We start from the raw sequence: 72,089 nt of genomic DNA on the forward strand, positions 1-72,089 counted from the left end.
TAAACTCAGCAATTATGGCTTAAATCGCACATTCCAATCAAAAGTTATTGGCCGTCTTACCTACTTGTCTCACCATTTTCATCCGTTACCATGTTTTTCCTTTATTTTCAGATATAAGACGGTTTTGAAAAAACTACAAGAGATAGAAAGAAGGATTGTATGGCAACTTTGTTCTACTCATCAAGACCTATAAACTCAGCAAGTATGGCTTAAATCGGACATTCCAATCAAAAGTTATTGGCCGTCTTACCTACTTGTCTTACCATTTTCATCCGTTACCATGTTTTTCCTATATTTTCAGATATAAGACGGTTTTGAAAAAACTACAAGAGATAGAAAGAAGGATTGTATGGCAACTTTGTTCTACTCATCAAGACCTATAAACTCAGCAATTATGGCTTAAATCGCACATTCCAATCAAAAGTTATTGGCCGTCTTACCTACTTGTCTCACCATTTTCATCCGTTACCATGTTTTTCCTTTATTTTCAGATATAAGACGGTTTTGAAAAAACTACAAGAGATAGAAAGAAGGATTGTATGGCAACTTTGTTCTACTCATCAAGACCTATAAACTCAGCAATTATGGCTTAAATCGCACATTCCAATCAAAAGTTATTGGCCGTCTTACCTACTTGTCTTTTAATTTTCATCCGTTACCATGTTTTTCCTTAATTTTCATATATAAGACGGTTTTGAAAAAACTACAAGAGATAGAAAGAAGGATTGTATGGCAACTTTGTTCTACTCATCAAGACCTATAAACTCAGCAATTATGGCTTAAATCGCACATTCCAATCAAAAGTTATTGGCCGTCTTACCTACTTGTCCCACCATTTTCATCCGTTACCATGTTTTTCCTTTATTTTCAGATATAAGACGGTTTTGAAAAAACTACAAGAGATAGAAAGAAGGATTGTATGGCAACTTTGTTCTACTCATCAAGACCTATAAACTCAGCAATTATGGCTTAAATCGCACATTCCAATCAAAAGTTATTGGCCGTCTTAGCTACTTGTCTTTTCATTTTCATCCGTTACCATGTTTTTCCTATATTTTCAGATATAAGACGGTTTTGAAAAAACTACAAGAGATAGAAAGAAGGATTGTATGGCAACTTTGTTCTACTCATCAAGACCTATAAACTCAGCAATTATGGCTTAAATCGCACATTCCAATCAAAAGTTATTGGCCGTCTTAGCTACTTGTCTTTTAATTTTCATCCGTTACCATGTTTTTCCTTTATTTTCAGATATAAGACGGTTTTGAAAAAACTACAAGAGATAGAAAGAAGGATTGTATGGCAACTTTGTTCTACTCATCAAGACCTATAAACTCAGAAAGTATGGCTTAAATCGGACATTCCAATCAAAAGTTATTGGCCGTCTTACCTACTTGTCTCACCATTTTCATCCGTTACCATGTTTTTCCTATATTTTCAGATATAAGACGGTTTTGAAAAAACTACAAGAGATAGAAAGAAGGATTGTATGGCAACTTTGTTCTACTCATCAAGACCTATAAACTCAGCAATTATGGCTTAAATCGCACATTCCAATCAAAAGTTATTGGCCGTCTTACCTACTTGTCTTTTCATTTTCATCCGTTACCATGTTTTTCCTATATTTTCAGATATAAGACGGTTTTGAAAAAACTACAAGAGATAGAAAGAAGGATTGTATGGCAACTTTGTTCTACTCATCAAGACCTATAAACTCAGCAATTATGGCTTAAATCGCACATTGCAATTAAAAGTTATTGGCCGTCTTAGCTACTTGTCCTTTCATTTTCATCCGTTACCATGTTTTTCCTATATTTTCAGATATAAGACGGTTTTGAAAAAACTACAAGAGATAGAAAGAAGGATTGTATGGCAACTTTGTTCTACTCATCAAGACCTATAAACTCAGCAATTATGGCTTAAATCGCACATTCCAATCAAAAGTTATTGGCCGTCTTACCTACTTGTTTTACCATTTTCATCCGTTACCATGTTTTTCCTTTATTTTCAGATATAAGACGGTTTTGAAAAAACTACAAGAGATAGAAAGAAGGATTGTATGGCAACTTTGTTCTACTCATCAAGACCTATAAACTCAGCAATTATGGCTTAAATCGCACATTCCAATCAAAAGTTATTGGCCGTCTTACCTACTTGTTTCACCATTTTCATCCGTTACCATGTTTTTCCTTTATTTTCAGATATAAGACGGTTTTGAAAAAACTACAAGAGATAGAAAGAAGGATTGTATGGCAACTTTGTTCTACTCATCAAGACCTATAAACTCAGCAATTATGGCTTAAATCGCACATTCCAATCAAAAGTTATTGGCCGTCTTAGCTACTTGACTTTCCATTTTCATCCGTTACCATGTTTTTCCTTTATTTTCAGATATAAGACGGTTTTGAAAAAACTACAAGAGATAGAAAGAAGGATTGTATGGCAACTTTGTTCTACTCATCAAGACCTATAAACTCAGCAATTATGGCTTAAATCGCACATTCCAATCAAAAGTTATTGGCCGTCTTACCTACTTGTCTTACCATTTTCATCCGTTACCATGTATATTTATATTTTCAGATATAAGACGGTTTTGAAAAAACTTCAAGAGATAGAAAGAAGGATTGTATGGCAACTTTGTTCTACTCATCAAGACCTATAAACTCAGCAATTATGGCTTAAATCGCACATTCCAATCAAAAGTTATTGGCCGTCTTAGCTACTTGTCTTTTCATTTTCATCCGTTACCATGTTTTTCCTATATTTTCAGATATAAGACGGTTTTGAAAAAACTACAAGAGATAGAAAGAAGGATTGTATGGCAACTTTGTTCTACTCATCAAGACCTATAAACTCAGAAAGTATGGCTTAAATCGGACTTTCCAATCAAAAGTTATTGGCCGTCTTACCTACTTGTCTCACCATTTTCATCCGTTACCATGTTTTTCCTATATTTTCAGATATAAGACGGTTTTGAAAAAACTACAAGAGATAGAAAGAAGGATTGTATGGCAACTTTGTTCTACTCATCAAGACCTATAAACTCAGCAATTATGGCTTAAATCGCACATTCCAATCAAAAGTTATTGGCCGTCTTACCTACTTGTCTTTTCATTTTCATCCGTTACCATGTTTTTCCTATATTTTCAGATATAAGACGGTTTTGAAAAAACTACAAGAGATAGAAAGAAGGATTGTATGGCAACTTTGTTCTACTCATCAAGACCTATAAACTCAGCAATTATGGCTTAAATCGCACATTCCAATCAAAAGTTATTGGCCGTCTTAGCTACTTGTCTTTTCATTTTCATCCGTTACCATGTTTTTCCTATATTTTCAGATATAAGACGGTTTTGAAAAAACTACAAGAGATAGAAAGAAGGATTGTATGGCAACTTTGTTCTACTCATCAAGACCTATAAACTCAGCAATTATGGCTTAAATCGCACATTCCAATCAAAAGTTATTGGCCGTCTTACCTACTTGTCTCACCATTTTCATCCGTTACCATGTTTTTCCTTTATTTTCAGATATAAGACGGTTTTGAAAAAACTACAAGAGATAGAAAGAAGGATTGTATGGCAACTTTGTTCTACTCATCAAGACCTATAAACTCAGCAATTATGGCTTAAATCGCACATTGCAATTAAAAGTTATTGGCCGTCTTAGCTACTTGTCCTTTCATTTTCATCCGTTACCATGTTTTTCCTATATTTTCAGATATAAGACGGTTTTGAAAAAACTACAAGAGATAGAAAGAAGGATTGTATGGCAACTTTGTTCTACTCATCAAGACCTATAAACTCAGCAATTATGGCTAAAATCGCACATTCCAATCAAAAGTTATTGGCCGTCTTAGCTACTTGTCTTTTCACATTCATCCATTACCATGTTTTTCCTTTATTTTCAGATATAAGACGGTTTTGAAAAAACTACAAGAGATAGAAAGAAGGATTGTATGGCAACTTTGTTCTACTCATCAAGACCTATAAACTCAGCAATTATGGCTTAAATCGCACATTCCAATCAAAAGTTATTGGCCGTCTTACCTACTTGTCCCACCATTTTCATCCGTTACCATGTTTTTCCTTTATTTTCAGATATAAGACGGTTTTGAAAAAACTACAAGAGATAGAAAGAAGGATTGTATGGCAACTTTGTTCTACTCATCAAGACCTATAAACTCAGCAATTATGGCTTAAATCGCACATTCCAATCAAAAGTTATTGGCCGTCTTAGCTACATGTCTTTTCATTTTCATCCGTTACCATGTTTTTCCTATATTTTCAGATACAAGACGGTTTTGAAAAGACTACAAGAGATAAAAAAAAAATTGTATGGCAACTTTGTTCTACTCATCAAGACCTATAAACTCAGCAATTATGGCTTAAATCGCACATTCCAATCAAAAGTTATTGGCCGTCTTAGCTACTTGTCTTTTCATTTTCATCCGTTACCATGTTTTTCCTATATTTTCAGATATAAGACGGTTTTGAAAAAACTACAAGAGATAGAAAGAAGGATTGTATGGCAACTTTGTTCTACTCATCAAGACCTATAAACTCAGCAATTATGGCTTAAATCGCACATTGCAATCAAAAGTTATTGGCCGTCTTAGCTACTTGTCCTTTCATTTTCATCCGTTACCATGTTTTTCCTATATTTTCAGATATAAGACGGTTTTGAAAAAACTACAAGAGATAGAAAGAAGGATTGTATGGCAACTTTGTTCTACTCATCAAGACCTATAAACTCAGCAATTATGGCTTAAATCGCACATTCCAATCAAAAGTTATTGGCCGTCTTAGCTACTTGTCTTTTCATATTCATCAGTTACCATGTTTTTCCTTTATTTTCAGATATAAGACGGTTTTGAAAAAACTACAAGAGATAGAAAGAAGGATTGTATGGCAACTTTGTTCTACTCATCAAGACCTATAAACTCAGCAATTATGGCTTAAATCGCACATTCCAATCAAAAGTTATTGGCCGTCTTACCTACTTGTCTCACCATTTTCATCCGTTACCATGTTTTTCCTTTATTTTCAGATATAAGACGGTTTTGAAAAAACTACAAGAGATAGAAAAGAGGATTGTATGGCAACTTTGTTCTACTCATCAAGACCTATAAACTCAGCAATTATGGCTTAAATCGCACATTCCAATCAAAAGTTATTGGCCGTCTTAACTACTTGTCTCACCATTTTCAGCCGTTACCATGTTTTTCCTTTATTTTCAGATATAAGACGGTTTTGAAAAAACTACAAGAGATAGAAAAAATGATTGTATGGCAACTTTGTTCTACTCATCAAGACCTATAAACTCAGCAATTATGGCTTAAATCGCACATTCCAATCAAAAGTTATTAGCCGTCTTAGCTACTTGTCTCACCATACTTGTCTCACCATTTTCATCCGTTACCATGTTTTTCCTTTATTTTCAGATATAAGACGGTTTTGAAAAAACTACAAGAGATAGAAAGAAGGATTGTATGGCAACTTTGTTCTACTCATCAAGACCTATAAACTCAGAAAGTATGGCTTAAATCGCACATTCCAATCAAAAGTTATTGGCCGTCTTACCTACTTGTCCAACCATTTTCATCAGTTACCATGTTTTTCCTTTATTTTCAGATATAAGACAGTTTTGAAAAAACTACAAGAGATAGAAAGAAGGATTGTATGGCAACTTTGTTCTACTCATCAAGACCTATAAACTCAGCAATTATGGCTTAAATCGCACATTCCAATCAAAAGTTATTGGCCGTCTTAGCTACTTGTCTTTTCATTTTCATCCGTTACCATGTTTTTCCTATATTTTCAGATATAAGACGGTTTTGAAAAAACTACAAGAGATAGAAAGAAGGATTGTATGGCAACTTTGTTCTACTCATCAAAACCTATAAACTCAGCAATTATGGCTTAAATCGCACATTCCAATCAAAAGTTATTGGCCGTCTTACCTACTTGTCTTTCAAATTTCATTAGTTACCATGTTTTTCCTTTATTTTCAGATATAAGACGGTTTTGAAAAAACTACAAGAGATAGAAAGAAGGATTGTATGGCAACTTTGTTCTACTCATCAAGACCTATAAACTCAGCAATTATGGCTTAAATCGCACATTCCAATCAAAAGTTATTGGCCGTCTTACCTACTTGTCTCACCATTTTCATCCGTTACCATGTTTTTCCTTTATTTTCAGATATAAGACGGTTTTGAAAAAACTACAAGAGATAGAAAGAAGGATTGTATGGCAACTTTGTTCTACTCATCAAGACCTATAAACTCAGCAATTATGGCTTAAATCGCACATTCCAATCAAAAGTTATTGGCCGTCTTAGCTACTTGTCTCACCATTTTCATCCGTTACCATGTTTTTCCTTTATTTTCAGATATAAGACGGTTTTGAAAAAACTACAAGAGATAGAAACAAGAGAGAACGCTATAATCGAGTGCCTCGACTATTAGATACCCGTTACTCAGCTAAACAACTTAATAGAAATATGCCTCCTTTTTTGTTTTTCGAAGCTGGAATTAGCTCCCGTTTTTTACCCAGGGAACTCCACGTGGAGGCCTTCTAAAACTTTCAATTCTGCCTAGCACATCTTCCGTCTCTCTCTAGCGCAGGTGAATGCACTTGTGAAAAACGAATACGAGCAAAAAGAGACAAAATGCGCGCCCTTTTCAAATTATTTAAAATTTGCAATAACATATTGTGAATTAGTGTGACCACAGAAAAAAAGGACAAAAAGTTCAAATTAACCATCTGAATAGATGGCGCTATTGTATATTGAATTGAGCCATCTACCCCAAGATATTGGTACTACTGGCCATGAAAGGCGGAAATGTAGGCGCTAGACAGGTTTAAGCGTTAAATGGGTTTTGCGGGCGTTAGAGTGGGCGTGGCAAACTTTTACTTGGCCAATCGATATGTATTGACGAAACAAATACATATCAGTTACTATTTTCATAATAGCTTCAAAACTGTGGGCGATAGAGAGGGCTAGTGGGCGTTAGAGGGGGCGTGGCACCTTTTTGAAATAAACTTGCGCTGCGTAGGAACTCCCAGAATCTGCATGCAAAATGCCAATCTTCTAGCTTTTATAGTTTCCGAGATCTCAGCGTTCATACGGACAGACGGACAGACAGACAGACGGACAGACGGACAGACGGACATGGCTAGATCGACTCGGCTAGTGATCCTGATCAAGAATATATATACTTTATGGGGTCGGAAACGCTTCCTTCTACCTGTTACATACTTTTGCACGAATACAATATACCCTTTTACTCTACGAGTAACGGGTATAAAAATGATTGTATGGAAACTTTGTTCTACTCATCAAGACCTATAAACTCAGCAATTATAGCTTAAATCGCACATTCCAATCAAAAGTTATTGGCCGTCTTAGCTACTTGTCTCACCATTTTCATCCGTTACCATGTTTTTCCTATATTTTCAGATATAAGACGGTTTTGAAAAAACTACAAGAGATAGAAAGAAGGATTGTATTGCAACTTTGTTCTACTCATCAAGACCTATAAACTCAGAAAGTATGGCTTAAATCGCACATTCCAATCAAAAGTTATTGGCCGTCTTACCTACTTGTCTCACCATTTTCATCCGTTACCATGTTTTTCCTATATTTTCAGATATAAGACGGTTTTGAAAAAAACTACAGGAGATAGAAAGAAGGATTGTATGGCAACTTTGTTCTACTCATCAAGACCTATAAACTCAGCAATTATAGCTTAAATCGCACATTCCAATCAAAAGTTATTGGCCGTCTTACCTACTTGTCTCACCATTTTCATCCGTTACCATGTTTTTCCTATATTTTCAGATATAAGACGGTTTTGAAAAAACTACAAGAGATAGAAAGAAAAATTGTATGGCAACTTGGTTCTACTTATCGAGACCTATAAACTCAGCAATTATGGCTTAAATCGCACATTCCAATCAAAAGTTATTGGCCGTCTTACCTACTTGTCTCACCATTTTCATCCGTTACCATGTTTTTCCTTTATTTTCAGATATAAGACGGTTTTGAAAAAACTACAAGAGATAGAAAGAAAAATTGTATGGCAACTTGGTTCTACTTATCGAGACCTATAAACTCAGCCATTATGGCTTAAATCGCACATTCCAATCAAATGTTATTGGCCGTCTTACCTACTTGTCTCACCATTTTCATCCGTTACCATGTTTTTTCTTTATTTTCAGATATAAGACGGTTTTGAAAAAACTACAAGAGATAGAAGGAAGGATTGTATGGCAACTTTGTTCTACTCATCAAGACCTATAAACTCAGCAATTATGGCTTAAATCGCACATTCCAATCAAATGTTATTGGTCGTCTTACCTACTTGTCTCACCATTTTCATCCGGTACCATGTTTTTCCTATATTTTCAGATATAAGACGGTTTTGAAAAAACTACAAGAGATAGAAAGAAGGATTGTATGGCAACTTTGTTCTACTCATCAAGACCTATAAACTCAGAAAGTATGGCTTAAATCGGACATTCCAATCAAAAGTTTTTGGCCGTCTTACCTACTTGTCTCACCATTTTCATCCGTTACCATGTATTTCCTATATTTTCAGATATAAGACGGTTTTGAAAAAACTACAAGAGATAGAAAGAAGGATTGTATAGCAACTTTGTTCTGCTCATCAGGACCTATCAACTCAGCAATTATGGCTTAAATCGCACATTCTAATCCAAAGTTATTGGCCGTCTTACCTACTTGTCTCACCATTTTCATCTGTAACCATGTTTTTCCTTTATTTTTAGATATAAAACGGTTTTGAAAAAACTACAAGAGATAGAAAGAAGGATTGTATGGCAACTTTGTTCTACTCATCAAGACCTATAAACTCAGAAGTATGGCTTAAATCGGACATTCCAATCAAATGTTATTGGCCGTCTTAGCTACTTGACTTTTAATTTTCATCCGTTACCATGTTTTTCCTTTATTTTCAGATATAAGACGGTTTTGAAAAAACTACAAGAGATAGAAAGAAGGATTTTATGGCAACTTTGTTGTACTCATCAAGACCTATAAACTCAGCAATTATGGCTTAAATCGCACATTCCAATCAAAAGTTATTGGCCGTCTTACCTACTTGTCTTTCCATATAAGACGGTTTTGAAAAAACTACAAGAGATAGAAAGAAGGATTTTATGGCAACTTTGTTGTACTCATCAAGACCTATAAACTCAGCAATTATGGCTTAAATCGCACATTCCAATCAAAAGTTATTGGCCGTCTTACCTACTTGTCTCACCATTTTCATCCGTTACCATGTTTTTCCTATATTTTCAGATATAAGACGGTTTTGAAAAAACTACAAGAGATAGAAAGAAGGATTGTATGGCAACTTTGTTCTACTCATCAAGACCTATAAACTCAGAAAGTATGGCTTAAATCGGACATTCCAATATAAAGTTTTTGGCCGTCTTACCTACTTGTCTCACCATTTTCATCCGTTACCATGTATTTCCTATATTTTCAGATATAAGACGGTTTTGAAAAAACTACAAGAGATAGAAAGAAGGATTGTATAGCAACTTTGTTCTGCTCATCAGGACCTATCAACTCAGCAATTATGGCTTAAATCGCACATTCTAATCCAAAGTTATTGGCCGTCTTACCTACTTGTCTCACCATTTTCATCTGTAACCATGTTTTTCCTTTATTTTTAGATATAAAACGGTTTTGAAAAAACTACAAGAGATAGAAAGAAGGATTGTATGGCAACTTTGTTCTACTCATCAAGACCTATAAACTCAGAAGTATGGCTTAAATCGGACATTCCAATCAAATGTTATTGGCCGTCTTAGCTACTTGACTTTTAATTTTCATCCGTTACCATGTTTTTCCTTTATTTTCAGATATAAGACGGCTTTGAAAAAACTACAAGAGATAGAAAGAAGGATTTTTTGGCAACTTTGTTGTACTCATCAAGACCTATAAACTCAGCAATTATAGCTTAAATCGCACATTCCAATCAAAAGTTATTGGCCGTCTTACCTACTTGTCTTTCCATATAAGACGGTTTTGAAAAAACTACAAGAGATAGAAAGAAGGATTTTATGGCAACTTTGTTGTACTCATCAAGACCTATAAACTCAGCAATTATGGCTTAAATCGCACATTCCAATCAAAAGTTATTGGCCGTCTTACCTACTTGTCTCACCATTTTCAGCCGTTACCATGTTTTTCCTTTATTTTCAGATATAAGACGGTTTTGAAAAAACTACAAGAGATAGAAAAAAGGATTGTATGGCATCTTTGTTCTACTCATCAAGACCTATAAACTCAGCAATTATAGCTTAGAAATAGAAAGAAGGATTTTATGAAGAGATAGAAAGAAGGATTGTATAGCAACTTTGTTCTACTCATCAAGACCTATAAACTCAGAAAGTATGGCTTAAATCGGACATTCCAATCAAAAGTTATTGGCCGTCTTAGCTACTTGTCTTTTCATTTTCATCCGTTACCATGTTTTTCCTATATTTTCAGATATAAGACGATTTTGAAAAAACTACAAGAGATAGAAAGAAGGATTGTATGGCAACTTTGTTCTACTCATCAAGACCTATAAACTCAGAAAGTATGGCTTAAATCGGACATTCCAATCAAAAGTTATTGGCCGTCCTAGCTACTTGTCTTTTCATTTTCATCCAATTACCATGTTTTTCCTTTATTTTCAGATATAAGACGGTTTTGAAAAAACTACAAGAGATAGAATGAAGGATTGTATGGCAACTTTGTTCTACTCATCAAGACCTATAAACTCAGCAATTATGGCTTAAATCGCACATTCCAATCAAAAGTTATTGGCCGCCTTAGCTACTTGTCTTTTCATATTCATCCATTACCATGTTTTTCCTTTATTTTCAGATATAAGACGGTTTTGAAAAAACTACAAGAGATAGAAAGAAGGATTGTATGGCAACTTTGTTCTACTCATCAAGACCTATAAACTCAGCAATTATGGCTTAAATCGCACATTCCAATCAAAAGTTATTGGCCGTCTTACCTACTTGTCTCATCATTTTTATCCGTTACCATGTTTTTCCTATATTTTCAAATATAAGACGGTTTTGAAAAAACTACAAGAGATAGAAAGAAGGATTGTATGGCAACTTTGTTCTACTCATCAAGACCTATAAACTCAGCAATTATAGCTTAGAAATAGAAAGAAGGATTTTATGAAAAGATAGAAAGAAGGATTGTATAGCAACTTTGTTCTACTCATCAAGACATATAAACTTAGAAAGTTTGGCTTAAATCGGACATTCCAATCAAAAGTAATTGGCCGTCTTACCTACTTGTCTCACCATTTTCATCCGTTACCATGTATTTCCTATATTTTCAGATATAAGGCGGTTTTGAAAAAACTACAAGAGATAGAAAAAAGGATTGTAAAGCAACTTTGTTCTGCTCATCAGGACCTATCAACTCAGCAATTATGGCTTAAATCGCACATTCCAATCCAAAGTTATTGGCCGTCTTACCTACTTGTCTTACCATTTTCATCCGTAACCATGTTTTTCCTATATTTTCAGATATAAGACGGTTTTGAAAAAACTACAAGTGATAGAAAGAAGGATTGTATAGCAACTTTGTTCTACTCATCAGCACCTATAAACTCAGAAAGTATGGCTTAAATCGGACATTCCAATCAAAAGTTATTGGCCGTCTTAGCTACTTGTCTTTTCATTTTCATCCGTTACCATGTTTTTCCTATATTTTCAGATATAAGACGGTTTTTGAAAAAACTAAAAGAGATAGAAAGAAGGATTGTATGGCAACTTTGTTCTACTCATCAAGACCTATAAACTTAGAAAGTTTGGCTTAAATCGGACATTCCAATCAAAAGTTATTGGCCGTCCTAGCTACTTGTCTTTTCATTTTCATCCATTTACCATGTTTTTCCTTTATTTTCAGATATAAGACGGTTTTGAAAAAACTACAAGAGATAGAAGGAAGGATTGTATGGCAACTTTGTTCTACTCATCAAGACCTATAAACACAGCAATTATGGCTTAAGTCGCACATTCCAATCAAAAGTTATTGGCCGTCCTATCTACTTGTCTTTTCATTTTCATCCCTTACCATGTTTTTCCTTTATTTTCAGATATAAGACGGTTTTGAAAAAACTACAAGAGATAGAAAGAAGGATTGTATGGCAACTTTGTTGTACTCATCAAGACCTATAAACTCAGCAATTATGGCTTAAATCGGACATTTCAATCAAAAGTAATTGGCCGTCTTACCTACTTGTCTCACCATTTTCATCCGTTACCATGTTTTTCCTATATTTTCAGATATAAGACGGTTTTGAAAAAACTACAAGAGATAGAAAGAAGGATTGTATGGCAACTTTATTCTACTCATCAAGACCTATAAACTCAGAAAGTATGGCTTAAATCGGACATTCCAATCAAAAGTTATTGGCCGTCCTATCTACTTGTCTTTTCATTTTCATCCCTTACCATGTTTTTCCTTTATTTTCAAATATAAGACAGTTTTGAAAAAACTACAAGAGATAGAAGGAAGGATTGTATGGCAACTTTGTTCTACTCATCAAGACCTATAAACACAGCAATTATGGCTTAAATCGCACATTCCAATCAAAAGTTATTGGCCGTCTTACCTACTTGTCTCACCATTTTCATCCGTTACCATGTTTTTCCTATATTTTCAGATATAAGACGGTTTTGAAAAAACTACAAGAGATAGAAAGAAGGATTGTATGGCAACTTTATTCTACTCATCAAGACCTATAAACTCAGAAAGTATGGCTTAAATCGGACATTCCAATCAAAAGTTATTGGCCGTCCTATCTACTTGTCTTTTCATTTTCATCCCTTACCATGTTTTTCCTTTATTTTCAAATATAAGACAGTTTTGAAAAAACTACAAGAGATAGAAGGAAGGATTGTATGGCAACTTTGTTCTACTCATCAAGACCTATAAACACAGCAATTATGGCTTAAGTCGCACATTCCAATCAAAAGTTATTGGCCGTCCTATCTACTTGTCTTTTCATTTTCATCCCTTACCATGTTTTTCCTTTATTTTCAGATATAAGACGGTTTTGAAAAAACTACAAGAGATAGAAAGAAGGATTGTATGGCAACTTTGTTGTACTCATCAAGACCTATAAACTCAGCAATTATGGCTTAAATCGGACATTTCAATCAAAAGTAATTGGCCGTCTTACCTACTTGTCTCACCATTTTCATCCGTTACCATGTTTTTCCTATATTTTCAGATATAAGACGGTTTTGAAAAAACTACAAGAGATAGAAAGAAGGATTGTATGGCAACTTTATTCTACTCATCAAGACCTATAAACTCAGAAAGTATGGCTTAAATCGGACATTCCAATCAAAAGTTATTGGCCGTCCTATCTACTTGTCTTTTCATTTTCATCCCTTACCATGTTTTTCCTTTATTTTCAAATATAAGACAGTTTTGAAAAAACTACAAGAGATAGAAGGAAGGATTGTATGGCAACTTTGTTCTACTCATCAAGACCTATAAACACAGCAATTATGGCTTAAATCGCACATTCCAATCAAAAGTTATTGGCCGTCTTACCTACTTGTCCCACCATTTTCATCCGTTACCATGTTTTTCCATTATTTTCAGATATAAGACGGTTTTTGAAAAAACTAAAAGAGATAGAAAGAAGGATTGTATGGCAACTTTGTTCTACTCATCAAGACCTATAAACTTAGAAAGTTTGGCTTAAATCGGACATTCCAATCAAAAGTAATTGGCCGTCTTACCTACTTGTCTCACCATTTTCATCCGTTACCATGTATTTCCTATATTTGCAGATATAAGACGGTTTTGAAAAAACTACAAGAGATAGAAAAAAGGATTGTAAAGCAACTTTGTTCTGCTCATCAGGACCTATCAACTCAGCAATTATGGCTTAAATCGCACATTCCAATCCAAAGTTATTGGCCGTCTTACCTACTTGTCTTACCATTTTCATCCGTAACCATGTTTTTCCTATATTTTCAGATATAAGACGGTTTTGAAAAAACTACAAGAGATAGAAAGAAGGATTGTATAGCAACTTTGTTCTACTCATCAAGACCTATAAACTCAGAAAGTATGGCTTAAATCGGACATTCCAATCAAAAGTTATTGGCCGTCTTAGCTACTTGTCTTACCATTTTCATCCGTTACCATGTTTTTCCTATATTTTCAGATATAAGACGGTTTTGAAAAAACTACAAGAGATAGAAAGAAGGATTGTATGGCAACTTTGTTCTACTCATCAAGACCTATAAACTCAGAAAGTATGGCTTAAATCGGACATTCCAATCAAAAGTTATTGGCCGTCCTAGCTACTTGTCTTTTAATTTTCATCCAATTACCATGGTTTTCCTTTATTTTCAGATATAAGACGGTTTTGAAAAAACTACAAGAGATAGAAACAAGGATTGTATGGCAACTTTGTTCTACTCATCAAGACCTATAAATTCAGAAAGTATGGCTTAAATCGGACATTCCAATCAAAAGTTATTGGCAGTCCTAGCTACTTGTCTTTTCTTTTTCATCCGTTACCATGTTTTTCCTATATTTTCAGATATAAGACGGTTTTGAAAAAACTACAAGAGATAGAAAGAAGGATTGTATGGCAACTTTGTTCTACTCATCAAGACCTATAAACTTAGAAAGTTTGGCTTAAATCGGACATTCCAATCAAAAGTTATTGGCCGTCTTAGCTACCTGTCTTTTCATTTTCATCCGTTACCATGTTTTTCCTATATTTTCAGATATAAGACGGTTTTGAAAAAACTACAAGAGATAGAAAAAAGGATTGTAAAGCAACTTTGTTCCGCTCATCAGGACCTATCAACTCAGCAATTATGGCTTAAATCGCACATTCCAATCCAAAGTTATTGGCAGTCTTAGCTACTTGCCTTTTCTTTTTCATCCGTTACCATGTTTTTCCTATATTTTCAGATATAAGACGGTTTTGAAAAAAACTACAAGAGATAGAAAGAAGGATTGTATGGCAACTTTGTTCTACTCATCAAGACCTATAAACTTAGAAAGTTTGGCTTAAATCGGACATTCCAATCAAAAGTTATTGGCCGTCTTAGCTACCTGTCTTTTCATTTTCATCCGTTACCATGTTTTTCCTATATTTTCAGATATAAGACGGTTTTGAAAAAACTACAAGAGATAGAAAGAAGGATTGTATAGCAACTTTGTTCTACTCATCAAGACCTATAAACTCAGAAAGTATGGCTTAAATCGGACATTCCAATCAAAAGTTATTGGCCGTCTTAGCTACTTGTCTTACCATTTTCATCCGTTACCATGTTTTTCCTATATTTTCAGATATAAGACGGTTTTGAAAAAACTACAAGAGATAGAAAGAAGGATTGTATGGCAACTTTGTTCTACTCATCAAGACCTATAAACTCAGAAAGTATGGCTTAAATCGCACATTCCAATCAAAAGTTATTGGCCGTCTTACCTACTTCATCCATTTTCATCCGTTACCATGTTTTTCCATTATTTTCAGATATAAGACGGTTTTTGAAAAAACTACAAGTGATAGAAAGAAGGATTGTATGGCAACTTTGTTCTACTCATCAAGACCTATAAACTTAGAAAGTTTGGCTTAAATTGGACATTCCAATCAAAAGTAATTGGCCGTCTTACCTACTTGTCTCACCATTTTCATCCGTTGCCATGTATTTCCTATATTTTCAGATATAAGACGGTTTTGAAAAAACTACAAGAGATAGAAAAAAAGGATTGTAAAGCAACTTTGTTCTGCTCATCAGGACCTATCAACTCAGCAATTATGGCTTAAATCGCACATTCCAATCCAAAGTTATTGGCCGTCTTAGCTACTTGTCTTTTCATTTTCATCCGTTACCATGTTTTTCCTATATTTTCAGATATAAGACGGTTTTGAAAAAACTACAAGAGATAGAAAGAAGGATTGTATGGCAACTTTGTTCTACTCATCAAGACCTATAAACTCAGCAATTATGGCTTAAATCGCACATTCCAATCAAAAGTTATTGGCCGTCTTACCTACTTGTCCCACCATTTTCATCCGTTACCATATTTTTCCTTATTTTCAGATATAAGACGGTTTTGAAAAAACTACAAGAGATAGAAGGAAGGATTGAATGGCAACTTTGTTCTACTCATCAAGACCTATAAACTCAGCAATTATGGCTTAAATCGCACATTCCAATCAAAAGTTATTGGCCGTCTTACCTACTTCATCCATTTTCATCCGTTACCATGTTTTTCCATTATTTTCAGATATAAGACGGTTTTTGAAAAAACTACAAGTGATAGAAAGAAGGATTGTATGGCAACTTTGTTCTACTCATCAAGACCTATAAACTTAGAAAGTTTGGCTTAAATTGGACATTCAAATCAAAAGTAATTGGCCGTCTTACCTACTTGTCTCACCATTTTCATCCGTTACCATGTATTTCCTATATTTTCAGATATAAGACGGTTTTGAAAAAACTACAAGAGATAAAAAAAGGATTGTAAAGCAACTTTGTTCTGCTCATCAGGACCTATCAACTCAGCAATTATGGCTTAAATCGCACATTCCAATCCAAAGTTATTGGCCGTCTTACCTACTTGTCTTACCATTTTCATCCGTTACCATGTTTTTCCTATATTTTCAGATATAAGACGGTTTTGAAAAAACTACAAGAGATAGAAAGAAGGATTGTATGGCAACTTTGTTCTACTCATCAAGACCTATAAACTCAGAAAGTATGGCTTAAATCGGACATTCCAATCAAAAGTTATTGGCCGTCCTAGCTACTTGTCTTTTAATTTTCATCCAATTACCATGGTTTTCCTTTATTTTCAGATATAAGACGGTTTTGAAAAAACTACAAGAGATAGAAAGAAGGATTGTATGGCAACTTTGTTCTACTCATCAAGACCTATAAACTCAGCAATTATGGCTTAAATCGGACTTTCCAATAAAAAGTTATTGGCCGTCTTAGCTACTTGTCTTTTCATTTTCATCCGTTACCATGTTTTTCCTATATTTTCAGATATAAGACGGTTTTGAAAAAACTACAAGAGATAGAAAGAAGGATTGTATGGCAACTTTGTTCTACTCATCAAGACCTATAAACTTAGAAAGTTTGGCTTAAATCGGACATTCCAATCAAAAGTTATTGGCCGTCTTAGCTACCTGTCTTTTCATTTTCATCCGTTACCATGTTTTTCCTATATTTTCAGATATAAGACGGTTTTGAAAAAACTACAAGAGATAGAAAAAAGGATTGTAAAGCAACTTTGTTCCGCTCATCAGGACCTATCAACTCAGCAATTATGGCTTAAATCGCACATTCCAATCCAAAGTTATTGGCAGTCTTAGCTACTTGCCTTTTCTTTTTCATCCGTTACCATGTTTTTCCTATATTTTCAGATATAAGACGGTTTTGAAAAAACTACAAGAGATAGAAAGAAGGATTGTATGGCAACTTTGTTCTACTCATCAAGACCTATAAACTTAGAAAGTTTGGCTTAAATCGGACATTCCAATCAAAAGTTATTGGCCGTCTTAGCTACCTGTCTTTTCATTTTCATCCGTTACCATGTTTTTCCTATATTTTCAGATATAAGACGGTTTTGAAAAAACTACAAGAGATAGAAAAAAGGATTGTAAAGCAACTTTGTTCCGCTCATCAGGACCTATCAACTCAGCAATTATGGCTTAAATCGCACATTCCAATCCAAAGTTATTGGCAGTCTTAGCTACTTGCCTTTTCTTTTTCATCCGTTACCATGTTTTTCCTATATTTTCAGATATAAGACGGTTTTGAAAAAACTACAAGAGATAGAAAGAAGGATTGTATGGCAACTTTGTTCTACTCATCAAGACCTATAAACTTAGAAAGTTTGGCTTAAATCGGACATTCCAATCAAAAGTTATTGGCCGTCTTAGCTACCTGTCTTTTCATTTTCATCCGTTACCATGTTTTTCCTATATTTTCAGATATAAGACGGTTTTGAAAAAACTACAAGAGATAGAAACAAGGATTGTATGGCAACTTTGTTCTACTCATCAAGACCTATAAATTCAGAAAGTATGGCTTAAATCGGACATTCCAATCAAAAGTTATTGGCAGTCCTAGCTACTTGTCTTTTCTTTTTCATCCGTTACCATGTTTTTCCTATATTTTCAGATATAAGACGGTTTTGAAAAAACTACAAGAGATAGAAAGAAGGATTGTATGGCAACTTTGTTCTACTCATCAAGACCTATAAACTTAGAAAGTTTGGCTTAAATCGCACATTCTAATCCAAAGTTATTGGCCGTCTTACCTACTTGTCTTACCATTTTCATCCGTTACCATGTTTTTCCTATATTTTCAGATATAAGACGGTTTTGAAAAACTTTGTTCTACTCATCAAGACCTATAAACTCAGAAAGTATGGCTTAAATCGGACATTCCATTCAAAAGTTATTGGCCGTCTTAGCTACTTGTCTTTTCATTTTCATCCGTTACCATGTTTTTCCTATATTTTCAGATATAAGACGGTTTTGAAAAAACTACAAGAGATAGAAAGAAGGATTGTATGGCAACTTTGTTCTACTCATCAAGACCTATAAACTCAGAAAGTATGGCTTAAATCGGACATTCCAATCAAAAGTTATTGGCCGTCTTACCTACTTCATCCATTTTCATCCGTTACCATGTTTTTCCATTATTTTCAGATATAAGACGGTTTTTGAAAAAACTACAAGTGATAGAAAGAAGGATTGTATGGCAACTTTGTTCTACTCATCAAGACCTATAAACTTAGAAAGTTTGGCTTAAATTGGACATTCCAATCAAAAGTAATTGGCCGTCTTACCTACTTGTCTCACCATTTTCATCCGTTGCCATGTATTTCCTATATTTTCAGATATAAGACGGTTTTGAAAAAACTACAAGAGATAGAAAAAAAGGATTGTAAAGCAACTTTGTTCTGCTCATCAGGACCTATCAACTCAGCAATTATGGCTTAAATCGCACATTCCAATCCAAAGTTATTGGCCGTCTTACCTACTTGTCTTACCATTTTCATCCGTTACCATGTTTTTCCTATATTTTCAGATATAAGACGGTTTTGAAAAAACTACAAGAGATAGAAAGAAGGATTGTATGGCAACTTTGTTCTACTCATCCAGACCTATAAACTCAGAAAGTATGGCTTAAATCGGACATTCCAATCAAAAGTTATTGGCCGTCCTAGCTACTTGTCTTTTAATTTTCATCCAATTACCATGATTTTCCTTTATTTTCAGATATAAGACGGTTTTGAAAAAACTACAAGAGATAGAAAGAAGGATTGTATGGCAACTTTGTTCTACTCATCAAGACCTATAAACTCAGCAATTATGGCTTAAATCGGACTTTCCAATCAAAAGTTATTGGCCGTCTTAGCTACTTGTCTTTTCATTTTCATCCGTTACCATGTTTTTCCTATATTTTCAGATATAAGACGGTTTTGAAAAAACTACAAGAGATAGAAAGAAGGATTGTATGGCAACTTTGTTCTACTCATCAAGACCTATAAACTTAGAAAGTTTGGCTTAAATCGGACATACCAATCAAAAGTTATTGGCCGTCTTACCTACTTGTCTCACCATTTTCATCCGTTACCATGTATTTCCTATATTTTCAGATATAAGACGGTTTTAAAAAAACTACAAGAGATAGAAAGAAGGATTGTATAGCAACTTTGTTCTGCTCATCAGGACCTATCAACTCAGCAATTATGGCTTAAATCGCACATTCTAATCCAAAGTTATTGGCCGTCTTACCTACTTGTCTTACCATTTTCATCCGTTACCATGTCTTTCCTTTATTTTCAGATATAAGACGGTTTTGAAAAAACTACAAGAGATAGAAAAAAGGATTGTATGGCAACTTTGTTCTACTCATCAAGACCTATAAACTCAGCAAGAATGGCTTAAATCGGACATTCCAATCAAAAGTTATTGGCCGTCTTACCTACTCGTCTTACCATTTTCATCCGTTACAATGTCTTTCCTTTATTTTCAGATATAAGACGGTTTTGAAAAAACTACAAGAGATAGAAAAAAGGATTGTATGGCAACTTTGTTCTACTCATCAAGACCTATAAACTCAGCAAGAATGGCTTAAATCGGACATTCCAATCAAAAGTTATTGGCCGTCTTACCTACTTGTCTCACCATTTTCATCCGTTGCCATGTATTTCCTATATTTTCAGATATAAGACGGTTTTGAAAAAACTACAAGAGATAGAAAAAAAGGATTGTAAAGCAACTTTGTTCTGCTCATCAGGACCTATCAACTCAGCAATTATGGCTTAAATCGCACATTCCAATCCAAAGTTATTGGCCGTCTTACCTACTTGTCTTACCATTTTCATCCGTTACCATGTTTTTCCTATATTTTCAGATATAAGACGGTTTTGAAAAAACTACAAGAGATAGAAAGAAGGATTGTATGGCAACTTTGTTCTACTCATCCAGACCTATAAACTCAGAAAGTATGGCTTAAATCGGACATTCCAATCAAAAGTTATTGGCCGTCCTAGCTACTTGTCTTTTAATTTTCATCCAATTACCATGATTTTCCTTTATTTTCAGATATAAGACGGTTTTGAAAAAACTTTGTTCTACTCATCAAGACCTATAAACTCAGAAAGTATGGCTTAAATCGGACATTCCATTCAAAAGTTATTGGCCGTCTTAGCTACTTGTCTTTTCATTTTCATCCGTTACCATGTTTTTCCTATATTTTCAGATATAAGACGGTTTTGAAAAAACTACAAGAGATAGAAAGAAGGATTGTATGGCAACTTTGTTCTACTCATCAAGACCTATAAACTCAGAAAGTATGGCTTAAATCGGACATTCCAATCAAAAGTTATTGGCCGTCCTATCTACTTGTCTTTTCATTTTCATCCCTTACCATGTTTTTCCTTTATTTTCAGATATAAGACGGTTTTGAAAAAACTACAAGAGATAGAAGGAAGGATTGTATGGAAACTTTGTTCTACTCATCAAGACCTATAAACTCAGCAATTATGGCTTAAATCGCACATTTCAATCAAAAGTTATTGGCCGTCTTACCTACTTGTCCCACCATTTTCATCCGTTACCATGTTTTTCCATTATTTTCAGATATAAGACGGTTTTTGAAAAAACTACAAGAGATAGAAAGAAGGATTGTATGGCAACTTTGTTCTACTCATCAAGACCTGTAAACTTAGAAAGTTTGGCTTAAATCGGACATTCCAATCAAAAGTAATTGGCCGTCTTACCTACTTGTCTCACCATTTTCATCCGTTACCATGTATTTCCTATATTTTCAGATATAAGACGGTTTTGAAAAACTTTGTTCTACTCATCAAGACCTATAAACTCAGAAAGTATGGCTTAAATCGGACATTCCATTCAAAAGTTAATGGCCGTCTTAGCTACTTGTCTTTTAATTTTCATCCGTTACCATGTTTTTCCTATATTTTCAGATATAAGACGGTTTTGAAAAAACTACAAGAGATAGAAAGAAGGATTGTATGGCAACTTTGTTCTACTCATCAAGACCTATAAACTCAGAAAGTATGGCTTAAATCGGACATTCCAATCAAAAGTTATTGGCCGTCCTATCTACTTGTCCCACCATTTTCATCCGTTACCATGTTTTTCCATTATTTTCAGATATAAGACGGTTTTGAAAAAACTACAAGTGATAGAAAGAAGGATTGTATGGCAACTTTGTTCTACTTATCAAGACCTATAAACTCAGCAATTATGGCTTAAATCGCACATTCCAATCAAAAGTTATTGGCCGTCTTAGCTACTTGTCTTTTCATTTTCATTCGTTACCATGTTTTTCCTATATTTTCAGATATAAGACGGTTTTGAAAAAACTACAAGAGATAGAAAGAAGGATTGTATGGCAACTTTGTTCTACTCATCAAGACCTATAAACTCAGAAAGTATGGCTTAAATCGGACATTCCAATCAAAAGTTATTGGCCGTCCTATCTACTTGTCTTTTCATTTTCATCCCTTACCATGTTTTTCCTTTATTTTCAGATATAAGACGGTTTTGAAAAAACTACAAGAGATAGAAGGAAGGATTGTATGGCAACTTTGTTCTACTCATCAAGACCTATAAACTCAGCAATTATGGCTTAAATCGCACATTCCAATCAAAAGTTATTGGCCGTCTTACCTACTTGTCCCACCATTTTCATCCGTTACCATGTTTTTCCATTATTTTCAGATATAAGACGGTTTTTGAAAAAACTACAAGAGATAGAAAGAAGGATTGTATGGCAACTTTGTTCTACTCATCAAGACCTGTAAACTTAGAAAGTTTGGCTTAAATCGGACATTCCAATCAAAAGTAATTGGCCGTCTTACCTACTTGTCTCACCATTTTCATCCGTTACCATGTATTTCCTATATTTTCAGATATAAGACGGTTTTGAAAAACTTTGTTCTACTCATCAAGACCTATAAACTCAGAAAGTATGGCTTAAATCGGACATTCCATTCAAAAGTTATTGGCCGTCTTAGCTACTTGTCTTTTAATTTTCATCCGTTACCATGTTTTTCCTATATTTTCAGATATAAGACGGTTTTGAAAAAACTACAAGAGATAGAAAGAAGGATTGTATGGCAACTTTGTTCTACTCATCAAGACCTATAAACTCAGAAAGTATGGCTTAAATCGGACATTCCAATCAAAAGTTATTGGCCGTCCTATCTACTTGTCTTTTCATTTTCATCCCTTACCATGTTTTTCCTTTATTTTCAGATATAAGACGGTTTTGAAAAAACTACAAGAGATAGAAGGAAGGATTGTATGGCAATTTTGTTCTACTCATCAAGACCTATAAACTCAGCAATTATGGCTTAAATCGCACATTCCAATCAAAAGTTATTGGCCGTCTTAGCTACTTGTCTTTTCATTTTCATTCGTTACCATGTTTTTCCTATATTTTCAGATATAAGACGGTTTTGAAAAAACTACAAGAGATAGAAAGAAGGATTGTATGGCAATTTTGTTCTACTCATCAAGACCTATAAACTCAGCAATTATGGCTTAAATCGCACATTCCAATCAAAAGTTATTGGCCGTCTTACCTACTTGTCCCACCATTTTCATCCGTTACCATGTTTTTCCATTATTTTCAGATATAAGACGGTTTTTGAAAAAACTACAAGAGATAGAAAGAAGGATTGTATGGCAACTTTGTTCTACTCATCAAGACCTATAAACTCAGAAAGTATGGCTTAAATCGGACATTCCAATCAAAAGTTATTGGCCGTCCTATCTACTTGTCCCACCATTTTCATCCGTTACCATGTTTTTCCATTATTTTCAGATATAAGACGGTTTTGAAAAAACTACAAGAGATAGAAAGAAGGATTGTATGGCAACTTTGTTCTACTTATCAAGACCTATAAACTCAGCAATTATGGCTTAAATCGCACATTCCAATCAAAAGTTATTGGCCGTCTTAGCTACTTGTCTTTTCATTTTCATTCGTTACCATGTTTTTCCTATATTTTCAGATATAAGACGGTTTTGAAAAAACTACAAGAGATAGAAAGAAGGATTGTATGGCAACTTTGTTCTACTCATCAAGACCTATAAACTCAGAAAGTATGGCTTAAATCGGACATTCCAATCAAAAGTTATTGGCCGTCCTATCTACTTGTCTTTTCATTTTCATCCCTTACCATGTTTTTCCTTTATTTTCAGATATAAGACGGTTTTGAAAAAACTACAAGAGATAGAAGGAAGGATTGTATGGCAACTTTGTTCTACTCATCAAGACCTATAAACTCAGCAATTATGGCTTAAATCGCACATTCCAATCAAAAGTTATTGGCCGTCTTACCTACTTGTCCCACCATTTTCATCCGTTACCATGTTTTTCCATTATTTTCAGATATATGACGGTTTTTGAAAAAACTACAAGAGATAGAAAGAAGGATTGTATGGCAACTTTGTTCTACTCATCAAGACCTGTAAACTTAGAAAGTTTGGCTTAAATCGGACATTCCAATCAAAAGTAATTGGCCGTCTTACCTACTTGTCTCACCATTTTCATCCGTTACCATGTATTTCCTATATTTTCAGATATAAGACGGTTTTGAAAAACTTTGTTCTACTCATCAAGACCTATAAACTCAGAAAGTATGGCTTAAATCGGACATTCCATTCAAAAGTTATTGGCCGTCTTAGCTACTTTTCTTTTAATTTTCATCCGTTACCATGTTTTTCCTATATTTTCAGATATAAGACGGTTTTGAAAAAACTACAAGAGATAGAAAGAAGGATTGTATGGCAACTTTGTTCTACTCATCAAGACCTATAAACTCAGAAAGTATGGCTTAAATCGGACATTCCAATCAAAAGTTATTGGCCGTCCTATCTACTTGTCCCACCATTTTCATCCGTTACCATGTTTTTCCATTATTTTCAGATATAAGACGGTTTTGAAAAAACTACAAGAGATAGAAGGAAGGATTGTATGGCAACTTTGTTCTACTCATCAAGACCTATAAACTCAGCAATTATGGCTTAAATCGCACATTCCAATCAAAAGTTATTGGCCGTCTTACCTACTTGTCCCCAGTGTTGGGAAAGGTACTGTGTTTTTTTACCTAGGTAAAGTAAAAGGTATTGTCAAAAATAAATACCTAGGTAAGGTAAAGGTACTTAAATTTCCCAGTACCTAGGTAAAGGTAAAAGGTATTTATAAGGTATTTTTTATTTTTTATAATTTTTTTGTTTTGTTCAATGTAATCATTTAAACTTAAAATAAGACTAGTTTTCAGTTTTTAGTCGTCTTAATCAAACAATATCTTTTCATTTCATTTAAATTTAAATGTTTTAATTTTGTGCATATATTTTTAAACCACGCGGCATGAATAATTTTATGCACGTATCACTTCATTAATGTATTTATGAAACCCTCATGTACATATTTGGCGCGCAAAAATTCCGTATGTATGCCGTTTGTTTACGTACATACGGCATTTTTGCGCGCCAAATACACTTTGGTTTCATAAATAAATTGATGTAGTGATGGGAACATACATACGTGCACAAAATTATATAAAAAAAACTGCGATTAGTTTTAACTTCACAAAACAAACAATAGAACGGCTGAATTATTAATGCTGCGTTCCGACTATTACAATTCTGAAACGAAACGATACAATGAAACGATACTACAGTGTCGCAGTCAGATTTGGCTATTTTAAATCAGAGCAATGTTTAATACCTATGTAAGTACCTTAATAATTCCAAAGGTATATAAAAATAAATACCTAGGTAAGGTAAAAGGTACTCAATTATTTGTATACCTAGGTAAGGTAAAAGGTACCACTAAATTGTACCTAGGTACGTACCTAGGTAAAAGTATCTAGGTATGTCCCAACACTGCTTGTCCCACCATTTTCATCCGTTACCATGTTTTTCCATTATTTTCAGATATATGACGGTTTTTGAAAAAACTACAAGAGATAGAAAGAAGGATTGTATGGCAACTTTGTTCTACTCATCAAGACCTGTAAACTTAGAAAGTTTGGCTTAAATCGGACATTCCAATCAAAAGTAATTGGCCGTCTTACCTACTTGTCTCACCATTTTCATCCGTTACCATGTATTTCCTATATTTTCAGATATAAGACGGTTTTGAAAAACTTTGTTCTACTCATCAAGACCTATAAACTCAGAAAGTATGGCTTAAATCGGACATTCCATTCAAAAGTTATTGGCCGTCTTAGCTACTTTTCTTTTAATTTTCATCCGTTACCATGTTTTTCCTATATTTTCAGATATAAGACGGTTTTGAAAAAACTACAAGAGATAGAAAGAAGGATTGTATGGCAACTTTGTTCTACTCATCAAGACCTATAAACTCAGAAAGTATGGCTTAAATCGGACATTCCAATCAAAAGTTATTGGCCGTCCTATCTACTTGTCCCACCATTTTCATCCGTTACCATGTTTTTCCATTATTTTCAGATATAAGACGGTTTTGAAAAAACTACAAGTGATAGAAAGAAGGATTGTATGGCAACTTTGTTCTACTTATCAAGACCTATAAACTCAGCAATTATGGCTTAAATCGCACATTCCAATCAAAAGTTATTGGCCGTCTTAGCTACTTGTCTTTTCATTTTCATTCGTTACCATGTTTTTCCTATATTTTCAGATATAAGACGGTTTTGAAAAAACTACAAGAGATAGAAAGAAGGATTGTATGGCAACTTTGTTCTACTCATCAAGACCTATAAACTCAGAAAGTATGGCTTAAATCGGACATTCCAATCAAAAGTTATTGGCCGTCCTATCTACTTGTCTTTTCATTTTCATCCCTTACCATGTTTTTCCTTTATTTTCAGATATAAGAAGGTTTTGAAAAAACTACAAGAGATAGAAGGAAGGATTGTATGGCAACTTTGTTCTACTCATCAAGACCTATAAACTCAGCAATTATGGCTTAAATCGCACATTCCAATCAAAAGTTATTGGCCGTCTTACCTACTTGTCCCACCCTTTTCATCCGATAACATGTTTTTCCATTATTTTCAGATATAAGACGGTTTTTAAAAAAACTACAAGAGATAGAAAGAAGGATTGTATGGCAACTTTGTTCTACTCATCAAGACCTGTAAACTTAGAAAGTTTGGCTTAAATCGGACATTCCAATCAAAAGTAATTGGCCGTCTTACCTACTTGTCTCACCATTTTCATCCGTTACCATGTATTTCCTATATTTTCAGATATAAGACGGTTTTGAAAAACTTTGTTCTACTCATCAAGACCTATAAACTCAGAAAGTATGGCTTAAATCGGACATTCCATTCAAAAGTTATTGGCCGTCTTAGCTACTTGTCTTTTAATTTTCATCCGTTACCATGTTTTTCCTATATTTTCAGATATAAGACGGTTTTGAAAAAACTACAAGAGATAGAAAGAAGGATTGTATGGCAACTTTGTTCTACTCATCAAGACCTATAAACTCAGAAAGTATGGCTTAAATCGGACATTCCAATCAAAAGTTATTGGCCGTCCTATCTACTTGTCTTTTCATTTTCATCCCTTACCATGTTTTTCCTTTATTTTCAGATATAAGACGGTTTTGAAAAAACTACAAGAGATAGAAGGAAGGATTGTATGGCAATTTTGTTCTACTCATCAAGACCTATAAACTCAGCAATTATGGCTTAAATCGCACATTCCAATCAAAAGTTATTGGCCGTCTTAGCTACTTGTCTTTTCATTTTCATTCGTTACCATGTTTTTCCTATATTTTCAGATATAAGACGGTTTTGAAAAAACTACAAGAGATAGAAAGAAGGATTGTATGGCAACTTTGTTCTACTCATCAAGACCTATAAACTCAGAAAGTATGGCTTAAATCGGACATTCCAATCAAAAGTTATTGGCCGTCTTAGCTACTTGTCTTTTCATTTTCATCCCTTACCATGTTTTTCCTTTATTTTCAGATATAAGACGGTTTTGAAATAACTAGAAGAGATAGAAAGAAGAATTTTATAGCAACTTTGTTCTACTCATCAAGACCTATAAACTCAGAAAGTATGGCTTAAATCGGACATTCCAATCAAAAGTTATTGGCCGTCCTATCTACTTGTCTTTTCATTTTCATCCCTTACCATGTTTTTCCTTTATTTTCAGATATAAGACGGTTTTGAAAAAACTACAAGAAATAGAAGGAAGGATTGTATGGCAACTTTGTTCTACTCATCAAGACCTATAAACTCAGAAAGTATGGCTTAAATCGGACATTCCAATCAAAAGTTATTGTCCGTCCTATCTACTTGTCTTTTCATTTTCATCCCTTACCATGATTTTCTTTTATTTTCAGATATAAGACGGTTTTGAAAAAACTACAAGAGATAGAAAGAAGGATTGTATGGCAACTTTGTTCTGCTCATCAGGACCTATCAACTCAGCAATTATGGCTTAAATCGCACATTCTAATCCAAAGTTATTGGCCGTCTTACCTACTTGTCTTACCATTTTCATCCGTTACCATGTTTTTCCTATATTTTCAGATATAAGACGGTTTTGAAAAACTTTGTTTTACTCATCAAGACCTATAAACTCAGAAAGTATGGCTTAAATCGGACATTCCAATCAAAAGTTATTGGCCGTCTTAGCTACTTGTCTTTTCATTTTCATCCGTTACCATGTTTTTCCTATATTTTCAGATATAAGACGGTTTTGAAAAAACTACAAGAGATAGAATGAAGGATTGTATGGCAACTTTGTTCTACTCATCAATACCTATAAACTCAGCAATTATGGCTTAAATCGGACATTCCAATCAAAAGTTATTGGCCGTCTTAGCTACTTGACTTTTAATTTTCATCCGTTACCATGTTTTTCCTTTATTTTCAGATATAAGACGGTTTTGAAAAAACAACAAGAGATAGAAAGAAGGATTTTATAGCAACTTTGTTCTACTCATCAAGACCTATAAGCTCAGCAATTATGGCTTAAATCGCACATTCCAATCAAAAGTTATTAGCCGTCTTACCTACTTGTCCCACCATTTTCATCCGTTACCATGTTTTTCCATTATTTTCAGATATAAGACGGTTTTGAAAAAACTACAAGAGATAGAAAGAAGGATTGTATGGCAACTTTGTTCTACTCATCAAGACCTATAAACTCAGCAATTATGGCTTAAATCGCACATTCCAATCAAAAGTTATTGGCCGTCTTAGCTACTTGTCTTTTCATTTTCATTCGTTTCCATGTTTTTCCTTTATTTTCAGATATAAGACGGTTTTGAAAAAACTACAAGAGATAGAAAGAAGGATTGTATGGCAACTTTGTTCTACTCATTAAGACCAATAAACTCAGAAAGTATGGCTTAAATCGGACATTCCAATCAAAAGTTATTGGCCGTCCTATCTACTTGTCTTTTCATTTTCATCCCTTACCATGATTTTCTTTTATTTTCAGATATAAGACGGTTTTGAAAAAACTACAAGAGATAGAAAGAAGGATTGTATGGCAACTTTGTTCTACTCATCAAGACCTATAAACTCAGAAAGTATGGCTTAAATCGGACATTCCAATCAAAAGTTATTGGCCGTCCTATCTACTTGTCTTTTCATTTTCATCCCTTACCATGATTTTCTTTTATTTTCAGATATAAGACGGTTTTGAAAAAACTACAAGAGATAGAAAGAAGGATTGTATGGCAACTTTGTTCTACTCATCAATACCTATAAACTCAGCAATTATGGCTTAAATCGGACATTCCAATCAAAAGTTATTGGCCGTCTTAGCTACTTGACTTTTAATTTTCATCCGTTACCATGTTTTTCCTTTATTTTCAGATATAAGACGGTTTTGAAAAAACTACAAGAGATAGAAAGAAGGATTTTATAGCAACTTTGTTTTACTCATCAAGACCTATAAACTCAGCAATTATGGCTTAAATCGCACATTCCAATCAAAAGTTATTGGCCGTCTTAGCTACTTGTCTTTTCATTTTCATTCGTTACCATGTTTTTCCTATATTTTCAGATATAAGACGGTTTTGAAAAAACTGCAAGAGATAGAAAAACTATTATTGCTTAAATCGGACATTCCAATCAAAAGTTATTGGCCGTCTTACCTACTCGTCTTACCATTTTCATCCGTTACAATGTCTTTCCTTTATTTTCAGATATAAGACGGTTTTGAAAAAACTACAAGAGATAGAAAGAAGGATTGGATGGCAACTTTGTTCTACTCATCAAGACCTATAAACTCAGAAAGTATGGTTTAGATCGGGCATTCCAAGCAAAAGTTATTGGCAGTCTTAGCTGCTTGTCTTTTCATTTTCATCCGTTACCATGTTTTTCCTTTATTTTCAGATATAAGACGGTTTTGAAAAAACTACAAGAGATAGAAAAAAGGATTGTATGGCAACTTTGTTCTACTCATCAAGACCTATAAACTCAGCAAGAATGGCTTAAATCGGACATTCCAATCAAAAGTTATTGGCCGTCTTACCTACTCGTCTTACCATTTTCATCCGTTACAATGTCTTTCCTTTATTTTCAGATATAAGACGGTTTTGAAAAAACTAAAAGAGATAGAAAGAAGGATTGGATGGCAACTTTGTTCTACTCATCAAGACCTATAAACTCAGAAAGTATGGTTTAGATCGGGCATTCCAAGCAAAAGTTATTGGCAGTCTTAGCTGCTTGTCTTTTCATTTTCATCCGTTACCATGTTTTTCCTTTATTTTCAGATATAAGACGGTTTTGAAAAAACTACAAGAGATAGAAAAAAGGATTGTATGGCAACTTTGTTCTACTCATCAAGACCTATAAACTCAGCAAGAATGGCTTAAATCGGACATTCCAATCAAAAGTTATTGGCCGTCTTACCTACTCGTCTTACCATTTTCATGCGTTACCATGTTTTTCCTTTATTTTCAAATATAAGACGGTTTTGAAAAAACTACAAGAGATAGAAAGAAGGATTGTATGGCAACTTTGTTCTATTCATAAAGACCTAAAAACTCAGAAAGAATGGTTTAGATCGGGCATTCCAAGCAAAAGTTATTGGCAGTCTTAGCTACTTGTCTTTTCATTTTCATCCGTTACCATGTTTTTCCTTAATTTTCATATATAAGACGGTTTTGAAAAAACTACAAGAGATAGAAAAAAGGATTGTATGGCAACTTTGTTCTACTCATCAAGACCTATAAACTCAGCAAGAATTTCTTAAATCGGACATTCCAATGAAAAGTTATTGGCCGTCTTACCTACTTGTCTTGCCATTTTCATCCGTTACCATGTTTTTCCTTTATTTTCAGATATAAGACGGTTTTGAAAAAACTGCAAGAGATATAAAGATGGATTGTATGGCAACTTTGGTCTACTCATCAAGATCTATAAACTCAGCAGTTATGGCTTAAATCGGACATTCCAATCAAAAGTTATTGGCCGTCTTACCTACTTGTCTTGCCATTTTCATCCGTTACCATGTTTTTCCTTTATTTTCAGATATAAGACGGTTTTGAAAAAACTACAAGAGATAGAAAGATGGATTGTATGGCAACTTTGTTCTACTCATCAAGACCTATAAACTCAGCAGTTATGGCTTAAATCGGACATTCCAATCAAAAGTTATTGGCCGTCTTACCTACTTGTCTTACCATTTTCATCCGTTACCATGTCTTTCCTTTATTTTCAGATATAAGACGGTTTTGAAAAAACTACAAGAGATAGAAAAAAGGATTGTATGGCAACTTTGTTCTACTCATCAAGACCTATAAACTCAGCAAGAATGGCTTAAATCGGACATTCCAATCAAAAGTTATTGGCCGTCTTACCTACTCGTCTTACCATTTTCATCCGTTACAATGTCTTTCCTTTATTTTCAGATATAAGACGGTTTTGAAAAAACTACAAGAGATAGAAAGAAGGATTGTATGGCAACTTTGTTGTACTCATAAAGACCTATAAACTCAGAAAGTATGGTTTAGATCGGGCATTCCAAGCAAAAGTTATTGGCAGTCTTAGCTACTTGTCTTTTCATTTTAATCCGTTACCATGTTTTTCCTTTATTTTCATATATAAGACGGTTTTGAAAAAACTACAAGAGATAGAAAAAAGGATTGTATGGCAACTTTGTTCTACTCATCAAGACCTATAAACTCAGCAAGAATTTCTTAAATCGGACATTCCAATGAAAAGTTATTGGCCGTCTTACCTACTTGTCTTGCCATTTTCATCAGTTACCATGTTTTTCCTTTATTTTCAGATATAAGACGGTTTTGAAAAAACTGCAAGAGATAGAAAGATGGATTGTATGGCAACTTTGTTCTACTCATCAAGACCTATAAACTCAGCAGTTATGGCTTAAATCGGACATTCCAATCAAAAGTTATTGGCCGTCTTACCTACTTGTCTTACCATTTTCATCCGTTACCATGTCTTTCCTTTATTTTCAGATATAAGACGGTTGTGAAAAAACTACAAGAGATAGAAAAAAGGATTGTATGGCAACTTTGTTCTACTCATCAAGACCTATAAACTCAGCAAGAATGGCTTAAATCGGACATTCCAATCAAAAGTTATTGGCCGTCTTACCTACTCGTCTTACCATTATCATCCGTTACAATGTCTTTCCTTTATTTTCAGATATAAGACGGTTTTGAAAAAACTACAAGAGATAGAAAGAAGGATTTTATGGCAACTTTGTTCTACTCATAAAGACCTATAGACTCAGCAAGAATTTCTTAAATCGGACATTCCAATGAAAAGTTATTGGCCGTCTTACCTACTTGTCTTGCCATTTTCATCCGTTACCATGTTTTTCCTTTATTTTCAGATATAAGACGGTTTTGAAAAAACTGCAAGAGATATAAAGATGGATTGTATGGCAACTTTGGTCTACTCATCAAGATCTATAAACTCAGCAGTTATGGCTTAAATCGGACATTCCAATCAAAAGTTATTGGCCGTCTTACCTACTTGTCTTGCCATTTTCATCCGTTACCATGTTTTTCCTTTATTTTCAGATATAAGACGGTTTTGAAAAAACTACAAGAGATAGAAAGATGGATTGTATGGCAACTTTGTTCTACTCATCAAGACCTATAAACTCAGCAGTTATGGCTTAAATCGGACATTCCAATCAAAAGTTATTGGCCGTCTTACCTACTTGTCTTACCATTTTCATCCGTTACCATGTCTTTCCTTTATTTTCAGATATAAGACGGTTTTGAAAAAACTACAAGAGATAGAAAAAAGGATTGTATGGCAACTTTGTTCTACTCATCAAGACCTATAAACTCAGCAAGAATGGCTTAAATCGGACATTCCAATCAAAAGTTATTGGCCGTCTTACCTACTCGTCTTACCATTTTCATCCGTTACAATGTCTTTCCTTTATTTTCAGATATAAGACGGTTTTGAAAAAACTAAAAGAGATAGAAAGAAGGATTGGATGGCAACTTTGTTCTACTCATCAAGACCTATAAACTCAGAAAGTATGGTTTAGATCGGGCATTCCAAGCAAAAGTTATTGGCAGTCTTAGCTGCTTGTCTTTTCATTTTCATCCGTTACCATGTTTTTCCTTTATTTTCAGATATAAGACGGTTTTGAAAAAACTGCAAGAGATAGAAAGATGGATTGTATGGCAACTTTGTTCTACTCATCAAGATCTATAAACTCAGCAGTTATGGCTTAAATCGGACATTCCAATCAAAAGTTATTGGCCGTCTTACCTACTTGTCTTGCCATTTTCATCCGTTACCATGTTTTTCCTTTATTTTCAGATATAAGACGGTTTTGAAAAAACTACAAGAGATAGAAAGATGGATTGTATGGCAACTTTGTTCTACTCATCAAGACCTATAAACTCAGCAAGAATGGCTTAAATCGGACATTCCAATCAAAAGTTATTGGCCGTTTTACCTACTCGTCTTACCATTTTCATCCGTTACAATGTCTTTCCTTTATTTTCAGATATAAGACGGTTTTGAAAAAACTAAAAGAGATAGAAAGAAGGATTGGATGGCAACTTTGTTCTACTCATAAAGACCTATAGACTCAGCAAGAATTTCTTAAATCGGACATTCCAATGAAAAGTTATTGGCCGTCTTACCTACTTGTCTTGCCATTTTCATCCGTTACCATGTTTTTCCTTTATTTTCAGATATAAGACGGTTTTGAAAAAACTGCAAGAGATATAAAGATGGATTGTATGGCAACTTTGGTCTACTCATCAAGATCTATAAACTCAGCAGTTATGGCTTAAATCGGACATTCCAATCAAAAGTTATTGGCCGTCTTACCTACTTGTCTTGCCATTTTCATCCGTTACCATGTTTTTCCTTTATTTTCAGATATAAGACGGTTTTGAAAAAACTACAAGAGATAGAAAGATGGATTGTATGGCAACTTTGTTCTACTCATCAAGACCTATAAACTCAGCAGTTATGGCTTAAATCGGACATTCCAATCAAAAGTTATTGGCCGTCTTACCTACTCGTCTTACCATTTTCATCCGTTACAATGTCTTTCCTTTATTTTCAGATATAAGACGGTTTTGAAAAAACTACAAGAGATAGAAAGAAGGATTGGATGGCAACTTTGTTCTACTCATCAAGACCTATAAACTCAGAAAGTATGGTTTAGATCGGGCATTCCAAGCAAAAGTTATTGGCAGTCTTAGCTGCTTGTCTTTTCATTTTCATCCGTTACCATGTTTTTCCTTTATTTTCAGATATAAGACGGTTTTGAAAAAACTACAAGAGATAGAAAAAAGGATTGTATGGCAACTTTGTTCTACTCATCAAGACCTATAAACTCAGCAAGAATGGCTTAAATCGGACATTCCAATCAAAAGTTATTGGCCGTCTTACCTACTCGTCTTACCATTTTCATCCGTTACAATGTCTTTCCTTTATTTTCAGATATAAGACGGTTTTGAAAAAACTAAAAGAGATAGAAAGAAGGATTGGATGGCAACTTTGTTCTACTCATCAAGACCTATAAACTCAGAAAGTATGGTTTAGATCGGGCATTCCAAGCAAAAGTTATTGGCAGTCTTAGCTGCTTGTCTTTTCATTTTCATCCGTTACCATGTTTTTCCTTTATTTTCAGATATAAGACGGTTTTGAAAAAACTACAAGAGATAGAAAAAAGGATTGTATGGCAACTTTGTTCTACTCATCAAGACCTATAAACTCAGCAAGAATGGCTTAAATCGGACATTCCAATCAAAAGTTATTGGCCGTCTTACCTACTCGTCTTACCATTTTCATGCGTTACCATGTTTTTCCTTTATTTTCAAATATAAGACGGTTTTGAAAAAACTACAAGAGATAGAAAGAAGGATTGTATGGCAACTTTGTTCTATTCATAAAGACCTAAAAACTCAGAAAGAATGGTTTAGATCGGGCATTCCAAGCAAAAGTTATTGGCAGTCTTAGCTACTTGTCTTTTCATTTTCATCCGTTACCATGTTTTTCCTTAATTTTCATATATAAGACGGTTTTGAAAAAACTACAAGAGATAGAAAAAAGGATTGTATGGCAACTTTGTTCTACTCATCAAGACCTATAAACTCAGCAAGAATTTCTTAAATCGGACATTCCAATGAAAAGTTATTGGCCGTCTTACCTACTTGTCTTGCCATTTTCATCCGTTACCATGTTTTTCCTTTATTTTCAGATATAAGACGGTTTTGAAAAAACTGCAAGAGATATAAAGATGGATTGTATGGCAACTTTGGTCTACTCATCAAGATCTATAAACTCAGCAGTTATGGCTTAAATCGGACATTCCAATCAAAAGTTATTGGCCGTCTTACCTACTTGTCTTGCCATTTTCATCCGTTACCATGTTTTTCCTTTATTTTCAGATATAAGACGGTTTTGAAAAAACTACAAGAGATAGAAAGATGGATTGTATGGCAACTTTGTTCTACTCATCAAGACCTATAAACTCAGCAGTTATGGCTTAAATCGGACATTCCAATCAAAAGTTATTGGCCGTCTTACCTACTTGTCTTACCATTTTCATCCGTTACCATGTCTTTCCTTTATTTTCAGATATAAGACGGTTTTGAAAAAACTACAAGAGATAGAAAAAAGGATTGTATGGCAACTTTGTTCTACTCATCAAGACCTATAAACTCAGCAAGAATGGCTTAAATCGGACATTCCAATCAAAAGTTATTGGCCGTCTTACCTACTCGTCTTACCATTTTCATCCGTTACAATGTCTTTCCTTTATTTTCAGATATAAGACGGTTTTGAAAAAACTACAAGAGATAGAAAGAAGGATTGTATGGCAACTTTGTTGTACTCATAAAGACCTATAAACTCAGAAAGTATGGTTTAGATCGGGCATTCCAAGCAAAAGTTATTGGCAGTCTTAGCTACTTGTCTTTTCATTTTAATCCGTTACCATGTTTTTCCTTTATTTTCATATATAAGACGGTTTTGAAAAAACTACAAGAGATAGAAAAAAGGATTGTATGGCAACTTTGTTCTACTCATCAAGACCTATAAACTCAGCAAGAATTTCTTAAATCGGACATTCCAATGAAAAGTTATTGGCCGTCTTACCTACTTGTCTTGCCATTTTCATCAGTTACCATGTTTTTCCTTTATTTTCAGATATAAGACGGTTTTGAAAAAACTGCAAGAGATAGAAAGATGGATTGTATGGCAACTTTGTTCTACTCATCAAGACCTATAAACTCAGCAGTTATGGCTTAAATCGGACATTCCAATCAAAAGTTATTGGCCGTCTTACCTACTTGTCTTACCATTTTCATCCGTTACCATGTCTTTCCTTTATTTTCAGATATAAGACGGTTGTGAAAAAACTACAAGAGATAGAAAAAAGGATTGTATGGCAACTTTGTTCTACTCATCAAGACCTATAAACTCAGCAAGAATGGCTTAAATCGGACATTCCAATCAAAAGTTATTGGCCGTCTTACCTACTCGTCTTACCATTATCATCCGTTACAATGTCTTTCCTTTATTTTCAGATATAAGACGGTTTTGAAAAAACTACAAGAGATAGAAAGAAGGATTTTATGGCAACTTTGTTCTACTCATAAAGACCTATAGACTCAGCAAGAATTTCTTAAATCGGACATTCCAATGAAAAGTTATTGGCCGTCTTACCTACTTGTCTTGCCATTTTCATCCGTTACCATGTTTTTCCTTTATTTTCAGATATAAGACGGTTTTGAAAAAACTGCAAGAGATATAAAGATGGATTGTATGGCAACTTTGGTCTACTCATCAAGATCTATAAACTCAGCAGTTATGGCTTAAATCGGACATTCCAATCAAAAGTTATTGGCCGTCTTACCTACTTGTCTTGCCATTTTCATCCGTTACCATGTTTTTCCTTTATTTTCAGATATAAGACGGTTTTGAAAAAACTACAAGAGATAGAAAGATGGATTGTATGGCAACTTTGTTCTACTCATCAAGACCTATAAACTCAGCAGTTATGGCTTAAATCGGACATTCCAATCAAAAGTTATTGGCCGTCTTACCTACTTGTCTTACCATTTTCATCCGTTACCATGTCTTTCCTTTATTTTCAGATATAAGACGGTTTTGAAAAAACTACAAGAGATAGAAAAAAGGATTGTATGGCAACTTTGTTCTACTCATCAAGACCTATAAACTCAGCAAGAATGGCTTAAATCGGACATTCCAATCAAAAGTTATTGGCCGTCTTACCTACTCGTCTTACCATTTTCATCCGTTACAATGTCTTTCCTTTATTTTCAGATATAAGACGGTTTTGAAAAAACTAAAAGAGATAGAAAGAAGGATTGGATGGCAACTTTGTTCTACTCATCAAGACCTATAAACTCAGAAAGTATGGTTTAGATCGGGCATTCCAAGCAAAAGTTATTGGCAGTCTTAGCTGCTTGTCTTTTCATTTTCATCCGTTACCATGTTTTTCCTTTATTTTCAGATATAAGACGGTTTTGAAAAAACTGCAAGAGATAGAAAGATAGATTGTATGGCAACTTTGTTCTACTCATCAAGATCTATAAACTCAGCAGTTATGGCTTAAATCGGACATTCCAATCAAAAGTTATTGGCCGTCTTACCTACTTGTCTTGCCATTTTCATCGATTACCATGTTTTTCCTTTATTTTCAGATATAAGACGGTTTTGAAAAAACTACAAGAGATAGAAAGATGGATTGTATGGCAACTTTGTTCTACTCATCAAGACCTATAAACTCAGCAGTTATGGCTTAAATCGGACATTCCAATCAAAAGTTATTGGCCGTCTTACCTACTTGTCTTACCATTTTCATCCGTTACCATGTCTTTCCTTTATTTTCAGATATAAGACGGTTGTGAAAAAACTACAAGAGATAGAAAAAAGGATTGTATGGCAACTTTGTTCTACTCATCAAGACCTATAAACTCAGCAAGAATGGCTTAAATCGGACATTCCAATCAAAAGTTATTGGCCGTCTTACCTACTCGTCTTACCATTATCATCCGTTACAATGTCTTTCCTTTATTTTCAGATATAAGACGGTTTTGAAAAAACTACAAGAGATAGAAAGAAGGATTTTATGGCAACTTTGTTCTACTCATAAAGACCTATAAACTCAGAAAGTATGGTTTAGATCGGGCATTCCAAGCAAAAGTTATTGGCAGTCTTAGCTACTTGTCTTTTCATTTTCATCCGTTACCATGTTTATACCCTTGTAGAGGGTATTATAATTTCAGTCAGATGTTTGCAACGCAGTGAAGGAGACGTTTCCGACCACATAAAGTATATATATTCTTGATCAGCACCAATAGCCGAGTCTATCTAGCCATGTCCGTCTGTCCGTCTGTCCGTCTGTCCGTCTGTCCGTTTCTATGCGAACTAGTCTCTCAGTTTTAAAGCTATCGCGATGAAACTTTCCCGAAGGTCTTCTTTCTATTGCAGGTAGTACATATGTCGGAGCCAGCCGGATCGGACCACTATATCTTAAGGCTCCCAATCAAATATAAGAAAATTCATTGTAACTTTGTAGGAAGTAGGCGTTTTGATTCTTGACTACTTAAAAACAAAATTGAAATAAATCGAAACGCTGAATCTGGAATCCCTGGAACTGCACCGAGTGAGTATTCTTTTATCTACAAGGGTATATAAGCTTCGGCTGGCCGAAGGTAGCTTCCTTTCTTGTTTTCCTTTATTTTCAGATATAAGACGGTTTTGAAAAAACTACAAGAGATAGAAAAAAGGATTGTATGGCAACTTTGTTCTACTCATCAAGACCTATAAACTCAGCAAGAATGGCTTAAATCGGACATTCCAATCAAAAGTTATTGGCCGTCTTACCTACTCGTCTTACCATTTTCATCCGTTACCATGTTTTTCCTTTATTTTCAGATATAAGACGGTTTTGAAAAAACTGCCAGAGATAGAAAGATGGATTGTATGGCAACTTTGTTCTACTCATCAAGACCTATAAACTCTGCAAGAATGGCTTAAATCGGACATTCCAATCAAAAGTTATTGGCCGTCTTACCTACTCGTCTTACCATTTTCATCCGTTACAATGTCTTTCCTTTATTTTCAGATATAAGACGGTTTTGAAAAAACTACAAGAGATAGAAAGAAAGATTGTATGGCAACTTTGTTCTACTCATAAAGACCTATAAACTCAGAAAGTATGGTTTAGATCGGGCATTTCAAGCAAAAGTTATTGGCAGTCTTAGCTACTTGTCTTTTCATTTTCATCCGTTACCATGTTTTTCCTTTATTTTTATATATATGACGGTTTTGAAAAAACTACAAGAGATAGAAAAAAGGATTGTATGGCAACTTTGTTCTACTCATCAAGACCTATAAACTCAGCAAGAATTTCTTAAATCGGACATTCCAATGAAAAGTTATTGGCCGTCTTACCTACTTGTTTTGCCATTTTCATCCGTTACCATGTTTTTCCTTTATTTTCAGATATAAGACGGTTTTGAAAAAACTGCAAGAGATAGAAAGATGGATTGTATGGCAACTTTGTTCTACTCATCAAGATCTATAAACTCAGCAGTTATGGCTTAAATCGGACATTCCAATCAAAAGTTATTGGCCGTCTTACCTACTTGTCTTGCCATTTTCATCCGTTACCATGTTTTTCCTTTGTTTTCAGATATAAGACGGTTTTGAAAAAACTACAAGAGATAGAAAGATGGATTGTATGGCAACTTTGTTCTACTCATCAAGACCTATAAACTCAGCAAGAATGGCTTAAATCGGACATTCCAATCAAAAGTTATTGGCCGTCTTACCTACTCGTCTTACCATTTTCATCCGTTACAATGTCTTTCCTTTATTTTCAGATATAAGACGGTTTTGAAAAAACTACAAGAGATAGAAAGAAGGATTTTATGGCAACTTTGTTCTACTCATAAAGACCTATAAACTCAGAAAGTATGGTTTAGATCGGGCATTCCAAGCAAAAGTTATTGGCAGTCTTAGCTACTTGTCTTTTCATTTTCATCCGTTACCATGTTTTTCCTTTATTTTCAGATATAAGACGGTTTTGAAAAAACTACAAGAGATAGAAAAAAGGATTGTATGGCAACTTTGTTCTACTCATCAAGACCTATAAACTCAGCAAGAATTTCTTAAATCGGACATTCCAATGAAAAGTTATTGGCCGTCTTACCTACTTGTCTTGCCATTTTCATCCGTTACCATGTTTTTCCTTTATTTTCAGATATAAGACGGTTTTGAAAAAACTACAAGAGATAGAAAAAAGGATTGTATGGCAACTTTGTTCTACTCATCAAGACCTATAAACTCAGCAAGAATGGCTTAAATCGGGCATTCCAATCAGAAGTTATTGGCCGTCTTACCTACTCGTCTTACCATTTTCATCCGTTAGCATGTTTTTCCTTTATTTTCAGATATAAGACGGTTTTGAAAAAACTACAAGAGATAAAAAGAAGGATTGGATGGCAACTTTGTTCTACTCATCAAGACCTATAAACTCAGAAAATATGGTTTAGATCCGGCATTCCAAGCAAAAGTTATTGGCAGTCTTAGCTACTTGTCTTTTCATTTTCATCCGTTACCATGTTTTTCCTTTATTTTCAGATATAAGACGGTTTTGAAAAAACTACAAGAGATAGAAAAAAGGATTGTATGGCAACTTTGTTCTACTCATCAAGACCTATAAACTCAGAAAGAATGGCTTAAATCGGGCATTCCAATCAATAGTTATTGCCCGTCTTACCTACTCGTCTTACCATTTTCATGCGTTACCATGTTTTTCCTTTATTTTCAAATATAAGACGGTTTTGAAAAAACTACAAGAGATAGAAAGAAGGATTGGATGGCAACTTTGTTCTACTCATCAAGACCTATAAACTCAGAAAGTATGGTTTAGATCGGGCATTTTAAGCAAAAGTAATTGGCAGTCTTAGCTACTTGTCTTTTCATTTTAATCCGTTACCATGTTTTTCCTTTATTTTCAGATAAAAGACGGTTTAAAAAAAAAAATACAAGAGAAAAAAAAAATTGTATGGCAACTTTGTTCTACTCATCAAGACCTATAAACTCAGCAAGAATGGCTTAAATCGGACATTCCAATCAAAAGTTATTGGCCGTCTTACCTACTTGTCTTACCATTTTCATCCGTTACCATGTCTTTCCTTTATTTTCAGATATAAGACGGTTTTGAAAAAACTACAAGAGATAGAAAGAAGGATTGTATGGCAACTTTGTTCTACTCATAAAGACCTATAAACTCAGAAAGTATGGCTTAGATCGGGCATTCCAAGCAAAAGTTATTGGCAGTCTTAGCTACTTGTCTTTTCATTTTCATCCGTTACCATGTTTTTCCTTTATTTTCAGATATAAGACGGTTTTGAAAAAAATACAAGAGATAGAAAGATGGATTGGATGGCAACTTTGTTCTACTCATCAAGACCTATAAACTCAGAAAGTATGGTTTAGATCGGGCATTTTAAGCAAAAGTTATTGGCAGTCTTAGCTACTTGTCTTTTCATTTTAATCCGTTACCATGTTTTTCCTTTATTTTCAGATAAAAGACGGTTTAAAAAAAAAATACAAGAGAAAAAAAAATTGTATGGCACTTTTGTTCTACTCATCAAGACCTATAAACTCAGCAAGAATGGCTTAAATCGGACATTCCAATCAAAAGTTATTGGCCGTCTTACCTACTCGTCTTACCATTTTCATCCGTTACCATGTCTTTCCTTTATTTTCAGATATAAGATGATTTTGAAAAAACTACAAGAGATAGAAAGAAGGATTTTATGGCAACTTTGTTCTACTCATAAAGACCTATAAACTCAGAAAGTATGGTTTAGATCGGGCATTCCAAGCAAAAGTTATTGGCAGTCTTAGCTACTTGTCTTTTCATTTTCATCCGTTACCATGTTTTTCCTTTATTTTCAGATATAAGACGGTTTTGAAAAAACTACAAGAGATAAAAAAAAGGATTGTATGGCAACTTTGTTCTACTCATCAAGACCTATAAACTCAGCAGTAATGGCTTAAATCGGACATTCCAATCAAAAGTTATTGGCCGTCTTACCTACTTGTCTTACCATTTTCATCCGTTACCATGTCTTTCCTTTATTTTCAGATATAAGACGGTTTTGAAAAAACTACAAGAGATAGAAAAAAGGATTGTATGGCAACTTTGTTCTACTCATCAAGACCTATAAACTCAGCAAGTATGGTTTAGATCGGGCATTCCAAGCAAAAGTTATTGGCAGTCTTAGCTACTTGTCTTTTCATTTTCATCCGTTACCATGTTTTTCCTTTATTTTCATATATAAGACGGTTTTAAAAAAACTACAAGAGATAGAAAAAAGGATTGTATGGCAACTTTGTTCTACTCATCAAGACCTATAAACTCAGCAATTATGGCTTAAATCGGACATTCCAATGAAAAGTTATTGGCCGTCTTTCCTACATGTCTTACCATTTTCATCCGTTACCATGTTTTTCCTTAATTTTCAGATATAAGACGGTTTTGAAAAAACTACAAGAGATAGAAAGAAGGATTGTATGGCAACTTTGTTCTACTCATAAAGACCTATAAACTCAGAAAGTATGGTTTAGATCGGGCATTCCAAGCAAAAGTTATTGGCAGTCTTAGCTACTTGTCTTTTCATTTTCATCCGTTACCATGTTTTTCCTTTATTTTCAGATATAAGACGGTTTTGAAAAAAATACAAGAGATAGAAAGATGGATTGGATGGCAACTTTGTTCTACTCATCAAGACCTATAAACTCAGAAAGTATGGTTTAGATCGGGCATTTTAAGCAAAAGTTATTGGCAGTCTTAGCTACTTGTCTTTTCATTTTAATCCGTTACCATGTTTTTCCTTTATTTTCAGATAAAAGACGGTTTAAAAAAAAAATACAAGAGAAAAAAAAATTGTATGGCACTTTTGTTCTACTCATCAAGACCTATAAACTCAGCAAGAATGGCTTAAATCGGACATTCCAATCAAAAGTTATTGGCCGTCTTACCTACTCGTCTTACCATTTTCATCCGTTACCATGTCTTTCCTTTATTTTCAGATATAAGATGATTTTGAAAAAACTACAAGAGATAGAAAGAAGGATTTTATGGCAACTTTGTTCTACTCATAAAGACCTATAAACTCAGAAAGTATGGTTTAGATCGGGCATTCCAAGCAAAAGTTATTGGCAGTCTTAGCTACTTGTCTTTTCATTTTCATCCGTTACCATGTTTTTCCTTTATTTTCAGATATAAGACGGTTTTGAAAAAACTACAAGAGATAAAAAAAAGGATTGTATGGCAACTTTGTTCTACTCATCAAGACCTATAAACTCAGCAGTAATGGCTTAAATCGGACATTCCAATCAAAAGTTATTGGCCGTCTTACCTACTTGTCTTACCATTTTCATCCGTTACCATGTCTTTCCTTTATTTTCAGATATAAGACGGTTTTGAAAAAACTACAAGAGATAGAAAAAAGGATTGTATGGCAACTTTGTTCTACTCATCAAGACCTATAAACTCAGCAAGTATGGTTTAGATCGGGCATTCCAAGCAAAAGTTATTGGCAGTCTTAGCTACTTGTCTTTTCATTTTCATCCGTTACCATGTTTTTCCTTTATTTTCATATATAAGACGGTTTTAAAAAAACTACAAGAGATAGAAAAAAGGATTGTATGGCAACTTTGTTCTACTCATCAAGACCTATAAACTCAGCAATTATGGCTTAAATCGGACATTCCAATGAAAAGTTATTGGCCGTCTTTCCTACATGTCTTACCATTTTCATCCGTTACCATGTTTTTCCTTAATTTTCAGATATAAGACGGTTTTGAAAAAACTACAAGAGATAGAAAGAAGGATTGTATGGCAACTTTGTTCTACTCATAAAGACCTATAAACTCAGAAAGTATGGTTTAGATCGGGCATTCCAAGCAAAAGTTATTGGCAGTCTTAGCTACTTGTCTTTTCATTTTCATCCGTTACCATGTTTTTCCTTTATTTTCAGATATAAGACGGTTTTTAAAAAACTACAAGGATAGAAAGAAGGATTGTATGGCAACTTTGTTCTACTCATAAAGACCTATAAACTCAGAAAGTATGGTTTAGATCGGGCAGTCCAAGCAAAAGTTATTGGCAGTCTTAGCTACTTGTCTTTTCATTTTCATCCGTTACCATGTTTTTCCTTTAATTTCAGATATAAGACGGTTTTGAAAAAACTACAAGAGATAGAAAAAAGGATTGTATTGCAACTTTGTTCTACTCATCAAGACCTATAAACTCAGCAAGAATGGCTTAAATCGGACATTCCAATCAAAAGTTATTGGCAGTCTTACCTACTTGTCTTTTCATTTTCATCCGTTACCATGTTTTTCCTTTATTTTCAGATATAAGACGGTTTTGAAAAAACTACAAGAGATAGAAAAAAGGATTGTATGGCAACTTCGTTCTACTCATCAAGACCTATAAACTCAGAAAGTATGGTTTAGATCGGGCATTTTAAGCAAAAGTTATTGGCAGTCTTAGCTACTTGTCTTTTCATTTTAATCCGTTACCATGTTTTTCCTTTATTTTCAGATAAAAGACGGTTTAAAAAAAAAAATACAAGAGAAAAAAAAATTGTATGGCAACTTTGTTCTACTCATCATGACCTATAAACTCAGCAAGAATGGCTTAAATCGGACATTCCAATCAAAAGTTATTGGCCGTCTTACCTACTCGTCTTACCATTTTCATCCGTTACCATGTCTTTCCTTTATTTTCAGATATAAAACGGTTTTGAAAAAACTACAAGAGATAGAAAGAAGGATTGTATGGCAACTTTGTTCTACTCATCAAGACCTATAAACTCAGCAAGAATGGCTTAAATCGGACATTCCAATCAAAAGTTATTGGCCGTCTTACCTACTCGTCTTACCATTTTCATCCGTTACCATGTCTTTCCTTTTTTTTTCAGATATAAAACGGTTTTGAAAAAACTACAAGAGATAGAAAGAAGGATTGTATGGCAACTTTGTTCTACTAATAAAGCCCTATAAACTCAGAAAGTATGGTTTAGATCGGGCATTCCAAGCAAAAGTTATTGGCAGTCTTAGCTACTTGTCTTTTCATATTCATCCGTTACCATGTTTTTCCTTTATTTTCAGATATAAGACGGTTTTGAAAAAACTACAAGAGATAGAAAAAAGGATTGTATGGCAACTTTGTTCTACTCATCAAGACCTATAAACTCAGAAAGTATGTTTTAAATCGGACATTCCAATCAAAAGTTATTGGCCGTCTTACCTACTCGTCTTACCATTTTCATCCGTTACCATGTCTTTCCTTTTTTTTCAGATATAAGACGGTTTTGAAAAAACTACAAGAGATAGAAAGAAGGATTGTATGGCAACTTTGTTCTACTCATAAAGACCTATAAACTCAGAAAGTATGGTTTAGATCGGGCATTCCAAGCAAAAGTTATTGGCAGTCTTAGCTACTTGTCTTTTCATTTTCATCCGTTACCATGTTTTTCCTTTATTTTCAGATATAAGACGGTTTTGAAAAAACTACAAGAGATAGAAAAAAGGATTGTATGGCAACTTTGTTCTACTCATCAAGACCTATAAACTCAGCAAGAATGGCTTAAATCAGGCATTCCAATCAAAAGTTATTGGCCGTCTTACCTACTCGTCTTACCATATTCATCCGTTACCATGTTTTTCTATTATTTTCAGATATAAGACGGTTTTGAAAAAACTACAAGAGATAGAAAGAAGGATTGGATGGCAACTTTGTTCTACTCATCAAGACCTATAAACTCAGAAAGTATGGTTTAGATCGGGCATTCCAAGCCAAAGTTATTGGCAGTCTTAGCTACTTGTCTTTTCATTTTCATCCGTTACCATGTTTTTCCTTTAATTTCAGATATAAGACGGTTTTGAAAAAACTACAAGAGATAGAAAAAAGGATTGTATGGCAACTTTGTTCTACTCATCAAGACCTATAAACTCAGCAAGAATGGCTTAAATCGGGCATTCCAATCAAAAGTTATTGGCCGTCTTACCTACTCGTCTTACCATATTCATCCGTTACCATGTTTTTCTATTATTTTCAGATATAAGACGGTTTTGAAAAAACTACAAGAGATAGAAAGAAGGATTGGATGGCAACTTTGTTCTACTCATCAAGACCTATAAACTCAGAAAGTATGGTTTAGATCGGGCATTCCAAGCAAAAGTTATTGGCAGTCTTAGCTACTTGTCTTTTCATTTTCATCCGTTACCATGTTTTTCCTTTATTTTCAGATATAAGACGGTTTTGAAAAAACTACAAGAGATAGAAAAAAGGATTGTATGGCAACTTTGTTCTACTCATCAAGACCTATAAACTCAGCAAGAATGGCTTAAATCAGGCATTCCAATCAAAAGTTATTGGCCGTCTTACCTACTCGTCTTACCATTTTCATCCGTTACCATGTCTTTCCTTTTTTTTCAGATATAAGACGGTTTTGAAAAAACTACAAGAGATAGAAAGAAGGATTGTATGGCAACTTTGTTCTACTCATAAAGACCTATAAACTCAGAAAGTATGGTTTAGATCGGGCATTCCAAGCAAAAGTTATTGGCAGTCTTAGCTACTTGTCTTTTCATTTTCATCCGTTACCATGTTTTTCCTTTATTTTCAGATATAAGACGGTTTTGAAAAAACTACAAGAGATAGAAAAAAGGATTGTATGGCAACTTTGTTCTACTCATCAACCTATAAACTCAGCAAGAATGGCTTAAATCAGGCATTCCAATCAAAAGTTATTGGCCGTCTTACCTACTCGTCTTACCATATTCATCCGTTACCATGTTTTTCTATTATTTTCAGATATAAGACGGTTTTGAAAAAACTACAAGAGATAGAAAGAAGGATTGGATGGCAACTTTGTTCTACTCATCAAGACCTATAAACTCAGAAAGTATGGTTTAGATCGGGCATTCCAAGCCAAGGTTATTGGCAGTCTTAGCTACTTGTCTTTTTATTTTCATCCGTTACCATGTTTTTCCTTTAATTTCAGATATAAGACGGTTTTGAAAAAACTACAAGAGATAGAAAAAAGGATTGTATGGCAACTTTGTTCTACTAATAAAGCCCTATAAACTCAGAAAGTATGGTTTAGATCGGGCATTCCAAGCAAAAGTTATTGGCAGTCTTAGCTACTTGTCTTTTCATTTTCATCCGTTACCATGTTTTTCCTTTATTTTCAGATATAAGACGGTTTTGAAAAAACTACAAGAGATAGAAAAAAGGATTGTATGGCAACTTTGTTCTACTCATCAAGACCTATAAACTCAGAAAGTATGTTTTAAATCGGACATTCCAATCAAAAGTTATTGGCCGTCTTACCTACTCGTCTTACCATTTTCATCCGTTACCATGTCTTTCCTTTTTTTTCAGATATAAGACGGTTTTGAAAAAACTACAAGAGATAGAAAGAAGGATTGTATGGCAACTTTGTTCTACTCATAAAGACCTATAAACTCAGAAAGTATGGTTTAGATCGGGCATTCCAAGCAAAAGTTATTGGCAGTCTTAGCTACTTGTCTTTTCATTTTCATCCGTTACCATGTTTTTCCTTTATTTTCAGATATAAGACGGTTTTGAAAAAACTACAAGAGATAGAAAAAAGGATTGTATGGCAACTTTGTTCTACTCATCAAGACCTATAAACTCAGCAAGAATGGCTTAAATCGGGCATTCCAATCAAAAGTTATTGGCCGTCTTACCTACTCGTCTTACCATATTCATCCGTTACCATGTTTTTCTATTATTTTCAGATATAAGACGGTTTTGAAAAAACTACAAGAGATAGAAAGAAGGATTGGATGGCAACTTTGTTCTACTCATCAAGACCTATAAACTCAGAAAGTATGGTTTAGATCGGGCATTCCAAGCCAAAGTTATTGGCAGTCTTAGCTACTTGTCTTTTCATTTTCATCCGTTACCATGTTTTTCCTTTAATTTCAGATATAAGACGGTTTTGAAAAAACTACAAGAGATAGAAAAAAGGATTGTATGGCAACTTTGTTCTACTCATCAAGACCTATAAACTCAGCAAGAATGGCTTAAATCGGGCATTCCAATCAAAAGTTATTGGCCGTCTTACCTACTCGTCTTACCATATTCATCCGTTACCATGTTTTTCTATTATTTTCAGATATAAGACGGTTTTGAAAAAACTACAAGAGATAGAAAGAAGGATTGGATGGCAACTTTGTTCTACTCATCAAGACCTATAAACTCAGAAAGTATGGTTTAGATCGGGCATTCCAAGCCAAAGTTATTGGCAGTCTTAGCTACTTGTCTTTTCATTTTCATCCGTTACCATGTTTTTCCTTTAATTTCAGATATAAGACGGTTTTGAAAAAACTACAAGAGATAGAAAAAAGGATTGTATGGCAACTTTGTTCTACTCATCAAGACCTATAAACTCAGCAAGAATGGCTTAAATCGGACATTCCAATCAAAAGTTATTGGCAGTCTTAGCTACTTGTCTTTTCATTTTCATCCGTTACCATGTTTTTCCTTTATTTTCAGATATAAGACGGTTTTGAAAAAACTACAAGAGATAGAAAAGAGGATTGTATGGCAACCTTGTTCTGCTCATCAAGACCTATAAACTCAGAAAGTATGGTTTAGATCGGGCATTCCAAGCAAAAGTTATTGGCAGTCTTAGCTACTTGTCTTATCATTTTAATCCGTTACCATGTTTTTCCTTTATTTTCAGATAAAAGACAGTTTAAAAAAAAAAATACTAGAGAAAAAAAAAATTGTATGGCAACTTTGTTCTACTCATCAAGACCTATAAACTCAGCAAGAATGGCTTAGATCGGACATTCCAATCAAAAGTTATTGGCAGTCTTAGCTACTTGTCTTTTTATTTTCATCCGTTACCATGTTTTTCCTTTATTTTCAGATATAAAACGGTTTTGAAAAAACTACAAGAGATAGAAAGAAGGATTGTATGGCAACTTTGTTCTACTCATAAAGACCTATAAACTCAGAAAGTATGGTTTAGATCGGGCATTCCAAGCAAAAGTTATTGGCAGTCTTAGCTACTTGTCTTTTCATTTTCATCCGTTACCATGTTTTTCCTTTATTTTCAGATATAAGTTTTGAAAAAACTACAAGAGATAGAAAAAAGGATTGTATGGCAACTTTGTTCTACTCATCAAGACCTATAAACTCAGAAAGTATGGGTTAAATCGGACATTCCAAACAAAAGTTGTAACGAACTGTTTTCAACCGTTTGATCGCTATGTAAACGCCGCGACTAGCTCAGAGATATTGTGAGTTCGTCCCACCAAATTTGTATTGCGTGACTGCCCGTGACCCAAGAAAATGCAGAGATATCCGATTGGGACAAATCGCAAAACTTTATTAAGTTTTTCTTTTCGCTGGAATTGGTTTCTTTGTCAGCTGGTTGTTGCGGCTTGCCGGGTCGGCGACGGGCCTTCCTCGGCTCAAGATTCACTTCGTGCGGCGCTCCTCGACGGCGTCGCTGCTCTCGTCCCCCTTCGTGGTGCTTGTGGACTCCTGCGGCGTCGTTCTCCAACGGCGTCTCTCCAGTTCCGCCCGGCTTGTAGGACTCAAGAAGTCTGCACAACCTTCCTTTCGGGTCCGACCAGAATGATCCTGGGATCACCTGTTTCGTCGTGTTCCCTGGGGTAGGTCTGGCTCTAGCCTGAGAAACAAATGTCCCGACAGGTCAAATCCGAGGAGTCAGCCTTATCGTCAGTCTACCGTAACCCCGACGCCTGGCACAAACTCTTGATCCGCGCTTACCCTGCCGGTAGCTCGTCCTTCTCTCGACTCTGCTCCTGTCCTGCACTCGTCTCCCCTCCAATCTCTGTGTCCTGCAGATCTCACCGTTGCAGTCTCAGCCTTGGCCTAGCGTCTTGACTCTGGTATCTTGATCTGGGCATTGAGCACTCGGTTTCTACGGTACTCTCACGGCCACGCACTCGATTGAATCCTCGCACTTGTATTCTTGATCTCTGATTCACTGGTTGCATTTGTACTTTCGCTCGCGTATCTTGGTTGTCTGTCTCGAGCTGCGCCTGCGCCATCCCTTTTATAGGCAGCGACGGGGTCCCGTTATTTCCCTTTTTGCACACGGCTCGCTAGGGTCCCATGTCCAAGTGTGACCCGTTAGTTCCCTTTGCACACGGCACGCATCGGGTCCAAGGTCCAAGATGTCCCGTTAATTCACGGTGCATCCTCTTTGCGCCGGTTCAAAGTCCACGGCTTTACCGTTCGACCTTATTGCCCTTTGGCGGCGTGGGTCCAAGGTCCAGCGCGGCACCGTTATTTCGCGGTCTCTCCGCTTTGGCTGAGTCCAAGGTCCAGTATTTACCGGTGGACCTGGATGCCCTTGGATTCTGCCGCATTCTCGCTGTTGCTAGGGGCTCTCCTGCCTCGAGATTTGTGGGGAGTTTTACGACTCCTCACATCTCCCCCTTTCTTCGGAAATGTGTTAAAGAAGGTGCTTTGTCCTCCCGGCGCACTCCGTCGACGTATCTCAGCTTCCTTGTTGTTGTCCTCGTCCTCCGTTGCTCCTGGTTCCCTACTCCTTGTGTTGGCCATCAGTCCGGACGCAGCGGTGCAATCTCAGCCTTTTCCTGTAGGCATCTCGACGACCGCATCTAACCCTCGCTGATGCCTTCTCCTGCCGTTGGCCACCGGTCGGATCGCAGCGATGCCAGTCTCAGCCGTGTCCTATAGGCATCTTGACCCCCGCGTATAGATCCGCCCGGGCCGTCCTTGCTCCTGCTCCTTGGTTCTTGACGATTCTCTCTCTTCAGTTGCTGATCCTCGCCTCCGTTCGGAATTTGAATTTCCGCGCCACTCCTCGTAGAAATACGCCGCTTCTATTTCCGCAATCTGGCAACTCCGCTCCGGCGTCGCCACTTCCATGTCTCGAATTCCAGTTATCGATATTTTTGGCGTTGCAAATTCCCATTAAAAAAGATTTTGGAAATTTTGCACTTTAGTGGGGGTGTTCTGCTAAGTTGATATCAACTTAACAGAACAACTATGTTTTTTATACCCTTGCAGAGGGTATTATGATTTCAGTCAGAAGTTTGCAACGCAGTGAAGGAGACCTTTCCGACCCCATAAAGTATATATATTCTTGATCAGCATCACAAGACGAGTCGATCTAGCCATGTCCGTCTGTCCATCCATCTGTCCGTCTGTCTGTTTCTACGCAAACTAGTCTCTCAGTTTTTGAGCTATCGGGACAAAACTTTCGCAAAAGTCTTCTTTCTATTGCAGGTAGTATATATGTCGGAGCCGACCGGATCGGACAACTATATCTTATAGCTCCCATAAAAACAATCGGAAAAAAAAACTTTAAAAAATTCTAGCTTCGGTGTTTTTTGAAATATTACCTTCTACTTTTGGGGATGTTATTTTTTAAATATTTCTGAATTTCGAATTAACTTTGCCACTTCCATGTCTCCAATTCCAGTTATCGATATTTTTGGCGTTGCCATTTTCCACTCCAGTCGCAGTGTGACCAATAGTGTGGCCACTGTGAAAAAATCTAGTATTTTTTCCATGTCGTGTTCCCTATCGATCGCACTATCGATCGACCGCCGCTATCGCAGCGCCCCCATCCCGATTTTTCATTACCGCGTGGGTGCCTTGAAAAATGGTAAGCTTTGCGTTGTTTTCGTTTTTCTCCAGCCTTTTGATTCTTTTCTCCTTTGCAGCTCCATATCGATGAATCCATGAATGCCCCGCGCCCCGGAAGACAACTTGCGGCTGCAAGTGCCCCCGTCTCCCGCGCCTGCGGCAGCCTCGTGACGTATTTGCCGGCCCGCGCGCCTGGCTTTCGCGCCCCTCGATCCGCTCCTGGCATGGCTGGCGTAGAGGTTGTTAACCCCTTTTTGTTGTTGTGATGCAGTCGGTGCTACTGGTTGTGTTGTTGTTGCTGTGGTTGTTGTTGGCGTTGGCTGCGCCTGCGCGTCTGCTGCCGCGTGTACCCTCCCCTGTCCCAGAACATACTCTTCTCTTCTGTTCTAGCCCTCACTAGGGCTTCTTTTATTCAGCGCGGTAAACGCTGACGTCGCCTGTCGCGGACACCTTGATTCGGTACCGTGCCCCGTTAACGACGACCAGCTTGCTGCTGCCGGTGGTGGCGGCGGTGGTTGGGGCTCCCACAGGCGAGCCTCCTCCTCCTCGGCCCTCTCGAGCAGCCTCTGGACCGCGATCTCGGCGGCCGCCTGGCGCCTTATTTGCCCCTCATCCGGGCGTGCGTGATCCGGCGCGCCAGGAACATTTGCCGCCAGTCCCTTGGGCGATTCGTCGGTGGCGCCATCCCGAGCGGGATGAAACCCTTCCCCTGCCTTGCCATCTGGAGGCGGTGGGACTAGAGCTTCACCCGCTCCTCTCGTCGCAGGTGATCCTCCTCGTCCGAGGACACCTCCGGGGTGACCGGATGACCACATCTCCGGCGTCGTCCGGCATCGGGGCCTCCTCTTCCACGTCGTCCTCCAACTCGATGTCCGGGATCTCGCCGCGGTCCTCCTCCTCCGACGGCGAAGGAGAGCGCGACGCCAGGGGTGACTCGCACAGCTGGAGGCAGGATTCGGGATCCTGCCTCCATATCGCTGCGAGCTGTTCCCCGACGCCGGCCTCCCGTGCCTCGGATTCGCTGCGTTGCGTCTTGGTGGCTATGTTGCTGCTGCTGCTTGAAATTTTTGAATAGGCAGATCCGCTCTGCTTTACTCTCCGCGTAACCTCTGTTCTTCCGCCGCGCTCCTGTTCCGTTATTCCGCAGGGCTGGTACCAGTAACGGGACTTGCTCTCCGTGTACGCCTCCTACGGAATTTTGCATCGGCTCCTGTGTGTGTGTGTGTTCGTGTATCCGTGTGTGTTCCATGTGTTGTGCCCGATTCGATACACCGTATCGTCCTCTCTCTTTTCCCCCTAACGCAAAGCACAGTGCTTCCTCGATCCGTGGTCGTTTCACTTTGTTCACTCCCGGGCTTTAGGTCGCTTATGTGTGCTGTTTTTTCCTTGCCGCTTTCCTCGTGCCGTAACTTGCAGATCACCGGCGAGGTGAACTTTGTGATTTTAAACGGCCCATCGAATTTTGGGGCCAGTTTCGCCGCGAAGCCATCTACTGCCTTGGACAGGTGGTATTGTATTTATTAAGCAATGGACTGCTTGTAAAGCATTTATAATATACATTTTGTGTTAAATAACTAGTGCGCCAAACCACATAAGGGGAATTTTTTAACGATATGCCCCTGCTCACATCGAGTGGTAGGCACTTTAAATTACATATTTGATGACAATAACGATAGTACTATATTATAATTAGACACTGAAGAGACTCCATACAACAAGACGTGACTGAGATCATTTTATTTATCACAAAGAACACGGAAAGGGTCATAAAGGGCAAAATTTGACCTGCACAATGGCAGAGACAAAGGCCGATATCGGCGAATTGTCCTGCATGGTACATTCCAGTTTAGGGAACTAAGGAGAAAGGAGGAGTCGACATCACCGTTTATTAATTTGTGTATAAACATAACACCGGGACAAATCCTACGGTTAATCAGGGTGGGCAAGTCTAGTAAACGCAATCTGGCATTATAAGATGGCAACCGACGGCCAGCTTCCCAGTTAAAACCTCTTAGAGCAAGTAACAAGAACTGCTTTTGCACGGACTCCAACATGTTTTGACAAGTTACCGTCTGCGGTGACCATATACAAGAACAATACTCTAACGATGGCCGAACAAGAGATACATATAGAAGCTTTGTTGTATAGGGGTCATCAAACTCCTTAGAGGCTAAAAGGCTCCTAGCTTTATTACAAATTAGTGATATGTGATCATTAAAACATAGTTTATGCTCAAATAAAACTCCCAGGTCTTGCACATTGAAGCACATTGTTGTCAATAGAGTATGAATACGTAGACGGATTACGACGATAAAATGTCATAAAATTACATTTAGAATAGTTAAGAAATAAATTATTAAGTTTGCACCAAGTCTGTAAATAGTCAAGATCTAATTGAAGACGAGAACAAGAATGAGGTAATGACATGGACAAACACAGTTTAACGTCGTCAGCAAACATTAAAACAGTTGCGGACTTAATAACTTGAGGCAGGTCGTTAATCAACAAGCCAAATAATAAGGGTCCCAAATGACTTCCTTGAGGTACACCAGAGGTGACATTTATAGTTTTGGAAGTTATATCATTATATTTCACCCTCTGAGAGCGGTCAGTGAGATATGAATGTAGCCACTTTAACAACTTTGGAGGGAATCCCATAAGGGTAAGTTTATGAATAAGTGGGCCATGGTTTACCGAGTCAAAAGCTTTGGAAAAATCCGTAAAAATAACATCAGTTTGCTGCTTATGAAGAAAGCCACGGTTTATCAATGAGGTAAATTCAAGCAAATTAGTGGTAGTAGATCGGCACCTGGTAAAGCCGTGTTGACATGGCGAAATAAGCGACCGACATTGATGCTGCAATTGACAAGTTATTAATATTTCAAATAATTTAGGAATAGCACTGAGCTTAGCAATCCCACGATAGTTAGCAATATCAGACCTATTACCCTTTTTAAACAGCGGAACAATAAAAAATTCCTTCCAAGCTGACGGAAAATTACATTGATTTAACGACATGTTGAACAGGATTGTTAGAGGGCTGGAAAGAAAATTTGCACAATTTTGTAGAATGCAACTAGGGACTATATCAGGTCCTGCTGAAAAAGTGAGTTTTGATTCGATTAAGCCCTGGAGAACATCAGCTTCAAGAATAACCGGATTAAAAATTGAGTCCAGATGAGGCAAAGGATGAGAATAGTTAAAATCATTGCCACTATCAGCTTTAGTATAAGTTGATTCCCATTAAAATAGATTTGGGAAATTTCAAACTTTAGTGGGGGTGTTCTGCTAAGTTGATATCAACTTAACAAAACAACTATGTTTAAAAAAAAAATGTTAAAGCAAGAGCAACACAATTTTTTCTTTCGCGAATCATTTACGGATAAATAACGGCAAATTCCCATTAAAAAAGATTTGGGAAATTTTGCACTTTAGTGGGGGTGTTCTGCTAAGTTGATATCAACTTAACAAAACAACTATGTTTAAAGAGCAAGAGCAACACAATTTTTTCTTTCGCGAATCATTTACGGATAAATAACGGCAAATTCCCATTAAAAAAGAATTGGGAAATTTTGAACTTTAGTGGGGGTGTTCTGCTAAGTTGATTTCAACTTAGCAGAACAACTATGTTTAAAAAAAAAAAAAATGTTAAAACAAGAGCAACACAATTTTTTCTTTCGCGAATCATTTACGGATAAATAACGGCAAATTCCCATTAAAAAAGATTTGGGAAATTTAGCACTTTAGTGGGGGTTGATATCAACTTAGCAGAACATCTCATAATTTTAAAAATAATTGAGCGGCAAATTTTTTTCTTTCACGAATAATTTACGGATAAATAACGGCAAATTGTCGATAGAAAAAAATTTGCCTTTTCAAAAGTTGCATTGCTAACTTTATGCACATAGAAATTAGACTTGCATTATTTTCATTGGTTAATTCCATCGAATATTTGATGGTGCGGGAGGGGTGAAAGTGAACCGTGTCCTAGCAACCAGGTTGTTGACTACTCAGTTTCTAACAAACTTAGCATTTGTCTAACTAAACTTCTCGAGGGGTATGATTGCGAGGAAAGGGATGGTGGTGGAAAAGCATGATACCCCATATGAAAAGGGAATACAAGTGAGAAGTAACTGGGAAGGAACTTCAGTTCGAATTGAAATTCTGGATTAGTAATATCAGCAGCAGCAACATAATTTGGGAATAGCAACAAAACGACAACCAAAAATCAATAATCAACCAATCAACCAAACAACAGTTAAACAACAAAACAATAACAGTTAAACAATAATAACAGTTAAACAACAAACAAAAATCAACTATACAACAACTAAACAGCTAATACAAAAAATGAATACCAAAAACAAACAACTATACAACCCTAGTCAAAAGTTTTTTCTCAAATTTGAATGTTAACTGTACTCATATTTTGAACTTATAATATAAATATTTTGGCACCTATGGAAAGAGCACTTCAATTCCGTTTAAATGACAAAAAAATGTTCTTAACCCATTAAGCACCCTTTGAAAAAATTTTTTTTTGCAGTTATTAATAATTTTGATTGGGGAACAACTTTGCATCAAAACATTTTTGTTTTAAGCCCCAGGAAAAAAGTTGAAAATTTGACTTTCGCAAAATTTGCTCACTTTTCAAAAGGGGTCCTAATGGGTTAAGAACATTTTTGTGTCATTTAAACGGAATTGAAGTGCTCTTTCTATAGGTGCCAAAAGTTTATATTATTAGTTCAAAATAAAAGTACAGTTAACATTTACATTTGTGAAAATACTTTTGACCACCCCTGTATACTATAAATCAACTATACAACAAACAAAAAACAACCATATAACATCAAAAATCAACTATATAACAACAAAAACAGTTTATCAACAAACAAGAAAACATCAAAAACAGTTAAACAACATCAAGAAAACAACAAAACAAACCAGCAACAACTAATCAGTTAAACAACAAACATCATGAATAACAACCACGTGTGTAATAAAATCACCAATTTCCTCAAAGAAAATGATGATTTCATTTTTGAGGATCATCGGCAGTCCCTGGAGATGATTTTCTCCAATCTTCAAAGGATGGACAGAGTCGGTGAGAGAAAATCTAAATATGGTGTACATATGCTAACGTGTCCCTGGGCCGACGATGACGTAAGAGAGGGCCCGGGTACTTGTCAATGTCACCAGGCACCATACCTTAGAATTAAAGCTATTAATTTAATAAAGAAATACAAACATCTTAACCTTAAGGCGGGAAATACAATTGAAAATTTATTTTTTTCGAAAAAATTTTGTTTGTCTTAATGTACTCTAAATATGTCTGGGAATAAGCCTTTAAAATCATAAAGCCGTCCGGTACTTATTTTCAAAGTAATACGCAATTTAGTGAGTGCGTGTCAAATAGCTGAAATGCGCGTGAGGTAAACTTTAAACGCTTCTACTGAAAAGTCGTGTTTTCAAAGTCGCCGTGCAATGTACAGGTCAGAGATTTCATTTTAATCGAATGCGTTTTTTGCTTTATGTTTGAAATAAAATTTTCCACAACATGAATAAAAGGATTTTTCAGCTATTTCTTTTAGGTCAAAAAGTAAAAAAAAAAAATATATTTGAATTTAAAATTTACATATTCTTTTGTTATGGGGTGGGTGTTTGTTACTCAGTGGCAAGCAAAGGGATCCCCTTTTCAAGGGTGACTGCTTTCAGCTGTTTATTTTGGACGTGACAACAGCCTGTGGCATTCTATCTCGTACCCGTGTGCGCACCACACTTTCTTAATCTAAGCAAAGGACACCCGTCACACCCCAGTAATTTCTCCCCCATTAGGATAACCCAAATATATCGTTATGATCACCTGACACACCCCAGTAATTTCTCCCCGTTTAACTAGGATAACCCAGATAAGCAAAGGACACCCGTCACACCCCAGTAACTTCTCCCCCGCTTAATTAGGAAAACCTAAATACAACGCTATGATCACCCGTCACACCGTGTGAGCACCACACCTTCTTAATCTAAGCAAAGAATATATCGCTATGATCACCTGACACACCGTGTGAGTACCACACTTTCTTAATCTAAGCAAAGAATATATTGCTATGATCACCTGACACACCGTGTGAGCACCACACTTTCTTAATCTAAGCAAAGAATATATCGCTATGATCACCCGTCACTAAAAAATGCATATCTCCTAGAATTTGCACTCCAATTGCAAATATAAAATGGCCTTAACTTGTTAACAACAAAAGAGCCATTAGATCTGAAAGCTCCAAAAAATGTATACATTTTTACTTGTATTTTTTTTAAGTAAATGAAAACTAGCTATAACAAAAAAGCGCCAGAAATTAAACTTTTTATTGAACTTTCACAGGTTGTACCTACATTAATTGCAACCCGATCACAACAAGTAATACCTTTTCGGAAAGGTGCATTTATTGCCTTTTAAATAGTGTAAGTTACAAGTTTATTTGTTTAAGGGTTTTTGAGATCTGTAAGGTTTTATAAAAGAAGTGCCGAAAATCTGGATTTTTGCGAATATCTTCAGAACGGTTCTTTGGGAATTTTTTTTAATTTGTTCAGCGTGATCAGCCACTCAAAACTAATCAAAAATAAATTGGTCTCTGCGTTTATCTCGAAAAAAAATATAAAGTTGTAAACTAGTGTTATAGGTATATTAGGCATTTGTCGTGTTATTAATACTACCAACACGAATTTTTATTTTTTAACAACACTTAAAAATGGCTTAGGCCATGATCTGACGATCAAATTATTTTATTTCACAGAAAATGTTTAAAAATGTATAAAACAATAATAGTTTTCTTTGTAAATTAATGGCAATCCTTGATAAATGTGATCAAATATTTTAATCGTCTTACCGTGGCTCTTCTTTATAATTTTTTTTAATCCCACATTTATTCTTATTATTATTTGTAAACATTTTGAGTAAAATAAATTATTTTTTATTATGATTATAGACACTATGATTACACTAGTTTACAAAATAATATTCTTGGTGTGCTCCCCAGCAATTGATGGCAAATTCTGTTAGTGTTGGACCCCTAGATCACAAAAATAGCAATTATTTTTTTTTCGATGGCACAGTTTTTTTTAAGATATTTTAAAGTTCGAAATGTTAAATTTCGGACTTTTTTCGAATTTCTTCTTATATCTCGGCAGATATCCACTTGGTTGAGCCAGTTTTAGTTTTATTTTAAAGTCAATAGATCAGAGCTTAACTTTGCCATACAGATCAATATGATTGGATGAGTAATGGCAGCGCAGAAGCTTGACAAAGATGAAAAATGTGTTTTTTGGTCGTCTGTAAGTCGGCTGTATATATCGTAAAATCTCGAAATAAATCCGTTGAAAAATCATAATGGGTACAAACTTAAAGTGTACATCCTACCGAATAGAACAAGCTGGATATGGCCCAAATCCATGGAAAACTGGATTTATGGTGGATTTTTAAAGTTCGGATTTTTCCACTTTTTTCGGTTGACAGAGTCCAAATTTAAGATTTATCATAGGCGGCGTCATGTAAACAAAAATGAGTGGTGACGGCAGCCGGATCAAAAAATAGCTAAATTTAAAAGCTAGAAAATTATAAAATAAATTTAATTTCTGAAAATTCCTTTAAAAATATAAAATTGCTTGCGTTATGACTGTGAGTATTTTTAATTAAGTACTATCCATTTGGATAGTTCATTCTTATGAAAAAAGTAACCTTAATTTCAAAAATTAAATTCACTTTAATAATTTTCTAGCTTTTAAATATCTGATTTAGCTATTTAGTGACCCGGCTGCCAACACCAATTATTTTTGTTTACATGTCGCCGCCTATGATAAATCTTAAATTTGGACTCTGTCAACCGAAAAAAGTGGAAAAATCCGAACTTTAAAAATCCACCATAAATCCAGTTTTCCATGGATTTGGGCCATATCCAGCTTGTTCTATTCGGTAGGATGTAAACTTTAAGTTTGTACCCATTATGATTTTTCAACGGATTTATTTCGAGTTTTTACGATATATACAGCCGACTTACAGACGACCAAAAAACACATTTTTCATCTTTGTCAAGCCTCTGCGCTGCCATTACTCATCCAATCATATTAATCTGTATGGCAAAGTTAAGCTCTGATCTATTGACTTTAAAATAAAACTAAAACTGGCTCAACCAAGTGGATATCTGCCGAGATATAAGAAGAAATTCGAAAAAAGTCCGAAATTTAACATTTCAAACTTTAAAAAATCTTTAAAAAAAAACTGTGCCATCGAAAAAAAAAATTAGTGCTATTTTCGTGATCTAGGGGTCTAAAACTAACAGAATTTGCCATCAATTGCTGGGGAGCATTTCGGCTGTAAACTAGTGTTATAATAATTTAGTTTAATTTATTTGATATTTAATATTTTTAATATTTATTATTTTAATATGTTAATATTTTTTCTACGAATTTTAAAATTACTAAAAATTTAAGATAAATGTGAGAACAAGATTTTTGGTTTTGGTGTAGGGGAGAGTGGGGAAATTTCGTCACTGGGGCAATTATGTCACCTGCAATATCTCGGAATCCATAAGTCGTAAAAATATACAATTTTTTTGTTTTAATCCTTCAAGACGGCATGACACAACCAATGCATTTTTTTTTTGCATTAAATGTGTTTTAAAATGTTAATAGTTCAAAAGCTACATTTAGTTTTCGACGAAATTCTTTCTGTATGCCACAATTGAAAAGAGATAAGATACAGTGATATGATGTGCATTTTTGCGTTGGTGATTTTTAACTTCGCGTCTAATTTCGGGAGAAAAATAATTATTTGTAAAAAAGTACTGTGTGGGGAAATTTCGGCACCCTATGCTTAGGGTAAATTCGCACCTATTTTAAATACATATTTTTTTATTTGACGAGCTGGCTAACGAACAGACTACCAGCAGCAGCAACAAATATAGGACGTCAACAAAAATGGTTGGCTTGATCAGTGTAGCATATTTACAGGCGTTAAACTCCCTACATTTTTAAGGTGATGAAATTGCCCCAGTGGTGTGGCGATTTTACCCCCCTATGTGGCGAGATTGCCCCAGTATATTGGTTTTACTTTTTAATTTTTTATAAATCACCAAGGAAATTAAAAAAAAATTGGAATGTCACATTTTAAAGCTTGGTGCTAACCGCATTCAACAATAAAAATAGAAATATAATAACGTGTCTCAAGATGGAAAAAAATAGCTTTGAAAAAATACTGACGAAATTGCCCCACTCTCCTCTAAATCATAAGATTTTTAATAGTATAAGTTGGTGATTTTTTTTGTTAAACAAATTATAATTGTAGTGCCATAGATATTACACAGCGCATAAGTGGCCTGATAGTGATGCTACTCAGAGACCCACCCCCATTTAACGCTCAGAAATTATCTATCCCCACACCGCCGCCTGCAAAAAGGAACAGGATTTCAAGAACACAAAAACCAACTTCTCACTTTCCCGCTGGGTAGGCTCGAATGAACAGCTGATCTGAGGGCACAGCAAACGCTGCTTAACTGCTCGTCCCAATCCATCTGGTCACTACGCACATAGGACCGGATAGCCGCTATCTCTGAACGATTTACGCGATCAAAGGCATTGGACTGAGGCGAGTAAACAGCCGTCAGAGTGTGAGCTACCTTGTACTCCCTCAGAAACTTCTGAAAAGCTTCTGCATTAAATTGCGAAATTCGGGAACACCAAAAACATGAATGAGCTCCTGCTGCATGTATTTCACAACAACATCTGCTTTTTTACTGCCTTTAAAACGACGATTTTGCTGTAATGATCTAACACAATGAAGATTCTAGTATTCCCACTTCTTGATCTTGGGTACGGTCCTGGGAGATCTATATACAATTTCTGGGTCTTTAAACTGGGATGATTCTAAGTCTTATTGAGTTTTTTCTATACAAAGGCTATCGGACACGCTTCACCATTCTCGGATTTCTGAACTAAAACGCCACCTACTCGGGTATTACTGGCATCGCAGTGAATGTAAAACGGCTTGCTAAAATTCGCGCTACGCAGAACCGGTTCAATGCAGAGCATCTCTTTCAGCTTTTTGCTCGCCCTCGACAGTCATTACAAATTTTTGCCTGGGCTTCAGAAGATCAGTCCGAGGGCGGACACGGTTGCGAAGTTATTAATAAATTTCCTATACCATCTTCATACAAAAGTTACTTTTTCCAAACCTGCATTTCGACGACATAAAACCCAAAATTTATAAATATACTATTGCCAAAAATATTACCATACATAACTTTTATATATAATACTGCCTTGACACAATCAATATTTCCCGACTCTTGAAAGTTAGCTAAAATTATATCTGTTCCAAAATCTGCAATCGAATATAGGCCAATTTCAATTTTACCATATTTGTCTAAAGTCTTCGAAAGACTTATGGCTGGTCAGATGACAAATTATTTAACAAGTAAGAATAGGGGAGAGGTCTGTAGGTTGGGACGGTCTGTAAGTTGAGACACTCAATTTTCTCAAAACTTTTCCACTAAAAAAATAGTTTTTATATTTTTTTTAGTCCTTTTTAGTGACAAAACTTTTGGGAAAAACATTATAAGCCAGGCTCTAGCCAGATTTAAGCTGTGAGAGTCGTGTACCATTTTTCACCAAAAAAGTTTTTGTCCACTTTTTTTAAAATTCCATTAAAGATTAATAACGTGTTTAAGTAAACTTGGTAAGAGAATTAAAACATTAGTAAATATAACTGTTAACAAATAAAAAAAAGGAATCAGCTTAATGTGACAATCAGAAAAAAAGTTATTATTTTTTCCCGAAACATCCCATTTTGTGTAAGTTGAGACACTTTGAGCGTGTAAGTTGAGACACCCGTTTTTCATATAAAAAGGCCTTAGCCCGACAGAGGTCGGGGAAAAGTGAATGTTCAATGAGCCTTTTGGTTTTAATTGTTATTTGGTCTAAGTTCTAATTGATGGGAAATAATTTAAGACGAACTAAAATTGATAAAATTAACATAAATAAATAGTTTTTAAAAGTTTGGAGTACTTTTGGTGTGAGTATTATTGACTTATAAAAGTGTCCCAACTTACAGACCTCTTTTTCAAAATGTCGTTTTTTGACACTTTAAAAAAAAACAAGAGAGAACGCTATAGTGGGGTTGTTATCCCGACTATCTAACAGTGTTGGGAAAGGTACTGTGTTTTTTTACCTAGGTAAGGTAAAAGGTATTGGGCAAAAATAAATACCTAGGTAAGGTAAAGGTACTTCAATTTCCCAATACCTAGGTAAAGGTAAAAGGTAAATATATTGTTTTTTTTATTTTTTATAATTTTTTTGTTTTATTCAATGTAATCATTTAAACTTAAAATAAGACTAGTTTTCCGTTTTTAGTCGTCTTAATCAAACAATATCTTTTCATTTCATTTAAATTTAAATGTTATAATTTTGTGTATATAATTTGAAAACACGCGGCATGAATAATTGTATGCACGTATCACTTCATTAATGTATTTATGAAACCCTCATGTACATATTTGGCGCGCAAAAAATCCGAGATGTACAAACATTGACTATATATTGTGCATATGTATATGCCGTTTGTTTACGTACATACGGCATTTTTGCGCGCCAAATACACATTGGTTTCATAAATAAATTGATGTAGTGATGGGAACATACATACGTGCACAAAATGATATAAAATAAAACTGCGATTAGTTTTCATTCTCAAATATGTTCCGACTATTACAGTTTCGAAACGAAACGATACAATGACGTGTAGATGTGGTGGATTTAGCTTATTTCAGTGTCGCATTCAGATTTGGCTATTTTAAATCAGAGCAATGTTTAATACCTATGTAAGTACCTTAATAATTCCAAAGGTATATAAAAATATGTAGCTAGGTAATGTAAAAGGTACTCAATTATTTGTATACCTAGGTAAGGTAAAAGGTACCACTAAATTGTACCTAGGTACGTACCTAGGTAAAAGTATCTAGGCATGTCCCAACACTGCTATCTAATACCCTTCACTCGGCTAAAGGGAGTGCGAACCCTGTAAAGGGAGTGCGAGGGAGATAAATATATATAGATATTTTGATTGCGTATAACTTTTTAATGAATGGTCCGATTTGAAAAATGTCTTCTACATTTCGATAGGTATAAATATACACAACAAAATTGCATTTATACTTCTCGGAAATCTTAAAAGATGTGGGCGCACGACACATTTTAAAATCGTTAGTGGGCGATTGTTGGCGTTAGAGGCGGCGTGGCGCTCGGCTGAAATAAACTTGCGCTGCGTATGAGGCCCAAGAATATGTGTGGAAAATCTCAACCTTCTAGCTTTTGTAGTTTCCGAGGTCCGTCTTACTGTTTGATACCCCCAATGCTACTAATTATAATAAACTTATGTATTTTCTGTCTTCAAATAATTTATAAATTCTTTGTAAGCACGTATTTTAAACTGTCTATTGTTAGATCGTATTTTCTCCATGTCCGCGATTCCGCTTACTTGCCCAAAACGGTTTAGGGCTCCGCGCGTAACAAGCTTTGCTTGGTGTCGTAAGGGCCACTTGTTTGTACTAACCATAGTGCATCAACGTCCAAGTATATACAGACGGACAGACGGACATGGCTAGATCGACTTGGCTAGTGACCCTGATCAAGAATATATACTTTATGGGGTTCGGAAACGCTTCCTTCTAGCTGTTACATACTTTTGCACGAATACAATATACCCTTTTACTCTACGAGTAACGGTATAATTATTTTTTAGTTTTCCCTAACGAAAAAAAATTTGTATTTGGTTTTTTTAAAGCAAATAGACTAACCTTTCGATCAGTACCAAATACGTGAAGTTTCACAAGTGAATGTCGAAATGACAGATTAAAAACAAAAGGTTACCAACCTACAGACCTCTCCCCTATACTAACTGATAAGCAATCAGGGTTCCGCGTTGGCAGAAGCTGTACCACAGCTATAATTAAAAAAGTTGAAGAAATCAGGGAAAAAATTGATACTGACATTATAACATTTTTGAATCTTTTAGATTAAAGTAAAGCAATTGATACGGTAAATCACGAAATTCTTTGTATTAAGTTAAAGCTTCTATGTAATTTCTCGCGCGCATCAGTGTAACTTATTTGTTCCTATCAAAGCAATCGCAGGCAGTCGGTTCTCGTAAATAATGTGTACTCGTCTTTTCTTTGTCTGAAACGTGGTGTGCCGCAAGGATCAGTCCTAGTAATATGTCAAACTGTGAAGTACACATGTATGCTGATGATGTTCAAATGTATGTAAGCCGTCCTATTTGTAGAATTAATGAATGTATAAGTGTTTGCCAAACTGAATTGGAAATTGTTAGCCAGTGGGCGAAAATCAATGGGCTAGGATTAAACTGGTACTTTGCTATGGACCAGAGGTATTTAGTGACTGCAGCTCCGTAGGTCAGCGCAAGCTGCAGGTAGCGTTTAATAATGTGGCAAGATATATTAATAATAGACAGAGAGCTGACCATAAATCTTTAACATGCCACTTAAATCCTGGACAAAACTTAGGGCCCTATTACTACTCCATAAAATTATAAGCAAGCAAGAGCCGTTGTATCTATATAAAAGACTTATTTTTAGTTCGTCAAGAAGAACCAGAAACATAATGAGCATTAAGTATAAGTACCTTTGCACAAGGAGGCAGTTCCTTGTATATGCTGTTCGCAATTGGAACCAACTTCCACATAATATCAAGGCAATCAGACTAATTAAGAGCACCACCAAAATCTAGAGAGAAACTGAAAATAATAAAACATTAAAAATTACAGTTTAAAGTTAAAATTAACTATTTAAAAATTAAAAATTAAAATAAAAAATTCCAAAATTTTAAAAAATTCAAAATAAATAAATAAAAATTAAAATTAACATATAAAAATAAAAGTCAATTAAAATAGTAATAGTAATAATATAATAAAAATAAAACGGATTATATATATACATTGCAATCTGAGCCGAAACAAATGTTAGCATATAAGTTAAGCTTTAAGTTCAACCTTAAAATTGTACCCCAGTGACTAGCGCCTTAATTTATAAGTATGCTACATGCTTGTAGCGCTGGGATAAAAACAATCAAATAAATAAATAAAATTTCGAATACAACTTGCCACCGAGTCAAAAACCTTCATATGGCTGTCAAAACTATCTGAAACGATGAGCAAGTCATCCAGATAAACGAAGACTTCGTTTCTAAGCTCAGCAGGTAAGGTAATACCATCAGCCTGGTCATCGTCTGCGAAGCGTTAGTAAGCCGACTAAGAATACCGTCACTTTGCGGCAAGGGTATTCGTCTTTCCTCGTTACAGCATTGACTTTCTATCAAGACACAGACGAAATTTTCCTGGTTTCTGCACCAATACAACCGGTGTCGAACAAGGACTGTCGCAGTGTTTCACATCTCCCACATCGATAGAATGCGACAAGATACTAGTTTTCCCTAGAGCTGAGGCAGCAAAAAAAAGGAAATTTGTCAATCACAGCCTGCAAATGGGTTTTTTGATTGTCTGATAAAATGTGTGAATCGAATGGACCAAAAATCAATGCCCAAATACAAATCTTGACTAAGCGAAGGAATTATCCGGCCTGTTCCAGTTTTCACTCGGAAGTGAATTTGATTTCATGCTAGCGGATTTAAGTCCGCCTGTCAAATGCTTGGCGGAAAGTTTCCATGTGAATTTTTCAGAAGTTAACAGAGTAACAACGAGGGATATTTAAATCCTTTTGGAAGTGAGTCCTGGAACAGGTCAGAGAAATTCGATTCCATGTGAAGCTTTCGGATATCGCACTTGGGCGAAAGAGCCGAATCAATGATTTCTTATGGATTACTTATAATGAATAAAGAAATTATGTGAGGTTTTCAATATAAATAACACAGGTAAACAAAATGGACTTTATTAAAAGGTGCAGGCCTATGGGCATTAAAATATGTTAATATAGACGTATATAAGCATATCTGCATACTTCGTTTTCGAACATTTAATGTTTTGATTTAAGATATCTTCGACGGTCTTTGCCCAACTGTATTAAAACCTATGCCAAAAAATGGCTTAGATGCCCTCCTTCTTCCGGAGGAGTGCGTTCAGTGGCTGCACTATGGTTGCAAAATCTGGTACGAATCGCCTATACCATGGTGCCACCCCCAGATACTGGCGCAGCTCCTTGACGTTTGCCGGTGGCTTCAGCTGGGCTATAGCCGACACCTTCTCCGGGTCCGTCCCAATGCCTTGGTCTGTGATTCGATGCCCTAAGTATTGCAACTCTTTCCTGAAGAATTTACATTTATCAGCATTTACTTTCAGGTTTGCTGCCCGCAGTCTTCTGAACACCTCTTTTAGGTTCTGAATGTGTTCCTTTATGGTCCGTCCGATGACGATAATGTCGTCTTGATACGCAAAAGCGTGCGGCATCATCTCGGGCCCTATGACCTGGTCCAACGCCCTTTGGAATGTCGCAGACGCCGAGTGTAGTCCGAATGGCATGACTCTCCATTGGAATAGACCTTTTCCTGGGACGGTGAAGGCTGTGTACTGCCTGCTGTCCGCCTCCAAGGGTATCTGCCAGTACCCGTCTTTTAGATCCAAGCTGCTGATGTACTTGGCTTCTCTCAGTTGGTCCAGGATGTAATTTATCATTGGCATCGGATACGCGTCCTTTACGGACTTTGCGTTTATTTGCCGGAAATCTACGCACAACCTCCATTTCCCTGTCTTCTTCCTGACCATGACGATTGGTGAGCTGTAGGGGCTTTTTGATGGTTCTATGCAACCTTTTTCGAGTAGCTCGTCGACCTTGGCGTTGATTTCCCCTTGCATCTTGGGATTCTTGGGATAATACCTTTGTTTGACCGGCTGGTCATCTTTCATGGTGATTTTGTGCACAGCTACGGTCCACGTTTCTTGTATATTCTCCAAATCTGCCAATTCTGTTTTTAGGAATTCAGCTACGTCCTCTTCCGTGAATTCTTTTGGCGTTACCGCGACAGCGACGGACAGTTTTTCCTCTGTGCAGTTTTGTTCCCTGTTTCTTGGTGGTATCGCGACCCGAAGACCAGCGCACTCCATTTTTGCTCCTATCGTGGTGAGGAAATTCCATCCCAGCACCAGGGCGTCTATGATTCCAGGAAGGATCAGCAACTGTATTACCACAGTTCTCGTGCCGAGTCCTATTCCTATTTCCAGCTGCGAGGTGATGCTCCCGCATCGTCCGTCTGCCATCCGTACTTGCCTCCTCGTGGGCCTGACCTGTCCTGCCGCCTGCAGCCTGTCCGCCAGCTCCTCGCTTATAAAGCTAGCCGTGGCGCCGGTGTCCACTGTGGCCTTCAGCCTCTTCCCGGCTATGAGCACTGTGGCGGACAGTTGCATTTCTTCCGCCTTCAGGTCGCCCATTAAATCTGAGGGGCAGTGCCTCGCGAACCCTAGTTGCCCCTCGGTGGCTGGGATCGCTGGGCATTTCCCGATCTCGGGCAGCAATTAGTTGTCGCTATGCCTATTTTCCCGCAGTTCCAGCAGAACAGCACCGGGCGGTTTCGGCACTCTGTTGCCCAGTGCTCTTGGCTTCCGCATCTTCGGCATGCTGTTGCCGGGTTGGCAACCTTCTTGGCACCTTCTGCAGACTGCTCCTTGCCCGTTTCGAGTGGCTGCTGGGTGCACGAACTCTCTTCGTACTGTTCCCGGGTGTTCGTATTCCCGTCGTGCAGCTACCGGGTGCTGAAACTCTCATCTTGCGGGTACGGGGTGCATCCTGTCCTGTGGAGTGTTGGCCTCCTCGAACTCCCTCCTTTGCTGGTCCAACTCCTCAAAGTCGTCTGCCAGTGCCATCAGAGCGTCCAGGTCCTTGCACTCGTACGGGCGAATGAACATCCGCAGCGCCGGTGTGCTGTTCTCTACGATCCTCTCCAGGACCTCTTCTCGGGTCATATCCAGGGGCCGCATCAAGGTCTGCATGTCTACCATGTCGTCTTTAAACGACTCATTGAAAACTTGTTTCCTCTGCCTGACCTGATCGGCTAGCTTCACCATGAAGCCCCAGGGCAGGAAGAATTCCTTGAAGCTTCGGGAGAAGTCTGCCCAGGTCTCCCAGAATTTGTTGTTAGCGATAAACCACTTGAGGGCTCTTCCCTGCAGGAGTTCCGGCATCGCTCTGGGGATTAGATTGGCGTCGAGCCCATACGTCACCGCTGACCACTCTACTTGTTCCAGGAACTCCAGGGGTTTATCGTGGCCGTCGTACCTGAAGGTCCACTCTCGTACCTGCTTCGCCACCTTGGCATAGTCCGGTACTTCCGTCTTGGCCCTGTCCTTCCTTTGATCGGCGTCCTCCTGCCTTTCAAAACTGTTCTCCCTTTGAGTGGAGTTTCGTCGCTTCTGGTTGCCGGCGTCCCTGAGGCTTTGGACGTCCAAGCTGCTCACCAAGCCCTCTGCGCTTGTGATTTTCATCTCGGGAGTCTTCTTTCCGTATTCCCTTTCCAACGCTTCGAGGATGGCAACTGTCTCCGGTTCTTTGGTTGTGCGGTCTATGAACTCCGACAGTGCTTTTCTCATGTCCTCCACGAGACCCTCTAGCCTGATTCCCAGGGCGGCTGCGATGGCGGGAAAGTCATCCCTTTTGAGGGCATACAGCCACGACTTGCCCATCCTCTATCTGCTTTCTTGATCGGGACAATGTGAGGAGTCGTAAAACTCCCCACAAATCTCGAGGCAGGAGAGCCCCTAGCAACAGCGAGAATGCGGCAGAATCCAAGGGCATCCAGGTCCACCGGTGAATAATGGACCTTGGACCCGGCTAAAGCGGAGAGACCGTGAAATAACGGTGCCGCGCTGGACCTTGGACCCACGCCGCCAAAAGGCAATAAGGTCGAACGGTAAAGCCGTGGACTTTGAACCGGCGCAAAGCGGATGCACCGTGAATTAACGAGACATCTTGGACCTTGGACCCGATGCGTGCCGTGTGCAAAGGGAACTAACGGGACACACGTGGACATTGGACCCTAGCGAGCCGTGTGCAAAAAGGGAAATAACGGGACCCCGCCGCTGCCTATAAAAGGGATGGCGCAGGCGCAGCTCGAGACAGACAACCAAGATACGCGAGCGAAAGTACAAGTGCAACCAACGAACCAGAGATCAAGATCAAGATACAAGTGCGAGGATTCAATTGAGTGCGTGGCCGTGAGAGTACCGTAGAAACCGAGTCCTCAACGCCCAGATCAAGATACCAGAGTCGAGACGCTAGGCCAAGGCTGAGACTGCAACGGTGAGATCTGCAGGACACAGAGATTGGAGTGGAGACGAGTGCAGGACAGGAGCAGAGTCGAGAGAAGGACGAGCTACCGGCAGGGTAAGCGCGGATCAAGAGTTTGTGCCAGGCGTCGGGGTTACGGTAGACTGACGATAAGGCTGACTCCTCGGATTTGACCTGTCGGGACATTTGTTTCTCAGGCTAGAGCCAGACCTACCCCAGGGAACACGACGAAACAGGTGATCCCAGGATCATTCTGGTCGGACCCGAAAGGAAGGTTGTGCAGACTTCTTGAGTCCTACAAGCCGGGCGGAACTGGAGAGACGCCGTTGGAGAACGACGCCGCAGGAGTCCACAAGCACCTCAAAGGGAGTCGAGAGCAGCGACGCCGTCGAGGAGCGCCGCCGAGAAACGCACAGAGTGAATCCTGAGCCGAGGAAGGCACGTCGCCGACCCGGCAAGCCGCAACAGCCAGCTGACGAAGAAACCAATTCCAGCGAAAAGAAAAACTTAATAAAGTTTTCCGATTTGTCCCAATCGGATATCCCTGCATTTTCTTGGGTCACGGGCAGTCACGCAATACAAATTTGGTGGGACGAACACACAATATCTCTGAGCTAGTCGCGGCGTTTACGTAGCGATCTAACAGTTAAAAGCAGTTCGTTACATCTGGCGCCCAAGCGTGATTGTCCCGATCAAAAAAGCAGATAGAGGATGGGCAAGTCGTGGCTGTATGCCCTCAAAAGGGATGACTTTCCCGCCATCGCAGCCGCCCTGGGAATCAGGCTAGAGGGTCTCGTGGAGGACATGAGAAAAGCACTGTCGGAGTTCATAGACCGCACAACCAAAGAACCGGAGACAGTTGCCATCCTCGAAGCGTTGGAAAGGGAATACGGAAAGAAGACTCCCGAGATGAAAATCACAAGCGCAGAGGGCTTGGTGAGCAGCTTGGACGTCCAAAGCCTCAGGGACGCCGGCAACCAGGAGCGACGAAACTCCACTCAAAGGGAGAACAGTCGTGAAAGGCAGGAGGACGCCGATCAAAGGAAGGACAGGGCCAAGACGGAAGTACCGGACTATGCCAAGGTGGCGAAGCAGGTACGAGAGTGGACCTTCAGGTACGACGGCCACGATAAACCCCTGGAGTTCCTGGAACAAGTAGAGAACAAGCTCGACGCCAATCTAATCCCCAGAGCGATGCCGGAACTCCTGCAGGGAAGAGCCCTCAAGTGGTTTATCGCTAACAACAAATTCTGGGAGACCTGGGCAGACTTCTCCCGAAGCTTCAAGGAATTCTTCCTGCCCAGGGGCTTCATGGTGAAGCTAGCCGATCAGGTCAGGCAGAGGAAACAAGTTTTCAATGAGTGGTTTAAAGACTACATGGTAGACATGCAGACCTTGATGCGGCCCCTGGATATGACCCGAGAAGAGGTCCTGGAGAGGATCATAGAGAACAGCACACCGGCGCTGCGGATGTTCATTCGCCCGTACGAGTGCAAGGACCTGGACGCTCTGATGGCACTGGCAGACGACTTTGAGGAGTTGGACCAGCAAAGGAGGGAGTTCGAGGAGGCCAACACTCCACAGGACAGGATGCACCCCGTACCCGCAAGAAGAGAGTTTCAGCACCCGGTAGCTGCACGACGGGAATACGAACACCCGGGAACAGTACGAAGAGAGTTCGCGCACCCAGCAGCCACTCGAAACGGGCAAGGAGCAGTCTGCAGAAGGTGCCAAGACAACACTGATGCCCCCTGGAGGCGATGTCCACAAGGGGAAGGAGGGGACACATTACGAACCCGGCAACAGCATGCCGAAGATGCGGAAGCCAAGAGCACTGGGCAACAGAGTGCCGAAACCGCCCGGTGCTGTTCTGCTGGAACTGCGGGAAAATAGGCATAGCGACAACTAATTGCTGCCCGAGATCGGGAAATGCCCAGCGATCCCTGCCACCGAGGGGCAACTAGGGCTCGCGAGGCACTGCCCCTCAGATTTAATAGGCGACCTGAAGGCCGAAGAAATGCAACTGTCCGCCACAG

Source organism: Drosophila takahashii, chromosome 3R (assembly GCF_030179915.1).
Source record: "Drosophila takahashii strain IR98-3 E-12201 chromosome 3R, DtakHiC1v2, whole genome shotgun sequence".
NCBI classification, from domain to species: domain Eukaryota; kingdom Metazoa; phylum Arthropoda; class Insecta; order Diptera; family Drosophilidae; genus Drosophila; species Drosophila takahashii.